This window comes from Dipodomys spectabilis, unplaced genomic scaffold (genome assembly GCF_019054845.1).
Source record: "Dipodomys spectabilis isolate Male_0828 unplaced genomic scaffold, ASM1905484v1 ptg000474l, whole genome shotgun sequence".
NCBI lineage: Eukaryota > Metazoa > Chordata > Mammalia > Rodentia > Heteromyidae > Dipodomys > Dipodomys spectabilis.
Window position 1 is genome coordinate 1134448 of NW_024871151.1, and position 62161 is coordinate 1196608.

At 41.2% G+C, this 62161-nt stretch overlaps 1 non-coding gene and 1 pseudogene across 1 annotated transcript; one reads left to right on the forward strand and one right to left on the reverse strand.

The window, feature by feature from the left end:
- Nucleotides 1-37617: 37617 nt before the first annotated feature.
- LOC122098314 lies at nucleotides 37618-37781 on the reverse strand. Its single transcript, XR_006145723.1, has one exon. It is a non-coding gene; the product is annotated as a U1 spliceosomal RNA (small nuclear RNA).
- A 15600-nt stretch (nucleotides 37782-53381) lies between these two features.
- Nucleotides 53382-59754, forward strand: LOC122098312 (annotated as a pseudogene).
- The last annotated feature ends 2407 nt before the right edge of the window (nucleotides 59755-62161 follow it).

Sequence of the window (62161 nt, forward strand, 5' to 3'; positions counted from 1 at the left end):
GCCCAAGCCCTGAGGTTAAGCCCCAGGACTGGAAAAGCAAGCATAAAAGTAGCTCCTCCCATTGTTTTTTATGTAGTGTTCCAACTCCATGGTTCACATTATCTCTACAGCAAAACCAATACAACAAACTGCAATTTACAGTGCTTAGCAGCCCTATATGTTCAGTAGCCATCATATTGTACACCAGATGTACAGAGGTAAGGAAGAAATGTAAAGAAAGAAGGTCACTATAATAACCTATCTTGAGACTACACAATAATCTAGTTTCTATAGTGTCCTTTGACTAGATATGTGGCTAAAAGAATCAGGGAAATGTTAGGTTTTGACCTTGCTCCCTGTAAAATGAGGGCAACCATACCTGTCCATCACTAAATCTAAAAAGGAGTGTTCCAAGAGCATAAGCCTTGCTAACCTAGGCTCCTGCTGAACAGGAATATGGAGTTCCCCATCAACAATGCCTGGACTCAAAGAGAGAACTTAACAAATGGGATTGTGCCAAACTAAGAAGTTTCTGCATGGAAAAGGACATCATTAGCAAGCTAAAAAAGAGCCTAAGGAAGGAGAGATCTTTACCAGCTATACATCAGAATATACAAAGAGCTCAATAAATTATACTAGCAAAGAATTAACAACCCAATTAACAAATGGGCAAGCAAGCTAAGTAGAGACTTCTCAGAAAACATAAAATTGGCCAGTAATCATATAAAGAAATGTTTAGCCTCTCTGGCCATAAAGGAAATGCAAATCAAAACACTTGAGATTCCATCTCACTTTAGAATGATCATTACCAACAATACATGCAACAAAAATACAATAGATGTTGTCACAGATGTGCAGGCAAAGGAACATAAAACAGGGCTGGTGGGAATGTGAACTTGTTGAACCACACTAAAAAACAAACAAACAAACTAGGACTACCCTGTGGTCCAGAATACCAGTGTTGGGCATTTACCCAAAGGACTACAAATCAGGATAAAGGAAGGCAACCCATATAACAGTTCATTGTCAAGATATAGATATAGCACAAATGCCTTCAATAAATGAATGGATCAAGAAAATATGGTATATATACACAGAGGACTTTTACTCTTCGATTAGATTTTTACATCATTTGTAAAGTAGTGGATAGACCTGGAAAATTTTTTGTGAAGTCAGGATGCATGTTTTCTCTCACATGTGGAAGATAGGTCCACTTTTTAAATATACAAGTAAACACATAAAGGTTTTGTGCACATATACATAAACCTATTGCACAAAGTACAGTATATGTAAGGAAGACTTTAAATGTAATTAGTTGGAAAAACTAACAGTACAATAAAATGAGTATGAAGAAACTGAAAATTCAAAAGTGGGGAGCAGGTGAATGAAGTCATATTTTTCAATGTATATCCAATGAAACTAGGAAAATTGAAGGGAAAGAATTGAGTTTCAGGGATGGGGGAGATGATGAGAAAAGTGTCATTGATCAGGATTCAATGTACTTACAAATAAATATGTAATTACTATAATAATGCCTGAGCTTCCCACTTATGATTTCCATATTCACACTTCTGGGAAGCCATCCTCCTTCCAAACCACCAGGAACCACCTCATCTTACTTAGAAAGGGTACCACTTTACAGTCTCTGTGAACCAAGGAATTGTAAGCAGATCAAATTAATGCTGTCCTCATATCCCAAGCCATCAATATAAGGCCAGACACTATGAAACAATTACAAGAAGTGGCAGGGGAAACACCATGGCTCCTAGAACACAGGTCCAAACTTTCTAAGTAAAGATCCAGAATTACAACAAATCAAAGAAAGACTAGATAAATAGCATTGGATGAAACTCAAACGTTTCTGCCTGGTAAAGGACATAACAAGCTAAATAGAAAACCCACTGAATGGGAGAAGAATTTTATGAGCTTGCATCAGACAAGGACCTAATAGAAAAAATATACATAGAGCACAAAAAATTAGCCCCCAAGAAACCCTCAAATAACACCCCAATTACACCCCATTACTAAATGAAGTAATGCCCTAAAGAGAGACTTCTCAGAAGAAGTAAGAATGGCCAATTGATACATGAAGAAATGTTCAACAAATCTGAACATATAAGTAATGTAAACCAAAACAACACTGTAATTCCACCTCAGCCCAGTAAGGAAGGCCAATAAAAATGTTTTTTAAAGTGATTAGCAACAAATGATGTCATGGATGTGGCCAAAGGGAGCTCTATCACTGTTAGTGAGAATATAAATTGTTCAACCAGTCTGGAGGCTGAGATGTGAATATTGTGGTTTGAAGCCAACTTGGGCAGAAAAGTCCGTGTGTTTCTTATATCCAATTGGCCACCAAAAAGCCAAAGTAGAGCTGTGATGCAAATGGGTAAAGTGGCATCTTTCATTACAAAATCTCAGGGACATTACACATATCTTGTGTTCAAGCTCCAGGATTGGCAGTGTGTGTGTGGGGGGGGGGGTATGTGTGTGTGTGAAAGAGTGTGTGCTCGCGCATGCACACATGTGTACACCCACCCTAGTGATTTCCTAACTGAATCACATATTTTTGTCTATTTAAATTATTAATAGAACAAGGTTTATATGTCCTGTGGGGTATTTTTGTGTCTCTGTGTATGTATGTGTCTATCTGGTGTAGGTGTGTGTGTCGGTGTATACATCTGTTTGTGCATTTACTTTTTATCTTGCTTATTCTCCAGCTGGGTTAACAATATTGGCAGACTTGAAAGGTGGACACTACTGTTTAATGTTAAGACAATTTTCCAAGATTCTTTTTCAACAAGTTACATTTGAATTGGCCACTGAAAGACAGAGAGTGTGGGGAAAGAGAGGGGGATAGAAAGTGGACTTGTAAATCTAAGACTACAGCAGCCATATTCCAGAACAAGTCTGTAGAACTAGGTGTAAACTAGATCCAGTGTTGTATCTTCTGTCAGCTATCTGTAAGAAAGCCCCCATTTGGCCACAGTTGTGGATTGTAGGAAAAAAGACAATTCTGTAAAAAAAAAAAATTCAAATGTTCTGAGACATTTACACAAGTTCTAGACATCACTTCCACTTGAGCTGCTACTGTTGTGCAGGCCCAGTATTTGATCTGAAGCAAAACTTGCCATTACAAAAGTTAAGCCCCAATGTCTAGTAATCTCTGAAAAGCCTGTGTAATTCCTTAGTCCTCATAGCTGATACTGTGACCTATTGGGAAAGACAGAGAGTGGACTTCCAGCTATTGAAGATTTCTTCCTTGGTGAATTAGGAGCTATCACCTTCAGTCATGTGGTTCCAGCACAGACTTGGCTCAGGGCTGTGAACCTGAGTGTAGAAGTTTCAATCTCTATAGTGTGAAAGGAAATTTGGCCTTGTTCTAAGCTAGCAGTTTGGTGGACCTCTGGTAGCTGTGGACAATAAGTCTCCTTTTGTGAACATTTACTTTAGATATAGGAATTCATAACTAACTAGTAGCAGTGGTCACCCCAGGTTGGAACAAGAGAACCACAGTAGAGGGACAGGGGTAAAGCTCACACTATCTGCCATTTTGTGCTTCTTGAATTGACAGGTTCTGCATGCATTTTAGTAATTCAAGAATAAAAATTAACATTACATATAGATTTTTTTAATTGCCTCTTTGTTTTTCAATCTACAAGATTATTTTTCTAAGGGAGCATTGTGAGAATCAAGGAGTCAAAAAACCCCACTATTAACCAAATGTGAGACCTACAGTGAGTCTTTGTCCTTTTGACCTCAGTTAATGTATCTTCTAAATATCTTCCTGCTGTCCTCTGGAAATTCTATGGAGCTAACCTTATGTGTCAGATGAACGTGTGGCCAAAAGGACAAAACTGTCCTTCCTGTACCAAAGATTAGGTGGGGTTGGGGTGAGGCCAGGCCAGGCCAGCCCATGGGGGACAGTGCTAGGATAGCAAAACCTGTGTCCCTCCAGATCAGGCCAGTAGCCAACAATGGCATGTGATCCACATCATCTTGTCTCCAACTTGTTGGTCAAACTCCTGTGAGTCCCTGCTCCAAAGTGCTGGCTGTAGGATCTGGTCCCTGAGAAGCATTCATTGAACTTCTCTACAGTTCATGGTCCACTTTACATAATGAAGACTGCTGCCAAGTATGTGTGTGTGTATGTATACAGAATGTTATACTTAACACTATGTCATGATATTCTTATGAGAATTTTTTTGCTTAATCCATGTAAAAAAAAACTAGTGCCAAAATACACAAAAAGTGTCAGCTAATATTCCCAGGCATGGGTTAGTATTAGCACTAGCATTAGTATAAATCAGAGCACATAGAAGGACCCATCTGATCTAACAGTTGAGAATTCAGGTATCATTTCCTCCTCTGCTGCATTTCAGGCAGTGAAAGACAAATCTTTTCAGTAGACTTGGGGAAGAAGGAGTAAATACCTGTGAGAACCAAAAGAAGCCCCATGCTGGCATATGAGTACTGTCACACACACACACACACACACACACACACACACACACACACACACACACACTTGTGGGTCCATCAGTATTCTCAAGCATCTCCCCTGATCTGTGAACTCTATACAGCAAAGGCTAGAATTGAGTGGAAACAGGATTAGAGCAGCTTGTCCACACTTCACCAGCTGTTTGAATGGTCTTCCACTGCCCAGTAATAGATAGATGTTACCTTAGATGCTCTGCTCTGAGCTGGAGGGACAGTATCTTCCCTTGGGAAGAGAGTGAAGGGATTAGACAATCTACATAGGTAATATGAGCAGTCCTGCATCATAAAAATACTTCCTTTAAATGCTAGTTTATTAGAAAGCTTTGAGCACGTTTGTCCAGTACTGACATATATTCATGTCGTCTCCCTATTTTGTTTAAATAAAAATCTGTATTTATGAACTCTCATTTCTCCTTGCCCCTTCTGGTATATTCGTGTAGTATCTAATGCCTCACTTTAAAGCTTCATTCCCCCCTCTCTCTGGTGAACTTTGGTGAGAGTTATCAAGTAATTTTCTTATTTAATGCAACCAAGACAAAGCTGATGAAAACAATGTTACCTTCAGGTTAGCAAAAATATCTGCTCTGATAAAGGAAGATGATGGTCTTACAACCATCATACCAAAGGTCCCTCTGGAGATAGGAGATTGCATTTCCTCTGCCTTCCTAGCTTCCAGGGTAACCTCTGGCCTCCCAGTAAAGGAATTCCTTTCCAAGAAAAAAAGCATGCCACCAAATTGCAGAAGGCCAGCATATCCACATTATTTCTGCTTAAGAACACTTCTCCTACCATATACTGCTGATTCACACCCATAACCCTAGCCATTCAGGAGTTTGAGAGCAGAAGATCTCCGTTCAAAGCTTGCTGGGGCAAGAACAGTCCACAAAACTTTTTATCACATTCACCACAAAAAGCCAGTAGGAGAGTTGTGGGCCAAGTGGTACAGTACTACCCTTGAACAAAAGCGCTCAAGGACAGTGCCCAGTCCTGGAGTTCAAGCCTAGTACTGGCACACAGACACACAGACACATAGACACACAGACACAGACATTCAGACACACACACACACACACACACACACACACGAAAAGCTAGAAGTGAGCTGTGGCTCAGTAGTATAAGATTAGTCTCTTTTTGTACATTTTTATTGTAAAAATGCTGGACAGAGGGGTTACAGTTACATGAGCAAGGTACTGAGTACATTTCCTGTTGATCATTGTTACCTCCTCCTTTGTTTTCTCCCTACCATACCTTCCCTCCCACCTCCACAAAATACCCTTCCCATCCCACCCCCACCAAAGTTGTAAAGTTCATTTTCAACTTAGTGTTTTGTACATCTTATTGTTACATTGGGTCAACTGTATCCCCAAAAAACAAAGTTCAGTCTTATGTGAAAATTTTCACTAAGGTAAAATGTTAATGCCCAGAGTTCAAACCCAAATACCAAAATACATTTTTTTAAAAAGACTACTTTAATAAGCTTTTCAAACATAACTGGTTCTCTTCCTTTTATGGTACTGAGGTTTGAACTCAGGGCCTCATGTTTTCCAGATACACACTGTAGTATTGAGCCACAGTTGTGTAATTTTTGCTGTTTTTGAGACAGGATCTCATTACCTGCTCAGGTGTGCAACTGGATTTCAGTCCTCCCACTTACCTCTCCCATCACTGCTGGGATGAGAGGTGAACACCCCTGTGCACAGCTTTTTCTGTTCAGATGAGGTCTCACAGAATTCTGCCTGGGTTGACCTGAAAACACAACTTTTGCAGTCTCAGCATCCCCAAAAGCTAAGCTTATAGGTTCACATCACTATGCTCGGCTTATTGAAGCCCTAGATTCAATCACCAATACAAAAATTGAAAATGAAAATAAATTTAAATGGAAAGGCAGTATGGTAAGAGCAGGGAAAAGGGATGGAGCAAAGATCTTGGGCAGCTCCTGAAGTCCAATCTGATGGCTTTATTTACCAACATTGGAGAATAAAATGAAACTATGTAACAAGACAGCCCTGTCTGTTTTTCCTTAGCAACAAGACAGCCCTGCCTGTCTTTTCTCATTTATGCCAGAGCCAAAGGGCTCAGTAGACCATGACTAAGGGAGGAAGTTAGAGCTGTGTAAGATGAAAAAGACAAGCCCCGGACATGTCTGGAAATCAAGAAAGCCTCTGGAGCCTTAGAACTCTTAGTTCTTTCAGAGACTACTATTCCAAAAAAAAAAACAAATGTCCAGAGAGAAAGGCAAGATGTGCTCTGAGGTGTGTAGATTCCCTTACTCAAAGAACACACAGACCTCCCAATGGCACAATCCTCCCTGCCAACTATAGTTCTTCACAGTGAGTGTCAGGGGGTAAACACACTGCCCTTTTCTACCCGCCAGACACCAGCCCACATCCTGAGAGCACCAGGACAGCAGGGAGGGAGGGCTCAGCCCTATAACAGCCCAAGGATGAAGCTCAGAGGACCACACCTAATCACATAATGTTCTCAGACCTCATAAAGTTCTAACTGCTGCCAGAAGGTGTCCTCAGCCCTTCAAAAAGATCAAGCTGTAATACCCAGCTTTACAGCCTGTCCCGACCCACAGGACTTCAACGAGGGCAATGAACCTAGGCGAGAAGGAATGAAGGGACAAGAGACACGAAGAATGACAGCAAGACAAGGATTCTGATCAAGCTGCAAATTTTTATTTTTCACACAAGGGTATTCATATGCTTAGAATAAGGAAGTTTTTTCATTGGCCTTAGCAGCTGCAGGATGTTTGCTTAGGGCAGTGTGAAAAGGTGGTCGTTAGCAGCTACCTGGTGTTTATTTGGGGCAGTTTCTGTAAACAGCCTCAAGATGTTCCAGTGAGATAGTCAAGCCTATCATGCAGAGACACTCCCTTTAGAGCTCCTGACCACAGCCCAAACTCCCCACCTAGTATTAGTCCTGCTGAATGACATGCAAGCCAAGTAGAGCTCTCTGATAATTTTTCTAAAATTATCAGGCTCCATACCAGTGTCCACTCATTTGTCCTCTGGTGACAAAACCTCAGGGTCCTTCAAGACAGAAGCAGCCATGACCTCAACTCCACCTTCTGTGGGCAGTTCAGCAATCCTTACTCTTTTGTTCCCTCAGGGGTTTGTTTCATTTGGGGATAATCTCACAAACACTGTCTCCTAATATCACTGTCCCCGAGGGGCGACTCCCTACCCAAGCAAACAGCCAAACAAGCTGGAGGTGTTCTCTTTGGGAAAGACACACCAGCCTTCCCATGAGCCCATTTTGAGGAGCTCCCCTTTCCCCAGAAGCCTTGGAAGGGGCATCTGCTCCCTCCAGCAGCAGGCCTGCCATTCCTCCCAGACCCAAATTGACCACAGCATCCTCTAGTGAGCTGAACACTCATTTCCAAGTTGGGAAAGCTGCTGTCCCCAAGTTCTTTGTCTGAGTAGATGCTAGGCAGCTTCTTGTGCCTTCAGGTGCCTCAAGTTGCAGACTCTGCAAAGCTATCCAGCAAGGTTTCACCTTCCAGCATGTCTAGTCTACAGCTAGCCAATCCTGGTGTCTGCTTGAGCTCTGGCTTCCCTGGACATGCAGTGTTAGGGAACCTGCAGCTCCTCCTGCCAGTGCCAGCATTGAATTGCCCACCAAGAGCGCCAAGTACTCCTGGTCTGTCTACTTTGGTCTTTGGGATTTTGCCCCTCACCAGCATGGGACTCTCTGGTGCATCCAGTTTTAGGGGGATATTTCTGGGTAGCAAGAAAGTCTAACTTTTCATTAGGAAGCTGGCAGTCTACTAATACAGGCTCATCACCTGTCCCCCTGCCAAACTGGACAGCCCTGTTCCTCCAAGGTCCATTGCCCACCCTGTGTTTAGGGGCCCCTTGAGCTCAGCTTCTGCTTCCTGAACATGCCCATGTATTCTGAAAAGAGCCCAGAGAAGCCTTTGACATATGTTGTTCCCCAGAAGTCAGGCCACAGTGAGGCTTCTGCAGTGCACAGCCTTGCTCCTAGCACAGTCACCAACAGGGCAATGCCCCCAGGATCCAATGCAGACCTCTGACTTGGGTAAAAAAGAGGCTGTGCTTGAGTCGCCCACAGTCAGCAGTCAGCAGTCCTGGCACATTGGCATCTACTAAGTCCACCCCAGTAGCTATGGGGGCTTTGACATAAAGAAAGAGGCAGGCACACCTGTGTAGGCTGACTTTGGAGCAGCTCCTCTTCCAGGTGCAGGCGTGGTGGCCTTTGAAGCACAACATGACAGTGCACACACTAGAAGATCACAGCACACACTAGAAGAACTTGGTAAGCCATGGTCCTGTGCTCAGAGACCTGACAGGCAGGAAATCAGAGAGAGAGAGAAAGAGAGAGAGAGGCTAGCTCTGATTTGTACCAGTTTAAATATCCTTGCCGAGAAAATTTTCACCAAGAAATAAAATGGAAAACTTCTAACTCTAACTCTGATGGAGTAGCTGGGATCAATCTAGACTTCCTACCATAAACAATCACAAAAGAGGATGTCATGTGAAAAAATATGTATATAAATGTATATATAATATAAATATGTAGGCATATATATGTGTATTCACATATGCAATGTGAATATGTATTGTATGTATAATGTGTGTGTGTGTGTGTGTGTGTGTATATATATATATATAAAACATACAGGGAGAAAAAAATACATAGTATTTGAAGGAATAATGACCAAAACCTTCCCAAATTTGATTGAAAGCATGAACCCTTCTATGCAGGAATCTAGCAGCTTAAAGAAGTCAATTAACATAATTATACAGGTCCACACTAAGACACATTCTAATTAAACAGTCAAAGACAGAAAATCTCCCAAAGCACAGAGACACAACTCATCACACACAAGTGATCTTCAATGATATTATGACAAATTTCTCATCAGACACTAGATTAACTATTAGACAGCAAGGGCAACAAATTTAAGGTGCTAAAGGACGTATCTAATACCAACCTTTCTAACAAATATACATACTTCCTCCAAATGTGAGCGATGAGCTAAGTACCTAACGATGGCTCAGGCATATAATCCTAACTACTCAGGAAGGTGAATTGTGAGGATTGTGGCTCAGATATTCTGGACCTTGTCCCCTCAGGAGCAAGTTGTAGGACAGCTGTCCTTGAGAAGGCAGAGGCCTTTTTGCCATTTCATTGTTGGAACAAGATATAGGATAAGGTGGCATCAAGAATGGAGGCTATTGGTTAGTGTCTCCACAGAAGCAAATTATGAGATTCAGGAGTCTTCTATAAGGTCAGAGGACTTTGAGTACTGTACTAGTGGTTTCAGGAATGGCATAATAGTGACCAGAGCAACCTCAAGCCCACATGGAGTCCTTAGCCACAGTCTTTGAAGCCTATGAGCTACAGTAGCAATGCTGGCAAGCTATGATTGGTCCACTTTTTCTCTGACCTCACTGGCCCAGACTCTGATTGGTCCATTTCCTCTATGATGTCACTATGCCGGGCTGTGATAGCTCCATTTTGAGAGGTCATGCAGGATATATAGGAAGCCACTATACTCCAACCTATGTCAGTTAACACCTTTAGGAGCTCTTGATTGGTGACCTGCTGGACTGTCTCAAAGCTAAATTCATGATTTTTTTTGGCTGGGGGGTGAGTTGTATTTTGGATTTTAGTATTTATTTTTACTTTTTCTGGGTTTTTTCATTATTTTATTTAGTTAATTTTAGGTAGACTTGCTGCCTGCCACCATAGCAGAAGCATGGAAGAATACAAAGAATCATCCTCCAGATCTTTGAAGGAGGAGATCATCAAACAATACCAGATGAAAGAGCTCATTGACTATGGTACTAATGGACAAGTGAAGCTGGCCCATCCTCACCTCACACACATGGAAGTGGCAGAGAAAAAGTGGACCAATCATAGCTTGCCAGCATTGCTACTGTAGCTCATAGGCTTCAAAGACTGTGGCTAAGGACTCCATGTGGGCTTGAGGTTGCTCTGGTCACTATTATGCCATTCCTGAAACCACTAGGACAGTACTCAAAGTCCTCTGACCTTATAGAAGACTCCTGAATCTCATAAATTGCTTCTGTGGAGACACTAACCAATAGCCTCCATTCTTGATGCCACCTTATCCTATATCTTGTTCCAACTCTCCTGAAAGGAGAGTTCTCCAGTCATCAGTTAAAGAATGAGGTGGACATTTTTAAGATGGTATGGCACAAACACATCATGAGGTTGTACCAGGTGATGGAGAAGGAAGAGTGTGTGTATTTTATCATGGAACTGGCCAATAAAGGATACCACCTGGGTTGGATCTGAAAATTCTGCAACCTATATGAGGATGAAACCAAGAGCTCTTCACACAAATTATAAGTGCTGTTCACTACCCACACTAGAATAGAATCACACACCAAGACCTTAAGTCCAACAACATCTTGTTGGATACCAAAGGCAATATCAAGGTCAGCGGTTTGGTCTGAGCATCTGGTTCACCCTGGGGCAGTTGCTATCGAATATATGTACTGCTGTGCTATTCAATACCCCTAAATTTTCCTGGAAAAAAGAAATGATGGCCGGGTGCCAGTAGCTCACACCTAGCTATTCAGGAGGCTGAGATCTGAGGATCATGGTTCAAAGCCAGCCCAGACGGGCTCTACCCTCTGAGCAGACTCATACTGATACCAAAGACTAATTTGAGGAGGAAATGGCAGTAGATAGAGGAGGCTAGCAAAATAGCTACCACTCTTTTCAGAACAAGCTATTGAATGTGGGCCTAGGAACAGAGCAGTTCCAGACAAAGGGGAGGAGAGCCCTAAGAGATATCAAAGATAACTTCACTTGAAACACAGAAGACCCTGTTATTGAGATGGGAGAGATTTGTAGGTGGTCTACTAAAAAAGAGTTGTAAGTGGGATTCAAGAATGGAGATCAAAACATTTTGCCCAGCAACACCCTCAGTCCAGCCAAGAAGACAGATGCATCAACTGCCTTAGGTTTCCTCAGGAGAGATTCCAGCCAAGGGGCACCTTATACTGCAGTGTAACTGAACGTTGTAGTTATCAAAGCATGTAATTTTTGTGCATTGTATCAGTTCCTTGCACATTCAAAACTACTTGAATTACACTTGAAATACACCTTAGTCTTTAAAAATATAGTTTGATTTATTTTATTCTTTGCAGTCTCATTATATAGCCAAGTCTGATCTTAACTTCATAATTCTCCTGCCTAGTATCCCAAGTGTTGGGATTACAGGTGTGTACATCTATGTTATCCATCATACTATTATTTGCATGTTTCCTTAAGTTTTAATACTTTATTTTATCCCTTGGCAGTACTGTGGTTTTGATTCAGAGGCTGGTGCTGGGCAAGCAAGTGCTCTACCCTTTGACCCCTGTCCCCAGCCCCTGTACTTCATTTTACTTTAGATGAGTTCTTATTGTATTATTTTGCTTGGGTCAGAATCAGACTGTGATTGTAATGTATTTTCCTGCTGGGAAGTTTTTTTGTCCTTTTATATTTTTTGTAAATATAATTTTTCTTCTTATTAAAAAGAAGGTACACAGAGGTGTTACATTTATATAAGTCATTTTAAAATTCAAAATCTTATTTTAAAAGAGTAAAAATGCAAATAAGCACTAAAATTTATCTCTAGAAAAAAATGACTACCAGATTAAATTTTTTTGGAGGCTAGGTAAGTGGCATTTGGTATTGTTCTCACTTCAGCTCTAGACAATGCTTCACAGTTCCAGGCCTGCATGACCTAAATAAAAAAAAGTAAAAAGTAAGAAAAATGATCCTTTAGGGCACAGCTGTGGAAGATTTGAAATACTCTTGTGTATTTTATTGACCATTTTTACATTTCTGTGGTAATGAAAAGTGATATAACAATTATGGTAGAATTTGACACATTCTTCTAACATAGCACGACCACATTACCCAGCAATCCCATTGCTCATTGCATAACCAAAAGAACTGAAAAGAAAAAACTAATAGCTCATATGCCAATGATAACAGCAACATTTACAATAGTCAGAAGTTGGAAATACCTGGAGTGTCTATCAGATGAACAGGTTTATAAAATATGATGTATGCATAAATGGATTATGACTTATCCACAGAAAAGCTGCAATTTAATATATGTCTGTCATGGATGGACACCAAAAATAATCTACTATTTATGTGAAACATATTGACTAAACCATTTCATAAGAGAAACTGGAAGATTAAAATTTCTGGGGCAGGTCATTGGGGTGATTATTACTCAATGATTGTGTGGATTCCATCAGTATCGAAAAGATAGTTCACAAATAGAGGTAATGGTTACAAATCAGTGTGGATATAATTAATGTCACTGAATTTTATACCTGCCTAGCAAGCATGAAGCCCTGCTTTCAACCCCCAGCACATCCAAAAAAAAATGCTAAATCTTCCTTCTGTTACCTACCTTGAGTGGTAGGTGCTTTCCTACTGTTTTGATTGTATTCCTCAGAGGATCTCTGGTGGATCTCTGATGTTTAGTCATGTATTACAGAAAATCCATTATTTGAATATTAATTCTGAGTTTTAAAGGAAACCTCATATATTAAAATGAGAGCAATGCTTGCAGTATTAACTCAAGAGGCTAAAGCAGGAAGATCCTTACACAGTTAAGGCTTCATAGAGAGGTCATGTCTAAATCACTGTGGTATCTGCTGAAACTGGAGGGACAATTATTTGCAGGCAATTACAAGTGAGAGATAAGAGAGAGATAAGCTTTTGATCACATTATATTTTGGTCATGTCAGCTTGTATTTAATATTTACATGATTTTAAAAAATTTTCCTTTTTCCCTTACTCTCAGTATGTCATTTTGAAACTTTGTACTATGTTCTCATTTGCCACATTAAAAAAAAACATAATTTTTCTTTATATCATATTAAACATGTTTATTTTTCCTATATTACAACTACTTTTATTTATTTTTGAAAGCTTTTAGCATTTTTTTCTGCATATAGGGAGTGGCCACTCTCTCAGAGATTTTTCTCAGTTCTGCCAATTGAACCACAGATCAACTTCCAGATTCATTCTTTTGAAAAGTCTCATGCAAAGCCCAGCACAACTAAGGAGGCTGAAATCTGAGGATCTTGGTTTGAAGTCAGTCTGAGCAGCAAAGTCTGAGATTCTTATCTCCAATTAATCACCAAAAAGTGGTGGGTAGTAGAACTCTAGCCATGAGTAAAACAGGGCAAGTTCAAGCCCTAATACTGGTAATTACACAAACAGGTCTCATGGACTTTCTTGCTTGGGCTGGCTTTGAACTGCAGCCCTTAGATTTCAGCCTCCTGGGTAGTTAGAATTAACAGGCATGAGAAACCAACTGCTGACTTATATTAATTTTTTTTGGTCATTCATGGGGCTTAAACTCTGGGCTTAGGTGCTGTCCCAGTGCACTTCAGCTCAAGGCAAGCACTCTACTGCTTGAGCCATAGAACCACTTCCAGTTTTCTGGTGGTTTATTGGAGATAAGAGTCTCACGGACTTTCCTGCCCCAGGTGGCTTGGAACTGTGTTCCTCAAATATCAACCTCCTGAGTAGCTAGGATTACAGGCGTGAGCCACTGGTACCCGGCTTATTTTACTATTTTTAACCATCTCTTTCTTGCCTTTAACCTCAATACTTTTTTAAATTTTGTCCAGTAGACTTGATCATTGGGCCACAATGCTGTTTCTTAGTTATTTTGAAGGGGGTAGAGGTTGAACTCTCAGCTTGGGTGCTGTCTTTGTGCTCTTCAGCTTAAGGCAAATGCTCTACCAGTTCACCCACAGAGCCACTTCAGGTTTTCTGGTGTTTAATTGCAGATAAGAGTCTCATGAACTTTCCTGACCAGGCTGGCTTTGACCCATGATCTTCATATCTCAGCCTCCTGTGTAGTAGGATTACAGGCTAGAACCAGCAGTGTCCTTCTGTTTCTTAGCTTTTTGACTCAAGGATGATGTTTTACAACTTCAACCACAGCTCCACTTCTAGATTTTTTTGGTTTATTGGACATAAGTTTCAAATGTAGTTTTCTGGGTAGTCTGGCTTCAAACCATGATCCTCAGATTTCAGCTTCCTGAGGTGCTCTGATGATACATATGAACCACAAACCCATTGATCATTTTAAAAATATTAATATGTTTTATTCACTTTTATTTTTAAAATTTTCCTTGCTTTTATTGTTGTATATGTTCTAGTCCTGGGACTACAAATCAGGGCCTGATACAATGCCAGAGATTTATTTCAAGACTAGTGGCTTACCACATGGGCCAAAGTATAACTTGTGGCTATACTTGTTTTGTCTTCGTGCTTGAACTAAAGCCCTGGGTGCTGTACTAGAAAGTGATTGCCCAGTTTGCATCTTTGGTCACAGCTCAACTCCAGGTTAATAGGAGATGAGTTTTATGCAAAGCCTAGCATGAATCAGTGGGCTGAATTCTGAGGATCATGGTTCAAAGCCAACCAGGGCAGGAAAGCCCATGAGACTCTTAGCTCCAATTAATCAATGAAAACCTGAGAGTGGTAGAGCTCTGTCCTTGAACAAAACAACATAAGTTCAAGCCACAAGATAGCACACAAATGCACATACAGAGAAAGCTTCATGGACTTTCTTGCATGGGCCAGCTTTGACCCATGCTCTCAGATTTCAGCCTCTCTTCATCCTCTCTCCTTTGAAAATTTTATTGGTCCTGTGGCTTGACCTCTGACTCTAAGGCCTATATGTTAGCTTTTAAACTCAAGGCTGGTGCTTTACCACCTCATCCACAGCTCAAGGCTTTTTGCCATGTGGCTAGAGATAAGAATGTCAAGCACGTTCCTTCCTAAGCTCACTTGACTCTGCAATGCTCAGTTGTCAGCCTCTTGTGTAGTAAGGATTACACACATGGCCATCAACATTTGGGTCATTTTAAAACTTTAATATGTGCTTGCTTCCACCTTTTTTTTCTTTTCCTTTTTCCATTTTTGCTTGTCCTGGGAGTAGAAATTGAAGCTCAGATGTTGTCTCACGGCATACATGGGACCAACCATAACATTTGGCTTTTGAGGGGAGGTTAATTGGAGAGAAAAGAATCATATAGATCTAGGCCAATTTCAGGAGGCTGAAAATTTAGGAGAGTTCATGACACTCCTTTCTCCAACTAACCACTGAAGTCTGAGAGTTGTAGACCATTGAGCAAAATAGTGCAAGTTCAAGCACCAGGACTGGCAAACACACACACACACACACACACACACACACACACACACACACACACACGTCTTATGAACACCTATACCTGAGCTGCGCTTTAAAGAGTATCCTCATATGTCAGCCTGAGTATATAGAATTACAGACATGAGCCACCAATGATTGTCTCATCAAAACCTGTTACTTGGTCTTTCTTCTCTTCTTCTACCCTTCTTTTCATTTATTTCACTTCTTTTGTGTGTGTTGGTGCTGGAGCTCGAACTCATGCAAGGCCTGGCCTAATTCAGGAGGCTGAAATCTGTCCATTATAGTTTGAAAGCAGCCTGAGCAGGAAAGTTCATGAAACTCTTATCTCCCTTCAATCAACAAAAACCTATCCCCAGTGTGGCCACCACACACAAAACAGTCTCCTGGAATTTCTTGATTGGGTTTGCCTTTACACAGGATCTTATATTTCAGTCTCCTGCATTTCTAGAATTACAGACATGAGCCAACAGTCCTTGGTTCTCTACTTGCAAGCATTTAATTTTCTTATTGTGATCCTGAGGCTGGATCTCTGAGCCAGGGCACTGTTTCAATAAGTTATTCTTTCAAGGCTGGTGCTTTACAACTACAACCACAGCTTTATTTCTGGCGTTTTTTGCTGGTTAGTTGGAGACTTATGCACTTCCCTGTCCAGGCTGGCTATGAACAACAACCTTCAGATTTCATTCTTGTGAGTCAGTAGGATTACACATATCGAGCAAACATTCATGCATGGATCATTTTGAAAATTTAATTGGATTTTCTCACATGGTTTTTTTTTCTTTTTCCTAATCCTGGGGCTTGAACTCAGGCCTTGGGCACTGTCCTTGAACTTTTGTTACTCAAGGTAAGAACTCTACTACTTGAGCCACTGTGCTACTTCCAGCCTTTTTTATTTATGAGGTACTGAGGATACAAATCCAGGGATTAAAACATGGTAGGCAAGCACTCTGTCACTAAGCCACATTCCCAGCCATTCTTACACCTTTCTATTTGTATTTTTATTTTCTTGTGTATGCTGGTCCTGGGTCTAAAAATCAGCCCAGTTGCAGTCCCAGAAGTTTTTATTCAAGACTAGCACACTAAGACATGAACCACAGCATAACTTGTGGCTATTAGTTTTTGTTTTGTTTTAAGTAGCTACTTAGAGTTGAGTCAATGAATTCTCCTACTGGGGCTGGCTTTCAACTGTGATCCTCAGATTTGAGCCTCCCGAGTGGCTACCATCACAGATGTGTGCCACCTATGCTTGGCTCATTTTAAGCTCTGGAATTGGTCATTTATTCTCCTAACTTCTCTGTATTTATTTATTTTATTGTTTTTGTGTATGTTGGTCCTGAAGTTAATATCAAGATCTGGGTGCTGTCCCAGAAATTATTTTCTCATTTCTGCCATTGAAGCCACAGCTCAATCACCAGGTTTTATTTTTCTTCCTTTTGGTGGTTAATTGGAGATAAGAGTCTTATGTAAAGCCCAGCAAAACACAAGAGGCAGAAATCTGAGGATTGAAGTTGAAGCTATCCTGGACAGGAAAGTCCATGAGACTATTTGCATCAACTAAATACTCAAATTCAAGCCCTAGGCACACAATAAAAAAGCCCCATGGACTTTCCTGTTTGGACTGGTCTTAAAATGTATCTTCAGACTTCAGCTCCATGAATAGCTAAAATAATAAGCAAGAACCACCAGCCCCAGGCTTATTTTCAAATCTCAAATGGTCATTTCTCCTCTTCTTTCAGTTTTGTTTTTGGTCGAATTTGGGCTGAATTATGGACCAGGGAACTGTTTCCCAGTTTTTTTCATGAAATTTCAGTACTTTACAACTACTGTCAACCTTCATTTCCAGCTTTTACTGGGTAGTTGGAGAAAAGAATTTCAATCACTTTCCTTCCCAGGCTGGCTTTTAGCGGTGATCCTCATATTTCATCTTTCTGAATAGCTAGGAATACACACATAAACCAATAACTCGACTCATTTTGAAACTATAATTTTCTCATTCTCCCATCTTTTATAATTTGTGTTTTTTTTTCTTTTCTTTGTAAGTGTCTATGCTAGGACATCAGCACCAGGGTCTGTGTGCTGTCCCAGAGCTTTCTGTTTAAGACTAGCACTCTACCACATGTGTTAAAGCACAACTAGTGGCATATTTTTGGTGACAAGTGAGACATAAGAGTCTCAGGGATTCTCCTACCTGGGCTAGCCTTCAACTGTGATCCTAAGCTTTCATCCTCCTGAGTAGCTGATAGAACATCAGTGAGCTACCAATGTCATTGGATCTGTCATTGAACTCTGTCATTGGATCTTCCTTCTGCACTTCTACCCTCCTTTAATTCTTCTGTGATTGTCCTGGGGCTTGAACTCAGTGCCTGGTTGCTGTCCCAGAAACTGATTGCCCAATTCTGCCACTTGAGCCATAACTCAATTCCCAGTTTTTTTTTCTTTTATTTTGACAATTAATTGGAGATAAGAGTCTGAGACAAAGCCTAGCATAAATCAAGCTAGCTTGGGAAGGAAAGTCCATGAGACTATGACCTCCAATTAACCACTGAATAGCTGGGAGTGGTAGAGCTCTATCCTTGAACAAACCAGCACAAGTTCAAGGATGGCACACACAAGCTGCAGGATGGCACAGAGATGCACACACACAAAGTCTCATGGATTTTCTTGCTTGTGTTAGCTTTGAACTCTGATCCTCAGATTTCAGTCTCTCTTCTTCCACTGTCCTTTTTATTTATTGTTTTTATTTGTAATTTTTAGTGGTTCTGCAGCTTGACCTCTGGCTCTGGGGACTATTTCTTAGCTTTTTAAACAAAGGCTGCTACTTTACCACCTCAGCTTCAGCTCAGGGCTTTGTGCTAGGTAGCTTGGATAAGCATCTCAAGCACATTTATGCCCAGGCTGATTTGATATCACAATCCTCAGATGTCAGCCTCTTGTGTAGTTAGGATTATACACAGGACCAACAACCCTTGTGTCATTTTAAAACTTTAATATGTGCTTGCCACTATCTACTGTTGTTTACTCTTTTTTGCATGTGTGTGCTGTTACTGGGTCTACAAATTGGGGCTCATATTCTGTCCCAGAAGTTTTTATTCAAGGCTATCCTCTATTACATGAGACACACTATAACTTTTTGGCCCTTTTTTTGGGGGGGGTGATTAATTACAGACAAGATTTTCATGGAATCTCCTGCCAGGGCTGGACATAAACCATCATCCTCAGATTTTAGCCACTTGAATAGCTAGTAGAACATGTATGAGCCACCAATGCTTGATTCATTTAAGCCTTTGTCAATCACTCTTCCTTGGTTACTTCTACTCTTCTTTATTTCTTCTGTGCATGTCCTGGGGCTTCAACTCAGGGTTTAGGTGGAATCCCAGAAAATATTTGCCCAGTTCTGCCACTTAAGCCATAGCTCAAATTCCAGCTGAATTAGGTGGCTGAAATCTGAGGACCATGTTTCAAAGCCAGCCTGGGCAGAAAATCAATGACACTCATCTCCAATTCACCACCCAAAATCTGGTAATGTTAGGGTACTAGCAAAGTATGGTACACAAACACACACATCACAAATACAAACACACACACACACAAACATACACACATACACACACATACACCCAAAGTTTCCTGGATTTTGCTTCTTGACCTGGCCTTGAAAGTTGATCCTCAGGGGTTGGGAAGATGGCTCAAAGGTAGAGCGCTTGCCTTGCATGCATGAGGCCCTGGGTTCAATTCCTCAGCACCACATAAGCAAAAAGAAAAAAGCCAGAAGTGGCACTGTGGCTCAAGTGGTAGAGCACTAGCCTTGAGCTGAAGAGCTAAAGGACAGTGCCCAGGCCCAGAGTTCAGGCCCCACGTCTGGACCCAAAAAAAAAGAAAAAGAAAAAAAGAAAGTTGATCCTCAGATTTCTGCCTCCACGATCAACAAGCACCAGGCTTATGTTTCAATTTACAATTGGCCTTTATTCTCTTCTCCTACACTTTTTTTAGCACCAGGAATTGATCTCTGGATCAATAAACAAGTTTTTTTTAGCTTTTTCAACAAATACAATGTTTTACAACTACAATGATATCTACACTGGGTAGTTGGGTATAAGAGTCTCATGTACTTTCTTGCCCAGTCTAGCTTTGAACCTTGAATACCTAGGAATACACATATGAACCAAAACCAATGCTCATTTTGAAACTGGCTTTCTCTTTTCCCATCATTTTTAGTTTGTGTTTTTTTGGTTTTTTGAAATGTGTGTCTAGGATTTCAACTTAGTGCTTAGGTGCTGTTCCAAGCTTACTGTTTAAGACTACCACTCAACCGCATGAGCCAAAGTACAGCTTGTAGCTTATTTTTGGTGGCAAATTAGATAGATGAGTCTCATGGACTCTCCTGCCTTGGCTGGTCATGAACTGTGATCCTTAGATTTCATCCTCCTGAGTACCTCGTATAACATGTGTGAGCAACCAATGTTTGATTCATTTCAACCTCTATCACTGATAGAGGTTTTGTACTTCTATCCTCCTTTTCTTTTATTTCTTCTGTGTTTGTCCTACAGCTTGAACTAGGGTCTGAGTGCTGTACCAGATACTATTGCCCAGTTCTGCCAGTTGACCACAGCTCAATTCCAGGGTTGTTTTTTTTTTTTTTTTTTTTTTTCTGTTTTGGTGGTTAATTAGAAATGAGTAGAGCCAGTCCAGATTCATGAGGCTGAAATCTGAGGATCAAAGTTTGTACCAGCCTGGGCAGGAAAGTCCATGATATCTCCAATTATAACCACTAAAAAGCTGAGAATAGTAGAGCTTTGAGAAAAACAGTACAAGTTCAAGCAACAGAACTCTCACACAGACATACAGACACACACACACACACACACACACACACACACACACACACACACACACACATGTCTTATGGACTTTCCTAATTGGTCTGGTCTTTAAATATTATCCTCAGATTTTAGCCTCCTGAGTAACTAGAATTACAGTTATGAGCCACCAATGATTGGCTGATTGGCTCATTGAAGCCTCAGGTATTGGTTCTTCTTATACCCTTCTTTACATTTATTCATTTCATTGTTTTGTGTGTAATGGTCCTAGAGCTAGAACTCATGCAAGGCCTGGCCTGTTTCAGGAGGCTGAAGTCTGACCATCATGGTTCAAGGCCACCCTGAGCAGAAAGTCTAAGATCCTTACCTCCAATTAACTGCCAAAAATCTGGGAGTAGTACAGTTCCAGCCGCAGGACGCACCACAAACAACTGTCTTCTGGGCTTTCTTGCTAAGTTTGGCCTTTACACTGGATCCCCATATTTCTGCCTCCTGAGGTTCTAGAATTACAGGCATGAGTCACCAGCCCTGGGTTCTATTTTTCTTATCATTTTTTTTTGTGATCCGGAGGCTGGATCTCTGAGGCACTCAGGGCACTGTTTTGTAGCTTTCTCACTCAAGGCTGGTGCTTTACAACTCCAATCACAGCTTCACTTCTGTTTTCTTGTTTGTTTGTTTTGCTGGTGATTTGATGATGAGACACCATAATCCTCAGATTTCATCTATCTTAGTTTCTAGAATTACACACATGAAACAAAAACTCATGGCTCATTTGGAAAATTTAATTGGATTTTCCAATACATTTTTTAATTTCTATTTTTTATTTCCATATGTATGCTGGGCTTTGGGCTATAAATCAGAGCCTGGGTATTGTCCCAGTACTTTTTTTTTGCTGGTCATGGGGCCTGAACTGTGGGCTTGGGCACAGTTTCTCAACTCTTCAGCTTGAGGCTAGAGCCCTACCACTTGTTCCACAGTTCCACTTCTGGCTTTTTTTCTTATTTTTTGCTGAGGAATTGAACCCAGGGCCTCATGCATGCAAGGCAGCACTCTATCACTGAGCCAGCTTCCCAGCCCCGTCCCAGTACAATTTTTTTTGTTTTTGAAACATTTAAAATCAAATTTATTTTTTAAATTGATACATAAAACATAATATTGTACATATTAATGGGGTAGTATAATATTTTGATGCATGTATACATTTTGTAATTTTGTTGTTGTTCTTGAGAGACTGGGAATCAAACTCAGTATCTAGTATTTTGCTCTTTGGCTATCACTCTTCCAACTGACCCATGCCTCTAAACTCTCATTTTGTAATATTTAAGTCAGGTTAAACATATCTCTTCAAACATTTGCCATCTCTATGGTTTGAACTTTCAAAATAGTTTTTTTTCTAGACTTTCTTTTTTTTTTTATTGTAAAGATACTATACAGAGGGTTACAGTTACATGAGTGAGGTAATGAGTACACTTCCTCTTGAACATTGTTACCCCCTCCATTGTTTTCCCCCTACCATCCCCTTCCTCCCTCCCTTCCCCGAGGTTTTTTTTTTTTTTTTTGATTGTGATTAAGTGATTACATAATTTCAAAGTCACAAGTTCATTCTAACTTTCCTGGAGCAAATTGTCTATGACAGTCTGTAATATATAACAGTGTTCACATGTTATATACCATATTTGTGATCAGCAGCATGGGGATATTTAGTAGTGGTTCAACCAGATGAGCGGGAGTTCTTTGTTTCTTAAGTCCTGTTAGTTTTGTCGTATCACCTAACCTTTTGGATTTAGCATCCACTTATCAGGGAGACCATGTACCGTTTGTCTCTTCGTTCTTGGCTTACCTCGCTCAACATGATTCCTTCTAGCTCCATCCATTTCCCTCCAAATGCCATTATTTTGTCATTTCTAATGGCTGCATAATATTCCATTGTGTATAGATACCACAATTTTTGGATCCATTCATCTGTGGTGGGGCCCCTAGGTTGTTTCCATATCCTAGCTATTGCGAACAGTGCTGCAATAAACATGGAGGTGCACGTGTCCTTGTATATTGGTTCCTGTTGTTCAGGGTAGATGCCTAGAAGTGGTATGACTGGGTCGTAAGGGAGGTCAATCTTTAGCTTTCTAAGGACCCTCCAGACTGCTTTCCAAAGTGGTTGTATAAGTGTACATTCCCACCAGCAGTGTAATAGGGTTCCTCTTTCTCCACATCCCCTCCAGCATTTGTCGTTGGCTGATTTGTGGATGTGGGACATTCTGACTGGGGTAAGGTGGTATCTCAGGGTTGTCTTTATTTGCATTTCCTTCAGAACCAGGGATGATGAACATTTCCTCATGTGTTTCTTTGCCATTTTTATTTCTTCATTTGAGAAGTCCCTCTTTAGTTCCCTTGCCCATTTAGTAATTGGTTTGTTAGGTTTGGGAGGGATTAGTTTCTTGAGTTCCCTGTATATACAGGATGTTAACCCCTTGTCTGATATATTGCTGGTAAATATTTTTTCCCAATTAGTTGGTTGTCTTTCTAGCTTAGTTGCGATAGATTTAGCTGTGCAGAAGCTTTTTATTTTAAGGTAGTCCCATTTGTCGAGTCTCTCTCCAACTTGTTGTGACCCTGGGACTCTGTTCAGGAAGTTCCTTCCTGTGCCTATTAGTTCAAGTGTCTCTCCTACTCTGTCCTGCAGTTGTTTCAGAGATTCAGGTTTAATGTTAAGGTCTTTAATCCATTTTGAGTTGATGTTGGTGCATGGTGATAGGCTGGGGTCCACTTTTAGTTTTCTACATGTGGCTGCCCAGTTTTCCCAGCACCAGCGGTTGAAGAGGCTGTGTTTCTTCCATTGTATGTCTTTGGCTCCTTTGTCGAATATCAGCTGGCTGTAGGCTTGTGGATTTATATCTGGATCTTCTATTCTGTTCCATTGGTCTTCGGGTCTGTTTTTGTGCCAGTACCATGCTGTCTTTGTGATTATAGCCCTGTAGTAGAGTTTGAAGTTCGGCATGGATAGCCCTCCCATATTGTCTTTATCCCCTAGAATTGTTTTGGCTGTTCTAGGTCTTTTGTTGTTCCATATAAATTTTTGGACTGTTTTCTGTATTTCAGTGATGTACGTCATTGGGATTTTAATAGGAATTGCATTGAATTTGTATATTAGTTTTGGAAGTATCACCATCTTTACTATATTAAGTCGGCCTATCCAGGAGCATGGGAGGTCTTTCCATTTCCTAGTGTCTTCTGCAATTCCTTTCTTTAACTTTTTATAGTTCTCATTAAATAGTTCTTTTACATCTTTGGTTAGGTTAATTCCTAAATATTTTATTTTTTGGGAGGTTATTGTGAATGGGGTTGCTCCCTTTATTTCCCTCTCTTCCTGTGCGTTTTCAGTGTATAGGAAGGCAACTGATTTTTGTGGGTTTATTTTGTATCCTGCTATTTTGCCGAAGTGACTTATGATTTCTAAAAGTTTGGGGATGGAGTTTTTGGGATCGTAGAGGTATAGTATCATGTCGTCTGCAAAAAGGGATAGTTTCACTTCTTCTTTCCCTATGCGGATCCCTTTAATGTCTTTTTCTTGCCTTATTGCCCTGGCTAAGGGTTCTAGGACTATGTTGAAGAGGAGTGGAGACAGTGGACATCCTTGCCTTGTTCCTGTTTTTAGGAGGATTGGTTGTAGCTTTTCCCCATTAAGTATAATATTGGCTATTGGTCTGTCATAAATGGCTTTTATTGTTTTTAGAAATGTTCCTTCTATTCCTATTTTCTCCAGAGCTTTTAGCATGAATGAATGTTGAATTTTATCAAAGGCCTTTTCTGCATCTGTGGCGATAATCATGTGATTCTTGACCTTGGCTCTGTTGATATGCTGGATTACATTTATTGACTTACGTATGTTAAACCATCCCTGTGTCTCTGGATGAAGCCTACCTGATCATAGTGTATTATTTTTTTTATGTGTTTCTGGATTCTGTTAGCTAGAATCTTGTTAAGGATCTTTGCATCTGTGTTCATCAAGGAGATTGGCCTGTAATTCTCCTTTTTGGTTGGGTCTTTGCCTGGTTTGGGGATGAGTGTGATATTGGCTTCATAGAATGAGTTTGGGATAGCTTCCTCCTTCTCTGTTTCTCTGAAGAGCTTGAGGAGTATGGGTATTAGTTCTTGTTTAAAGGTCTTATAGAATTCTGCTGTGAATCCATCTGGTCCTGGGCTTTTTTTTGTTGGAAGACTTTTGATAGCTTCCTGTATCTCATTATAGGATATTGGCTTATTTAATTGGTTAACTTCTTCTTTGCTCAGTTTGGGTAACTTGTATTTCTCTAAAAATGCATCCATTTCTGCCAGGTTTTCTTCCTTTAGGGAGTATAGCTTTTGAAAGTAGTCTGTTAGAATTGTTTGGATATCTTGGGTACGTGTTGTGATGTTTCCCGTGGCATCCCTAATCCTATTAATATGGGTTTCCTCTCTTCTTTTTGTAATTAATCTTGCCAACGGGCCATCAATTTTGTTTATTTTTTCAAAGAACCAGCTTTTTGTTTGGTTTATTTTGGTTATGGTTTTCTGATTTTCTAATTGGTTAATCTCTGCTCTCAATTTGGTTATCTGGCTTCGTCTAGTAGCTTTAGGTCCCATTTTTTCTTGTTTTTCTAGCTGTTTTAGTTGCAACATGAGATTATTTACTTGGTCTGTCTCCATTCTCTTGATGTGGGCACTGAGGGCAATAAATTTGCCCCTCAGGACTGCTTTTGCTGTGTCCCACAAGTTTCTTTGTGAGGTGTTTTCATTTTCATTGAGTTGTAGGAAATGCTTTATTTCTTCTCTGATCTCTTCTGTTACCCAGGCCTTGTTAAGGAGTGTGCTGTTCAATTTCCATGTATTAGAGAAATTTCTGCGGTATGCTTTGTTATTGAGAGCTAGCTTGATTCCACTGTGGTCAGATAGGATACAGGGGATTATGTCGATCCCTTTGTATTTGCTTAAGTTCCTTGAATGAACTATGATATGGTCTATTTTGGAGAAAGTTCCATGAGCTGCTGAGAAGAATGTGTACTGTGTTGTTTTAGGGTGAAATACTCGGTAGATGTCAGTTAATTGCACTTGAAGTATGGCCTCACTTAATTCGGTAGCTTCTTTGCCAATCCTCTGGTTGGTAGACCTGTCCTTTGGTGAGAGTGGCGTGTTAAAGTCTCCTAGTATTATCGTATTGGGATCTATTTTATTCTGTAAGTTTGAGAGCATTTGTTTAACATATCTGGGTGCACCAATATTTGGGGCATATAAGTTGATGATGGTTATATCCTCCTCTTGGATTGTTCCCTTTATTAATATGTAGTGTCCGTCCTTGTCTTTCTGTACTGATTTTAATGAAAAGTTTATTTTGTCAGATATCAGGATAGCTACACCTGCTTTCTTATTGGGGGAATTTGATTGGTAGATCCTTTTCCACCCCTTCACTCTGAGTTTGTTTGTATGTTTGGCTGAGAGGTGGGTCTCCTGAAGGCAACAGATGGATGGGTCTTGTTTTCTGATCCAGTCCTCAGTTCGTTTTCTTTTAATTGGCGAATTCAGCCCATTTATATTAAGAGAAAGTATAGAGAGATGCATTGTTGTCCCTGCCATTCCGTTTTCCTAAGTTTTTCTTCTTTCCTTTCCTCCTGTGCTTGCTCAGTTAGACTTTGAGTAATGCCTGTTTGGGGCAGGTCCCAGTTCCTGGTTGCTTTCTTCAGGTTGTGTCCCCCCTCTTAGAATTCTTTGTAATGCTGGCTTAATGTTTATGTATTCATTTAGTTTTTCTTTGCTATTAAAAGTTTTCAGTTCTCCATCGAATGTGAATGCTAGCTTTGCCGGGTATATCAGTCTGGGTTGACAGTTATTGGCTCTCAGGGCTCGTATGGTGCTTTCCCAGGCTTTTCTTGCATTCATTGTTTGTGTGGAGAGATCTGCAGTGATTCTGATTTTTTTCCCGTTGTAGTATAGCTCCTTCTTCATTTTTGCTGCATGCAGGATTGTTTCCTTATTATTCAGATCCATCATTTTTACTATAATGTGTCTAAAAGTGTTTCTCCTGGGATCTTGCTTGTTGGGTGTTCGATAAGCTTTTGTGATGTAGTTAAGATGGTCGTTTTTGAGGTGGGGAAAATTTTCATTGACTATCTTGTTAAATAGGTGTTGCATTCCCTTGCTCTGGAATTCCTCACCTTCGTCCACTCCGATTATGCGAAGGTTAAATTTTTTAGCATTATCTGCTTGCTCTTGAATTTCCCTTTGGTTTAATTTGAGTGATTTTTCCATATCTGTCACTTTTTGGTCCAGTTGGTGTATTCTGTCTTCTGTATCTGACACTCTACCTTCCATTTTGTTCACTCTGTTGACCGTGGCTTCTATTGTGGTTTGCACGGAGGAAATGGATCCCTTTATGGATTCAATGTTAGTTCTCAGAGTACTGATCTCACCTCTCAATGAGGTGAGATCAGTATGCATTACCTCTAATTTGGCGTTTATCTCACTTCTTACCGAGGTTTGTGCAGCTTCTATTTTTGCATCCAACTTTTGTTTGATATCCTGTATCTCTTTTGATAGTTCATCCTTGTGCTCTTTCAATTTCTGATCCATTTCTCACTTTATTTCTTGAGTCATTGCCTCCAGCAACCCTTGGATGTAGCTTTTGTCTTCCATTCCTGCTTTGCTCCCACTGGGGCTCTCCCCTGCGTGGCTGCTGGCTTTTGAGGTGAGCTTGCTGTCCTGGGTGGTGGTAAACCTTGTGATTTTTCTCTGTGATTTTCGCATGGGGGTTCAGGAGACTGCTCTTCAATTTTGTTTTGGTGTGTCTGTCTTTGCTTGGTTGCTGATTCTGTATTGGTAGAGAGAGTCTGTGCCTGATCTGGGTTCTGTTGGGAGCCTATTTCCAGCTGCTATTCTGACTTACTTAGGATTCTCAGCTCTCTGCTGTAGATTGCTCGCAATTCCCGCCTTTGGAAGGGTTGAGCAGCCTAGACTGCTTGTGTTTGCTCCTATGGGTGCTCTTGGGAAGATCAGATGCTCTGGATGCACTCTCCCAAATACTGGAGTCTGTTATGGGCTCCTGATGTGTTTTTGTTTGTTTGTTTTGGGCTGGTTGTGGGCTTGAACTCTAGGTTTGGGTGCTGTCCCTCAGCTCTTCAGCTCAAGGCTTGCACCCTACCATTTGAGCCACAGCACCACTTCTGACCCTTTTTGCTTTTGTGATGCTGAGGAATCAGATCCAGGGCCTCATACATCCAAGACTATCACTCTATTGCTGAGCCGCCTTATCAGCCTGAGCTCCTGCTTACTATCAGGTGCTGGCAGCCTGTGTTGCCCAATTCCCAACCTAGGGTATATGGGTGGAGTTTTGGTGGGGTTTGGGCTTCTCTTGTCCTGACCCTCCAGGTCTTTTGTTGTCACAGGCGTGCTTCCCGGGGAGTGTTGTTTCCTGGTTTTCTCCCCTCTGTTGAGGCGTATGCTCAGCTTTTTACTTCAGTTGGGAGGAGTTGGTTGTGTTGTTCAGGCGCCGGATCCCCGGGCCTGGTTCTGGCCCCAGCCAGGAGCGCGCTCATTAGGCCTGTGCTGATGTGTATACCACCTAGGTTATGCAGCCTGGAGGACACAGTTCAAATTTCTTCTACTGTTGGTAGTCTTGACCCAGGGGCGCTGTTCCTGGCTTGGGCATTTAAGCTCCCTTCCAGGGGCACTCTTGCTCTGGCCTGGCCAGCAGAGTGTGCTCCACCGGCTGGTGGAGCTCTCGAACAGTTCCCAGTTTTAGTGGGTCCTGTGGTCCGGGTGTTGGGGTAGGGAGTCTAGGTCAGGGTCTGGGGATTCCCTCCAGCTTTGGTCTCCCTTGAGGGATACACTGTCCCCTGTGGGGTACTCACCCTGGAGCTGGTTGTTTCTGTGTGGTGTAGGTCGTCAGTTGTTGTTGCAATCCGAGTTCACTTGGGGTGGTTGCGGGCTTGGTTGGGCGATCCCCGCCAGGTCGTTGTGATCGAGATTGGGCGGGTGGTCTGCCGACAGGTCCCTTTGTCGCGCTGCTGGTGCTGGGCGGCTTTGGTGGGATGGAGCCTCTCTGCTCCGGTGGAGAGTGAGGGGTGGGGGTGGGATCCTCGTGGAGACTCGCGGCTGGTAGGTTTCTCTGTTTCTGGTGATCCGCTGTTCTGCAATCCGGTACCTGGTGATCTGCAAGCGGCCCCCTGTGTCTCTGGGGCTCCGGCAGCCCCCGTCGGGCTGGCTGGCCTGCGGCTTGGCGCACTGCCGCGCGGCCAGTAGAGGTTGGGGGAGGGGCCTTTGCTCTTCTCTGTTCTGAAATTCTTCTATTCCTCTCTTTCTTTTTTTGTTATTTTCCACCTCTGGTTTTTCTCTGAGTGTTCGTCTTTTTGTTGTTGTCGGTCTCTTGGGGAGATTAAGCGTTGGAACTCGAACTCTCTTTTTGGTTGGAGAGAGCTGTGGAGTTTCCCTACTGCCGCGTCGCCATCTTGGTCCCCCCTCCCAGTACATTTTTAATACTAGTACGCTAATACCTGAGCCACAGCACAATTTGTGGATTTTTTTTTAAACTGTAGTTGGCTAATTAGAGATGAGTCCATGGACTCACCTGCCTTGGCTGGCCTTGAACACTGAGTCTCAGATGTGTGACTCTTGAGTAACTTTAATAACAAGTGTAAGCTACCTCAGTTTTGATTTTATCCTCTGAAATTGGCTCTCCCTTTTCTTCTTCTACCTTTCTTTTCATTTATTTACTTTATTCTTGTTTGTACTGGTCCCAAAGCTTGATCTCAAGATGTAGGTGCTGTCCCAGAAATCAGTCTCATTTCTGCCATTGGTGCCACAGCTCAACCTCCAGCTGTTTTTTTTTTTCTTTTCTTTATTTTTTTGGTGGTTCATTGGAGATAAGAGTCTCATGCAAAGCACTGAATACCTCAGGAAGCTGAAATATGAGGATCACAGTTTGGAAGCCAGCCTGCAAAGGAAATTCCATGATTCTCTTTATCTCCAGTTAGCTGGTAGTGATCCCACCAAAAAGCTGAGATTGATAGAACTCCAGCCTTGAATAAAGTAGAACAAATTCAACTCCCATGACCTGCACACACAGAAAAATGACCAATGGATTTCCCTGCTTGGGCTTGCCTTTTAAATGGTATTTTCTGATTTAGTCCCCTATGTAGTTAATATAACATGTGTAAGCCACCAGTGATTGATTAATTTAAAAGTCTGTCACTGGCTATTACTTTTCTTCTACACTTCTTTATTTCTTTTGTGGTGGTCCTTAGGCTTTAACTTGGGGCTTTGGTGTTTGTCTTTTTATGTCTTCTATATAACTTGTTTCAGTTTGGTTCTAATGTTTCATTTGTTTATGTTGCTTTTTATACCTTACATAAGTAATTTTTTTTTCTCACAAAAGTAACTTTTAGCTAGGTCCTGGTGGCTCATGCCTGTTATCTTACTCAGGAGGCTGACATCGAGGATCACAGTTTGAAGCCAGCACAGACAGAAAAATCTTGGAAATTCTTATCTCAACTACACTACCAAATGTACTAGAAGTGAAGATATGACTGAAGTAGTAAATTGCTAGACTTGAGCAAAAAACTCAGAGCCCAGGTCTCAAGTTCAAACCCTTGGACTGGCACAAAAAGAAAACTTTCATTAGCTTATATTATACTAGGATTACTGGTGTGAGACACCAGTTGGTTTTAAGAACCAACTTTTGTAGCAGCTGCCACTTTTGATGTTTTCCCTAGGAACTTTTATGTTGTTTTTTTTCCATGCCTTATATTTACATTCCATTAAATGTGGGAGCCTGCCATTTTGGATGCTTTGGTGGTGGGGTCTTCCTGCAGCTTCACAATAAACTTCTATGATGTCACAACCTCTTTTTCCATCACAACCGATAGGTGTCAGCCACTGATCTCACCCTTATGTGGACTTAGATACACAAGGAGGAAAAAAATTATTAGAAGAAATGACTATTAACAAGACCACAGCTTGATGAGTTTTCCTGACTGAATTCTGAGATTACATGAGCAGAGCAGGCTCACCTCTACACAAGGCTACTGAGCACTAAGTCTCATCTCTACACAAGGCTACTAAGCACTAAGGACCAGGCACTGTTGTAGGCAACTGGAGAAACATGTGAATACAGTTATGAGTGGCCTTCTCCATGCAAATTTCATGCTGAAGGAGAAAACCAGAAATCCCAATGATAATATCAATGAATCAGAAGGATGGTGATCTGGGGAGACAGCTTCACATTGAGGATGGGAGGAAGAGACATATGATCTAACAGCAGGGGACTTCATCCATGCAATTACTGCTTTTCCAGACTGGCACCAATCTCAATCCCAGATCTCATCCTTCTGAGTAGCCAATTATAGGTATGAAGCTCCTGCAGTGGGCTCTTTGATATCAATATCTACAACCAATGTGTGCTAAGTTTCTTGGAAGTTTCTTGAGAGGAAGGTTCAAAATTAAGCATATTATGTATCCTAAACATTCATTTCATTATCTTCTAATTATTTGAATATGAGCTGTATTCCTCACTTTTGGAAAAATCAAGACAATTTTTTTCATTGTTCAAATCCTGGGGAGGGAAGGAAAATCACAGCTTCTTTGCCAAACTAGCAAGTAATAGTCATTTCAACTTACCAGTTTTTCCAAATAGTATGTCTTGTCCTTGATGGATTTTTCATCTTCAACAATGTTAGATGGATGAAATTATAAATGGGAGAAAAGCAACCACATAGTAGCAAGTTTATCACAATGACATATAATCTGTCCACTTTCTACCCAATGAAAACATTTGCCACAAGAATTAAAAAACTTGAATAAAAACTTGGAGATTCTTACTCTTTATACAAAGTTGTTTTTTGTTTTTTTTTTTTTTTTTTGTCAGTCGTGGGGCTTGAACTCTGGGCCGAGGGGCAGTCCCTTAGCTATTCAGCTCAAGGAAAGCACTCTAGCACTCAAGCCACAGCACTACTTCTAGTTTTCTGGTGGTTATTTGTAGATAAGCTTCATGGTGTTTCCTGCCCAGGCTGGCTTTGAACTGCAATCTTCAGGTCCCAGCCTCCTGAGTAGATAGGAATACAGACATGATCCACCAGCACCTAGCCAAACTTGTATTTTCTTCAGTTTTGCTGGCTTGAATGATTACCAAGGAAAAAATAGAACCTAAAATTGTTAGTTTGTGCTAAAATTTGCAATAGTTTTACCACGAAGAATAGTGAAATATTTAGAATTACATATTTTGAGAAAATGTAGCTTATTAGCTTTTATTGTTCTAAAATAATAGAATCTATCTCCTTTTTTGTAGACACTGTACTCTGAGTTCAGAACTTGTACTTGTTGACAGACACTCTATTCTGTGAGCCACATCTTTCTCATTTTTAAATCAATCATCATTTAAATAATTTGAAGCTCACAAGGCATCTTTTGTTAAGATTAAATAAAATAAGCCTAAACTCCTGCCTTTTGAGTAACAGAAGAAATCCTAATATCTAGAATATATAGACAAAAAATGAAACACCCTAAGAACAAATTATTTAATCAATAAATAGGCAAGTGAATTGACTAGATAGTTCCCCAAAACTGATGTAGGTGTCTAAGGAATAAATGAAAATATTCAACACCTTTAGTAATCAAGGAAATGCAAATCAAATCTATGTTGAAGTTCATGTCTGCCTAATCAGAATGCCTATTAAAAAAGAAAACAGAAATACTTGCAAGGAGGTGGGGAACGATATCCTACACAATGATGGCAATTAAGTGAATCATTGCAGCCCCAACAGAAATCAGTGTGGAAGTTCCACACAAGAAATCATACATATACACCTGAAGAAATGTAAGTCAGCCTTATCTGCACACACATTTTTTACAGCATGATTCAAAATAATCACATTCCAGAATTGGCCACCACAGGCAGAAAAGTGTGTAAAACTGTTATCTCCAATTAACAATTAAAAAATCTGGGAGTAGAACTGTGTACCAAGTTGCAGAGTACCAGCCTTGATGGAAGGAAGCCAATCAAGAGATTAATGTCCTAGGTTCAAGCCTCAGGACAGGCAAACACACACACACACACACACACACGCAAACACACACACACACACACACACACACACACACACACACACACACACACACACACACACACACACACAATGATTCCTATATTTTTTAGCCAAGTTTCTTATTCCCCTAAGATTCATACATCTATGACAGATCTAAATATAATGGGAAAGATATATTTATAATGATAAACTTCTACTGAAGAACCCAATTTTTTTCTTGTTTTGTTTTGTTTTTGTGGCCTTTGGACTTGAACTCATGGCCTGAGTGCTGTCCGTGTGCATTTTCCCTCAAGGTTGGTGCTCTACCACTTAGATACAGTGCCACTTCCGGGTTTGTGGTAGTTTGTTGGAGATAAAGAGTCTCAAGACTCTGTCCTCCACACACTGATTTCTAACTGCAATTCTCAGATTTCACATTCCTGAATTGGTAGAATTAGAGGCCTGATCCACCAATGCTGGGCTAGAACCTGAGTATTTTCACCATTTCTCATTGGAAGATTTCAATTCTTTTTCCTCCAGAACACTTGCCAAGCACAGTTCTCTCTGGATGGTAATCAAGCAAATACAGAGGCACTAGTAGCTCACACCTGTAAATCCTAGCTACTGAAAAGTCTGAGATATGAGGATAGTGGTTCAAGGCCAGCCCAGACAGGAAAATCTGTGAGACTTTTAGTCCCAATTAACCACAAAAAAAATGCCATATGTTGAGTTGTGGCTCAAGAAGTAGAGCTCTACCTTGATCAAATACCTCAGGGATAGACCTCAGGCCCTGAGTTCAAGGCCCAAGACCAATGCACATTCAAACACACACAATTTAATAACATGATTCTCAAACCTAGCAAGGTGCCATCCTAATCCATTAATGTCATGCTTTGTTATGAGAACTGGAAAAGTCTAACGTCTGGCGTGGGCTGGTAAACAGCATCTGGATATAGTAATTAGCTCACAGCCAGTCAGACCAACCCAGACCAGAAACAGGATTGAGGTGGTGCAGGCACATGGCCCCTACTCCCCTATTTACCCAGACTAATCAGGAGTGAGGTGACACAGGCAAGCAGCCCCCACTCACCCAGACCAGAAGAAAGAGTGAGGTGACAAGGGCACCAAGCCCAGACTTATCCAGCCAGGAAGCAGTAGTGAGGTGATGCAAGGACATGGCCCCTACCCACCCAGACCAGATGAGGTGACACAGGCACCATGGCCCTTACTCCCCCTCTCTTGCAGACCAGAAGCAGGAGTGAGGTGACACAGGCACGTGGCCCCCACTCACCTAGAGTGGAAGCAGGAGTGAGGTGAAACAGGCATGCAGCCCACACTCACCCAGACCAGAAGTAGGAGCGAGCTGGTGCAGGCACACGGCTCCTACCCACCCAGACCAGAAGCAGGAGTGAGGTGACACAGGCATGCGGCCCCTACTTATCTAGCCAGGAAGCAGAAGTGAGGTGATGGTCGCATGCCACACCAGAGGCATGATCCTAGCATTCCATGGCAGCTCTCTTCTCTCCCAGCCTTTGTGAAGGGCTGCTAGGTTCCATGATGCACTCCGGAGGTCAAGGGGCTGGAGCCAAGGTTGCTGCTGCCTCCCCCAACTGTTACTGCACCTGCTGCAGCTATGGAGCAAATTTAATAAGTTCTAATTCACAGACCATATACTATGAACTATTAGTATCTTCAGGTACCATATTCCACTTGCTAGTCACTTAATTTTATAGTTGCCAATGTCTTAAGTGTTCACTGACTTGTAAATATGCTGGAATGGAAATCCTAATATCACTGATGTCTTTTAATTTCTAAGAATGATGATTTTGAAATGACCCTTTCTGAAGAGAAGAGGAGGGGACATAGACCCAACTGTTCAAGAGTGCCTTTGGGTGACACTCTATTGGCCCAAGAATGAGTCGACACAGCTGGTATCCAGTTGTTTTGTGTTAGTCTTTGGGTCATGTTTTCTGTTTGGCCTTGGAGTCTTAGGCTTCTCTTCGTAGACACAGAAGATGGGAAAGTAATTGCCAAGGCTTATATAGTTAGGAGCCATTTACTTCCTGCCCTTCTGAAATGGCATCTCACTACATAGCCAAGATGGCCTTGAACTTATTTTGCTTCTGCTTCAGCTTCCCAAGTGATGGAATTACAGGCTTACCATACCATGCCCAGCTATCTCTCATGGACCATTTGAAATAGAAAAATCATGACATGTGCGCTATATCTACTAAGAGACTTGTGCAAAGACCAAATAATTTACAACCCAGTTGTTAAGAATATAGACTCATATTCAACTGAATTACAAATTCAATTTTGGTTTCTTACCTGCTTTTGGTTAAATAGGTAGACACTATATCACTGAGCTTTATTCACTTGTACAGAAATGTGGATGGTGCCAGGGACAGGTAGCTCATGCCTATAATCTTACTCAAGAGGCTGAGATGTAAGGATTGTGTTTTGAATCCAGCCCGGGCAGAAAAGTCACCATTAGAATAGGAGGACAAGAGCCAAACTGATGAGCCAGATACTCTTCTGAAAAATGGTTTAATATGGTAGATTGTTTCCCACGTGTCAGTTTGTCCTTCTGCTTGTAGATAGAAAATTTATAAGGCTCAGAAAAGGATTCAAGCTCTCTGTTAAACCATACTGTAGCCATTTTCATTTTTATTAAAGGAATAGTCAATTTAGACATTGGTAGCTCATGCCTATAATCCTTGCTGTTTAGGAGGCTGAGATCTGAGGAACATGATTTCAGGCCAGCCCAAGCAGAAAGTCCATGAGACTTGTCTCCAATTAAGCAGTGATAAACCCAGAAGAAGAGGTATGCCTTAATAGAGTACTATTCCTAAGGAAAAAGCTTTATTTAAGCTGCCCTAAAACTTCTGGTGATATGTTGGGACATTGCCATGTACAATGCTGCTGGACGCTGCCTTCCTTTGGTGTGTTTGCCTAGAGCCTGGCTTTCACTCCTGTGGATATAGGCTGTTTAGCCCACAACCTTGGGGGTGGCATGATCCGTGTATGGAATATACTGCCCAGACAAACAACTATGATGTAAGCAATGATTGACAAGGTGTTAGTCCAAAGTTACAATGGTAAGGATGTATTCTGTTTAGCTTTTTTCTTTAGTTAATTGCTTTATAAAGTTTATCTGCTTATTTAATGTACTCTAGGAAATCAAAAGTTAATATTTGGGATTTTTGGTACAATTTGCAACTAGGCAAGTAAGAGCACCCATTGCCCCCAAATTCAACATTTAAAATTATTAAAACTTTGTTCAGATATTTTAGTCATCAGAAATTTGAGCCAGGGATGGGAGCTCACACTTGTAATGCTAGCTGCTGGGTCTTGACAGATACAGAGAGGATTATGATTTGATGTTAGCCCAGGAAAAACATTCAAAATATTGGATCACAATTAATATTGAACCCAATGCATTGTGCTTCTTATTTCATCTACTCAGAAAGGGTAAAAAGAAGGATTATGGTCCATGCTGGCCTGGTCATAGACATAAAACCCTACCACAAAAATAGCTAAAGCCGAGCCGGGCGCAGGTGGCTCATGCCTGTAATCTTAGCTACGCAGGAGGCTGAAATCTGAAGATCACAGATCAAAGCCAGCCCAGGCAGCCCAGTGAGACTCATATCTCCAATAAACCACTAGAAAACCAGAAGTGGTACTGTGGCTCAAACAGTAGAGCCCTCACCTTGAGCTGAAGAACTCAGGGACAACACCCAGGCACAGAGTTCAAGTAACATAACCAACAAAAGAAAAATGAGGGCTGGGAAGGTGGTCAGTGGTAAAGCGTTTGCCTTGCATGCATGAGGCCCTGGGTTCGATTCCTCAGCACCACATAAGCAAAAAAAAAAAAGCCAGAAGTGACGCTATGGCTCAAGTGAAGAGTTGAGGGACAGCACCCAGGCCCAGAGTTCAGGCCCCATGACTGGACCCCCTCCCCACCAAAAGAAAGAAAGAAAGAAAGAAAAATAACTAAAGCCAAAAAAAAGCAGGTGTATGGCTCATCTGGTAAAGTACCTACCTAAAGTGCATGAGGCCCTGAGTTTAAGTTCTAGGATAGAAAGGGGGAAAGGATGTGAAGGAATAGAAGGAAGAAAAGAAGGAAGGGAGGAGTTATTCTGTATCTTGTACTTGCCTAGCTATTTCATTAAGGTGGCTTCTCATTCCTTTTTTTTTTGGTCGGTTGTGGGGCTTGAACTCAGGTCCTGGATCCTGTCCCTGATCTTTTGTGCTCAAGGGTAGTGCTCTACCGCGTTGAGTTACATTGTCACTTACGGTTTTCAGTGATTAATTGGAAGTAAGAATCTCATAGAGTTTCCTTCCTAGGCTGGTGTTGAACCTTGATCCTCAGATCTCAGCCTTCTAACTATCTAGAATTACAGGTATGAGCCATTGGCTCTGGTCACTCATTTGTTTTCTTTCTTTTTATTTGTAAATCATGGGACTTGAACTCTGGGTGCTGTCCCTGAGCTCTTCAGCCTAAGTGAAGTGCTCTACCACTTGAGCCAGAGCCCACTTCTGGTCTTCTGGTGGTTAATTGAGGATAAGAATCTCATGAGCTTTCCTACATGGGTTGGCTTTGAACTGCAATCCTCAGATCTCAGCCTCTTGAGTAGTTAGGATTACATGTGTAAGCCACCTGCACCCAACTTCCTCATTTATTTTCTCATGGTGAGTTCAAGCTGATTTCTCTACTCCTTGTAGTTCCTAGCAACTACAAAGTAGGCCTAGAGGTACCTCATCCTTTACAGTACTCCTTAGGACCAAGTGACTGCTGAGTGCAGGAAAGCAGATGAGGCCAATATAAAATACAATACTATCTATCTATCTATCTATCTATCTATCTATCTATCTATCTATCTATCTATCTATCTATCTATCTATCTATCTATCTATCTATCTATCTATCTATCTATCTATCTATCTATCTATCTATCTATCTATCTATCTAATCTATCTATCTATCTATCTATCTATCTATCTATCTATCTATCTATCTATCTATCTATCTATCTATCTATCTATCTATCTATCTATCTATCTATCCATCCAGTGGAGAGAACTAACACAGTCCCCCACTACCACAAATTATGCAGTCGAATTTCCCACATTTGGGGAAATCTCAGGGGTCAGCAAATCTGGAGTGCAATAGATAAGCCTGGCCCTGGGAAAACCACCTTCGTGATCATAGCATCTCCCCTGCCAGGTAAGTAACAAGGCTTTAAAAAACTATTTTTTTTAAAGAGCCATTGGCTCTGGTCACTCATTTGTTTTCTTTCTTTTTATTTGTAAATCATGGGACTTGAACTCTGGGTGCTGTCCCTGAGCTCTTCAGCCTAAGTGAAGTGCTCTACCACTTGAGCCAGAGCCCACTTCTGGTCTTCTGGTGGTTAATTGAGGATAAGAATCTCATGAGCTTTCCTACATGGGTTGGCTTTGAACTGCAATCCTCAGATCTCAGCCTCTTGAGTAGTTAGGATTACATGTGTAAGCCACCTGCACCCAACTTTATTTAAAAAACTAACAAACATGTGAGAGTAGTTCACATTTGTAATCCTAGCTATTCAGAATGCTGAAATCTGAGGATTAAGCTTTAAATACTAGATAAATTTTGCTGAATTTTTATTAAAGCTCCTTTGGTGTTTTTAATTGAAGGTTTTATTTATTTTCTTATTTTACTGTTTCTTACTGTGACTACCAAAAAGCTGAGTGACTTCCATGGCTTGTATTCCTGGATTACTTTGGAGGTGCTCTAAGACTTCATCAGAGGCCAGACTTGTTCTACTCAGTTGAGTAGCTAGCCACAACGCTGTAAGCGACAATACTTACAGTAAGCAAAATTACATAAAATTAAAAATTCAGACACACAGTTACACTAGCCATATTTCAAATAAAAATAGAATTCAAGTTTCAGTGAATGTTAGTAAAGTTTTAATGCATTCATTTTATCTGTGTCCCCTGTCACACTGCCACAGAAGAATGGAATAGTTACGGCATATCATGTGACTCCCAAGGCCTGGATGTACTTACTCTGTTCCTTTACAGAAAATGTTTGCCTGACCATGTACCCTAGTGAATATCATTATGCAGAGCTACCCTCTTTTCTATATGCTGTTATTTCTCCCTATCCTTTTCTCCCTCCCTCTCTCTTCCCTCACCCAATCCCTCCCTCTCCTTGTTTTAGGGATCAAAACTCATGCATGGTAAGCTGCTAAGCTGAATCCCAGCCCTGTGTATGATTTTGTGGTTGGTGAGGGGGTACTTTTTCAGGGCTTGAACTTTGGCCCTGGACACTATCTCAACTTTCTTCCTCCCTTCCTTCCTTCTTTCCTTCCTTCCTTCCTCCCTTCCTTCCTTCCTTCCTACCCTCCTTCCTTCCTTCCTTCCTTCCTTCCTTCCTTCCTTCCTTCCTTCCTTCCTTGCTTCCTTCCTTCCTTTCTCTCTTTCATTTTGTCAGTCATGGGGCCTGAACTCTGAAATCTGGGCCTGGTCACTGTCCCTCAGCTCTTTAGATGAAGGATAGTGCTTTACCATTTGAGCCACAGCACCACTTCTGGCTTTTTCCGACTTATGTGGTGATGAGTAATGGAACTCAGGGCCTTATGCATGCAAGACAATCACTCTACCCCTAAGCAACCTTCCCAGCCCTCATTTTATTTTAAAAATAAAATTCAAAACATGCCTTTTATGAATCCTCATTCAATTTATTGAAACATAGTATATATTCTTTAAGCTGTTTTTAAAATATTTTTAGTGTAAAAATATTGTACAGAAGGTTTACAGTTACATGAGTAAAGTAGTGGGCACATTTCCTAGCGAGCATTGTCACCTCCTCCTTTCTTTTTCCCCAAACATCCCTTCCCTCCCCACCTTCCCAACACCTCCCATCCCCGACAAATGTTGTAAAGTTTTTTTCAACATAGTGTTTTGTACATCTCATTGTTACAATGGGTTAAACTGTATCCTTATTTAAGCATCTTGTTATGTACATATAAGATGCAGGTCACCAGAAACAAATACAGTGAAAACAGAGTAATACCCTGGAGGAAGAACATACCAGAGAAACAAAAAAAATCACATAGTACATTATAAATATATTAAAAACAATAGTAAGGAAGAAAAAAGCACTTGAGTTACTGTCTTGAGGTTTATTTCACTTAACATCATCTTATATGGTCATATGTACATAGCTTTTGATTTTTTCTTCTTGTCCTAGACATATACTAGTTATTGAAAAAAAGGGAAACTATAAGACCTACGTTTTGGGGGGGCCTGGCCTACTTCACTTAATATAATTTTTTCCAAGTCTTTCTATTTCCTAACAAGTGGGGTGATGTAATTCTAATGGAGGCATAGAATTCCATTGTGTATATGTGTGTGTGCGTGTGTGTGCGTGTGTGTGTGTGTGTGTGTGTGTGTGTGTGTGTGTATACATGTATATGTATATATACATATATATGTCACATTTTCTTGATCCATTTATCTACTGAGGGACATTTGGGTTGGTTCCATATCCTAGCTATGGTAAATAATGCTGCAATAAACAGTTGTGCTGGTAGCTTTAATATAGCCTTGTTTGTGATCATTTGGGTAAATGCTCAAAAGTGGGATTGCTGGGTCATAGGGAAGCTCTATGTGGAGTCTTTTGAAGAATATCCATACTGCTTTCCAAAGTGGATGAACTCCCACCAACAATGCAGTAAGGTTCCTTTTTGACCACATCCCCTCCATCATCTGTTATTATTAGAGTTCTTGATTTTTTTTTTATAGCCATTCTAACTGGGGTGAGGTGGAATCTCAACATTGTCTTGATTTTCATTTCTTTTATGGCTAGAGAAGTTGAGGGTTTCTTCATGTGTCTATTGGTCATTCCTATTTCCTCTTCAGAGACCTTTCTCTTTAAGTCTTTAGCCTACTTATTTATGGGGCAGTTGTTTCTTTGAGGATTTGTTTTTGGGGAATTTAATTTTTTGAGTTCTAAATATATTTTAGATATGAGACCCTTGTCCATTGTATGGCTAGTGAAGATCTTCTCCCAATACTTGGGCTTTCTATTGATCTTGCTAGCTATGCCCTTTGCCATGTAGAAGCTCTGCAGTTTCATGCAATCCCATTTGTCCAACCTTTCTATGATTTGATGTGTTTCTGGGTCTTTATTAAGAAACTTTCAGCATGTGCCAAGGAGACCTAGAGGTTCTCCTCTTCCTTCCTGTAATGTTTTCAGGGTATCTGCTTTGACTCCAAGGTCTTTGATCCATTTGGAGTTGATTCTGTTGCAGGGTGCTATATAAGGATCTAGTTTTAGTTTTCTACTGGTGTGAAACATAGTATATGTTTTATAAGTCTTTGTCCATCTCTCTAGAGCCCTCCACAAGTTTATATGTATTTGTAGCTTGAGAAGGGAAATAAGATTTAAATCAGGACAGTAGGAGGCTATGGTTTATAAGGTTCATTTGAGACCCTTTTGGAAGGAATGTTGACTTTTTCCATCTGATGTCCTACAGATGACAACCTTGGTACAGGTATTGAGTAGACTGTCATAGGATAGGAAGCTTGTATTGATTTCTCCTGACTTTCCCCTGGGGACAAAGAAGGTGAAGTAGCCATGAGCATGAATCTGTAGAGGGATTGCAATTTATTTGTATTGACTGTGTATTTCTAGTTACTGTTCCCACAGGCCAGTGGGTAAAAGTTTTTTTTTCCTTTCCTACTTTAGCTGTAACTAGTTATTTTTCATTTTTTAAATTTTATTTTATTGTAAAGAGTCTATAGAGGGGTTAGAGTTACGTAAATAAGGCAATGAGTACATTTCTGGTCAAGCATTGTTACCCCTTCCCTTGTTTTTCTTCCACTATCCCTTACCTCCCTCACCTCCTGCACTCCTCCTCTCCCCACCCGAAACTGTAAAGTTCATTTCCAACATACGGTCTTATGGATATCATTGTTGCAACGGGTCATCCTGTGTCCTTGTTTTAGCATTTTGTTATTTCCCTTCCCCTCCCCAAATTAGAAAAATGTATATACAAGATGCAGGGTATCAAAATCAAGTACAGTGACAAAAGGGGATATACCACAGGGGGAAGAATATACAAATGAAACCAAACACTTACATAATAAACCTAAAACAACAACAACAAATGAACCCCAAGATATAGTGATTTGTTTTTATAAGACATTTAGTCTAAAACTCCCTAGACATCTTAAGTTTGGACTATTTCTTTTTTTTTTCTGGCAGTCCTGTGGTTTGAACTTAGGGCACTCTACGGCTTAAGCCCCAAAGCACCACTTCGAGTAGTATATCTTATATAAAGTGTCATAACTTTCCAGCCTAGGCAGGTTTCAAATAATGATCCTTAGTTCTCAGCTTCCTGAGTATCTAGGAGTACAAGTATAAGCCACCAGCACCTGGCTTGAATAATCCCATAGTTTTAACTACAGTTGTTTTCATATCCCCTACCAACAATGCTTTCTCATACTTTTTGAAGTTATCTCTAAATAGCTTAGGAAGGAGTTTAAGCATTGCTTAATCATTTTTTCACTTTCATTAGTATATACTAGTTGCACACACTGAGAGGTTTGATGGAGTTACTTCCACACACGCATATGATATACTTGCTCACATTCATCCTGACTTCCCAGTGCCCAGCCCTTGAATTCAAGGCCCAGAACTACTGTGCACATGCAAACATTCACAGAGACATACAAACACACACACACACACACACACACACACACACACACAGCAGAACAATTAGCAAAGGTTATACTGTGGATCAGGAACTGCAAGGAAACATGGGAAGGTAGATTGTCTTTTCCCAGTTTCTCTGTCTTCCTCCATTCTCTGCTTTTCCTCAGAACAACTCAAGCCCTCCACACCTCACTTCTGTCTGTTTTGAACACCCTGAGCTTGGCTTCCAGTATGCCATTCATAGGGAGCTGCCCTTGCCTGGATAGATGATCCTCAAAGTAAGCAGAGGGTCTCAGGTTATATGTTATTTTTCCATTTGGAGTGTGAATGAAGGCCCTGAGACCATAAGCAGCCTCTTGAAGTATATGAACAGCTGTATTGAACTACAAGACTCACCTCAGAAAACAAGCAGAGGAAATGGGATGCAGAATACACAATCTGAACCAATAGATCTATAGGTGACTGAGAGTCAATTTCCACATTAATGGCATGAATACAAGGGTGAGTCCATTTGAAGAGAGGTCTCCAACAATTTCATGGGACCCCATGGACAAGCCTGGCAGGAAGACACGTGTGTGTGTGTGTGTGTGTGTGTGTGTGTGTGTGTGTGTGTGTGTGTGTGCCTGAAGGCTGGGCTGGGGCTCAGGCTGAGGCTGAGTGCAGCCTGCCCTTATGCCTTTTTTTGCTGCTCTACCACTTCATCCACAGCTCCACTTCTGACTTTTTTGGTAATTGATTGGAGATGAAATTCTGATGGACTTCCTTACCATGGCAGGCTTCAACTGTGATCTTCAAATCCCAGCCTCATGAATAGCTAGTATTAAAGAAGTGAGGCACTGGAACCTGTCAGGAAGCCTCTTAAATAACAGAGCTATTTTTAGGGAGACAAGAAACACCTCAGTCCAAAAGATGGTGTTGAGTTTTCATGTTTTAAAAGAAAAAATGCACTCAATAGTAAAGTGTGAAGTAATATTGAAGGAAAGAAGACAGGAAACTTTCATAAATCTGGCATTGTGAAAGCCCATCGGACATGAGTCTTTCATATAGGAATCAAAATAATATCTATGTGGCAACATTGAGACTCACCCATGTGGTCACGTGAACTGGTTGAAGACCTATTCTCACACTGACATACCTTCAAAAGTCTGGGATTCTGCTCTGTGGAAGATGTTTCCCAGTCACACTTGTAAGTCTCTTAGTTCTGTTTTTCACACTTCTCATCCCTCATTTTTAGTATTCACCAAGTATCTTTTCCATTGCTGCTCCAGAAGATGCTTTCAATGTCACTGTAAAGATTCATCTAATAAGAGAAACATGTTTGAAGAACTTTAATACTTATATTAATAATATCATTACTAATAAAGAGTATTATTCAAGAACTACTTTAAGATAAATAAAACATGATTTGGAGCAGTTATGTATATTCCTAGGCCATTACAAATCTGTAGTTACTGCAATCTTACAATACAAATGTTCTTAAGAAAGAAAAAGTGTTGATAATATAAGCAACCCAGTAGTTGTTGAATGAGATAAATACAGTGAGGACTTCTGTTGAGCTAGTACACACTGGTTCTTGCTCTGAAAGCATCACCTATCTGTTCTGAGAACCAGTCAGGCTTAAGTAGGACACATGCTTCCGGATGACAGACCTGCCTGGCATTCACTGCCTAAGTCCATTCAGGCCCACAGCCCATAGGCAATATAGAACAACCTTCAGAACAGTCATCCTGACTTTAAAGCTCAAGCCTCTAATCCTAGCTCATCAGCAGACTGATGTCTGAGGATTGTGGTTCAAAGTCACCCTGGGCAGCAAAGCCACAGTGGGAGGGATAAACTGAGAGCAAGGGAAGGGGTGTAATTGTCCCCAAAAAATGTATTCATTACCTGACAACGGTTTAATTTAATTGACTTAACTGTTACCCCTCTGAACATCATATTCCTAATAATATTTTTTTAAGAAAAGGAAAGATGAGGCTGGGAAGGTGGCTCAATGGTAGAGTGCTTGCCTTGCATTCATGAGGCCCTGAATTCAATTCCTTAGTACCATATAAGTAGAAAGAAAGCTGGAAGGCACGCTGTGGCTCAAGTGGTAGAGCACTAGCCTTGATCTGAAGAGATGAGGGACAGTTCCCAAGCCCAGAATTCAGGCCCATAACTGACAAAAAAATAAAGAAAAGGAAATAAAAAAGGAAGAGTATTGCTTCCAGGCTCAGTGCCAAGCCTGTAATCCTAGCTATTCATGAGGCTGAGGATCAGTGATTGAAGCCAACTTGGGTAGGAAAGCCTATATGACTTTTATCTCCAATTATGTACAAAAAAAATCTCGAAGTAGAGTTGTGGCTCCAGTGGTAAAGCAGTAGTCTTGAGGGAAAAAACATAAACTACAGGGATAGTATCCATTTCCTGATTGCAAGCCCCAGAAAGGCACAGAATAAAAGAAGGAAAGACACTATGAACTTGGTTTATCTGTACCTGAGATGTCTTTGTTAGAAACGATTATGGACTGAAACTCTGAACAGGGCATACTGGGTCTGGCATTTTTTCTGCACAAACTATGTGCACAACCATCTTAACTCCTTCGCTTTTCTATAGTTGCAGGTTGCATTATCTTCTCACCATGGAAGAGGTCCAGTATTTACTTTCCCTAGGGTACCTGCTTCCTTGTCTTCTGCTCTTTACTCATGGACAGCAGTATTTTAACTGAGAATGCAAGGAGGAGGATTGGCAATGCCTTGAAAAAGGGAATTTGCTAGAAGTGGGTGAGACAGTGGTGATAATGCCCAGGACCAGGTGAGCATTTTGGTGATGATTGGGCATGGTGTGTCATTCTTTATCAATATGCTGAGGGGCCATGGACATGAAGAGGAGGCCTCAATGCCTCCTGGGGTCATTCAGACTACACAGATATAAGCCAGCTAATCTTCCTCTCACTTTCCCAGCATGGAGTTATGGGCCTTGCCTGGAAGGGGACTCATGCCCAAGTATGGACAGCTACCACACAACATCCAGTTGTGTCCTCTACATTGTTACTACATTGAGAGCAGTGCAGCACAAATCACATGGAACATGTCTAAATCATTAAAGGGATGGGAAAGTGGTTCTATGTTATATGGACCAAGACAGACAGAGAACACCATATAAGTTCCCTTTCAGAGTCCCCACTTCTGTTCAATGGCCAAGAGAACATACAGGAAAACCTCCAGAAGGAGGAGCTATGTTCCTAACCTGGACCCTTCACTGCATGATTTCCCAAAGCTTATGGATACAATGAAACTAAATCTCTCCATGATGAGGCACAAAGTCTCTGAGACCATTGCCCACATCTGTGAGGAGAGCATAGGAGGTAAAATGGACTGTCAGGGGAGGGGAATAGCCACAGAGCGTCTCCGTGACATCTCTGGCATCCAGTATTCAGATAATTAGGGAAAGGTTATGAAAGCTTATTTGGTGTGGATAGTGAATCATTGCAGCAGGTGGCACAGAGGATGGGAAAGCGAGTTGAAGAGTACATGGGTCCCATCAAGAGAGCTGGACATTATGTTGGATATGTTACATGATAGCCTTTGCTAATGCCAGGTCTTAGACAAGTGTTATACTACAGCGACTCTGCTGTCTACTACCACAAATGCATGGAAGAGAGATAGAAACTTGATACAGTTGCTGACATCACCAAGATCATCCTAAGGAAGAACTTCATAGACATTATCATCTGATTGTGTGTGGGGTCTGGGGTGGGGGGAGGTGTATGTGTGGACACTAGGGATTCAACTTCTGAGCCTTTTTTGCTCAAGGCTTGTACTATAGCTCTTAAGCCACAGCTCCACTTTCAGCTTTTTTGATATTTTATTGGAGTCTCACAAGTATTTACTTACAAGATAAACTTTAATTATGAGGTGATATGATTTTAAGGATGATATACTACTATGCAAATACAATAAATAAAAATGGGAGGTAAAAAGACACTCTAAGGACTATATAGGAAGTTTTATGAAAGCCATGAAAGTATATCTAAAAAAAGTGTTATTAGTGACTTAAACAGCAGTGCTAAATTTTTTGTCCTGGATAAATGAATGCAGTCAGTTATTTCTGTTTAAATGTATAATGTTATTTTTCTCTTTTTACTGTTTGTAATCCATACTATTAATATTAATAGGTGTAGGAGACTCAAGCTGAGCTGTTGAACCTGGAAAAGGTTTGAGAGGTTGGAACACCACCTCAATAGTACTCAGAAAGCTGAGAGCTGACCATGGAAAGGTTAAAACACAGCTCTGTGAAGTAAGCCATGCCCAAAGAAATATAGGTCCCATGGTTTCCCTTATTTGAAACAACTAGTATATGTCTGAGACAAACAGAAACTGTCAGACAAGTTGATGTTAGATGAAATGAATCCCAAGATAAGGATTCAAATGTTTTTTTTTTCTTTCTTGAGATTGTTTCCAACATATTTATTTATTTATTTATTTATTTATTTATTTATTTTTGGATCTGGTCGTGGGGCCTGAACTCTGGGCCTGGGCGCTTTCCCTCAGCTCTTCAGCTCAAGGCTAGCGCTCTACCACTTGAGCCACAGCACCACTTCCGGCTTTTTTTCTTTTCGCTTACGTGCTGCTGAGGAATCGAACCCAGGGCCTCATGCATGCAAGGCAAGCGCTCTACCACTGAGCCACCTTCCCAGCCCCTCCAACATATTTATAAAATGATTTCTTTGTTGCTTTGTATGTACCTCCCCCATGGTATTAGCCCTGCTTTCACTGTATTTGATGTTGGTATAATTTGTGGAAAGGAAGGGAAGAAAAACAAATTGTTTAAATAGGGATACTGGTGGATCCATTGCAACAATGAGATGTACAACACGTTATGTCGAAAAGCGAACTTTACAACTTTGGAGGGGGGGTAGGAAGAGCGGGAGGGAGGAGTGGGGGGAGGAATGGAGGGAGGGATGGGAGATGGGAAGGGATAGGAAGGGAAAACAAAGGAGGAGGCAACAATGCTTGATAAGAAATGTACTCATTATCTTGCCCATGCAATTGTAACTCCTCTGTATGGTATTTTCACGATAAAAAAATCAAAAAATAAATAAATATATAAATAGGGTTACAGGTGACCCCATTACAACAATGAAATGTATAAGATGTTATGTTGAAAAACAAACTTTACAACTTCGGTGGGGGGTAGGGGAAGGGAAGGGGGGTTGAGAGGGGAAGGGATGGTAAGGGGAAACAAAGGAGGAGGCAAGAATGCTTGATAAGAAATGTACTCACTATCTTGCCAATGTAATTGTAACTCCTCTGTATGGTATTTTCACAATTAAAAAAAAAAAAGCATACCTCTGGAGAGGGTCAAGCTATTGCCCCCTTCCATAGTGCTTTAAAGGCCTTGAAGCCTGGGGGGTAAAAGAATTGACAATTTAACCTAGGAAGCTAGATAAAATAGACCAAATGTCTGGATTTTCTCTAGGTTGCATTCTCCTTTCTCAAAACAAAAAGGGAACCAGTGTTTCTCACTCATTGTGGTGGCTCTGATTGCAATATAGAAGCTTCATTTTTGCATGTATCCATGGTAACCTTCCCAGTGTGAATTCAAATAAATATGATTGCTTGTGTGACCTGGGGCCCAGGAGCCAGTAAGCCTTGGGACCCTGGGTCCTCATTGATTTTTTTTTCTTTTTCTCTATACCTGTCTATTTTCTAATTTTCTTCAGCTTGGTATCCTATTGCACTGCCTTGGGTTGCAATTAGCAACAAATATGAATATTCTTGAGTTGTAAAACATAAAAGACTTACAAACTTTCTTATCCCAGATGGCTTCAAACCACAATCCTCAGATTTAAGCCTTCTGAGTAGGATTACAGGCATAAGCCACTGGCAACCAGCATGCATCTGAAGACTTGATGTCAGTGAGATCTTTCTTGGGGAATGTCTGCACATCTCAGTCCTCCTCAGCTCTGTTCCTTCCTGTTGCCCAAACAGAGTCAAACACTTTCACTCCTTTATGTTCAAAATCCTTGAGGTTAGTGAACTGACTTGCCTGCCATGTACCTCCTTTCTATAAATACAATAATGGATTTTACTCTTTACCATCGATTAACTAAATTAACTGGGATCCACACAGAGGTGACATGTCCTTTTCTGGATTGCACACCGTACACCTATGTTTTACTTTATCTAATAAAGTTAACATAACTTGTTTGAGGTTTCTTAGTTCCCATATTTCTTCCTTCTCATCCCTCTTTCCCTTGCACAGAGGGAAGAACCATTTGGAATTGTGAAGAGTGAGTTTTTAGTCATTTTCTGAAAAGCTTTGCCAATGGATCCTGATTTCCAAGTCCTGAGTAACTGGCCTGTAAAGCCTTGTTCTTTAATCTCTCCTCAGCTGACACAAATGACCATATATGTCTAAAAAAGGCTTTGGGAAATGAGTTCAGGTTATCAGTTAGTAATCCTTATTACCTGGTCACTGCACATAAGTTGTTTTTGTTTTTTTTTCGTTTTGTTTTGTTTGAATAGTGTACAATTAGTACCAGAATTAGACTTCCAAGTATTTTTTTTTTAATTCAAAGCTAGCAGGCTCTCTTATTTGAACCACAGATCAACTTCAGCCCCACTCTCTTTATCTTTTGGTAGTAAATAGGACAGAAGTGTCTCACAGGAAGCCAAGGGCACTACACAGTATCCTCAAATCTGAGGACTGTGGTTCACAGCCAGCCTGGGCAGGAAAGTCAATGAGCCTCCTATTCCCAACTAATCAGCAAAAAGAAGTGGAACTGTGGCTGAAGTGGTAGAGCAGCAACCTTGAACATAAAAAAAGCTAAGAAAAAGCTAAGAAAAAAAGTTTTAAAAAATGTAAGTGAAAAATAGATCTAGCACTAAGACAACCACAAAATAAATTTTTTTAAAAAGTGCAAGAGAGCAGAAAGAGTCTTAAAAATGATAAAAATTAACAAGAAACTGGTGGCTCACATTTGAAATTCTAGCTACTCAAAACACTGAAATCGAGCATTACTATTCCAAGGCAGCCAGGACAGGAAAGCCCATTTTGTGTGTGTGTGTGTGTGTGTGTGTGTGTGTGTGTGTAAAAAGCCCATTGTGTGTGTGTGTGTGTGTGTGTGTGTGTATGACTGTGTGTGTGTTCCTTTCTGGGATATGATCTACAAGTTTTTACTTGACCATTTCCAATGTTTTGGAGGTTAATTTGAGATAAGAGTCTCATGAACTTTCCTTGTCCCCTGACAATGAATCGCAATCAGTATAAGTCAGGACCTTGCGGGAGTGTCTATATTTACTTCCTACTAACCACCAAAACCAAAAAATGAACCAAATTGCAAATGTTACTAAAGTTTTAGAGCATTCTATCTTTCAGCAAGATTGGTGAGGCCCTAAAAACAAGACAGAGAACCAACAAATAAATAAATGTATGTGAAGAAGAAAAGAGCCAATTAGTTTTTTATAATATAGACTCATATCTTTAATCCAAGCTGAAATGTAAAGATCACAGTTCGAATCCAGCCTGGGCAGGAAAGTCCAACTAACTTCTTTTTGAGTGTTCTAGACATGGGCTTGAACTTGAGGGTTTTTACTCAAGTTTAAAAATACTACTTCCTGTATCATGTGCTTAATTGGAGATGAGACTGATGGACTTTCTAGCCCAGGCTGGCTTTAAACTGTAATCCTTAGATTTTAGGATACTGTGTAGTGCCTTGGTTCCCATGGGACTCTTATCTACTATTAACCACTAAAAGAAAAATAGAGGCGGAAGTTGAGCTGAGGCTCAAGTAGTAGAGCCTGCTAGCTTTGAAATGAAAAACAAAATACCCAAAACAAAACAAAACAACCCTCAGCGACAGTCACTAGGCCTTGAATTCAAGCCTCCCCCCCCAAAAAAAAAAGACCTCAAGAGTTGAGTTTTTGTTCCTGCTAGCTTTGAGCAAAAAACAAAAGGCCAAAAATCTCATGGACAATGAAGTAGTGTGGCCTAAATGTAGAGCCTGCTAGTTTTGATCTAAAAAAAACAAGCCAGGTGCCTCTGGCTCATGCCTGTAATCCTTGCTACTCAGGAAGCTTAGATCTGAGAATCACATTTGGAAGCCAGCCTCGGCTAAAAAGTCCCCTGGTAACCAATATACAAGGACACGTGCACCTCCATGTTTATTGCAGCACTGTTCAAATAGCTAGGATGTGGAAACAACCCAGATGCCCCACCACAGATGAATGGATCCAAAAATTGTGGTATCTATACACAATGGAATATTATGCAGCCATTAGAAGTGACAAAATAATGGCATTTGCAGGGAAATGGATGGAGCTAGAAGGAATCATGTTGAGACAAACGGTACATGGTCTCCCTGATAAGTGGATGCTAAATCCAAAATGTTAGGTGATACGACAAAACTAACAGGACTTAAGAAACAAAGAACTCCCACTCATCTGGTTGAACCACTACTAAATACCCCCATGCTGCTGATCACATGTATGGTGTATAACATGTGAACACCGTTATATGTTATAGACTGTGATAGACAATTTGCTCCAGGAAAGTTAGAATGAACTTGTGACTTTAAATGAGCATCATTATTCCACAATACTGTGAAATTCCGGAAATTATGTAATCACTTAATCACAATAAAAAAAAAAAGAACCTCGGGGAAGGTAGGGAAGGAAGGGATGGTAGGGGGAAAACAATGGAGGGGGTAACATGTTCAAGAGGAAGTGTACTCATTACCTCACTCATGTAACTGTAACCCTCTGTATAGTATCTTTACAATAAAAAAAAGTCCCCTGGTGACTGTTTTTTCCAACTAAGTAGAAGTGGCACTGTGTCTGAAAATAGTAGTGTGCCTGTTGTGTCCCTGACGGACAGTTCCTAGGCATTGAGTTCAAGCCCCACAACTGACAATATCAATAAATTAATTAATTAAATACTGAGCATAAATGAGTAGGCCCTAATAATAAAGGACATGAACTTTGAAAAAGGGGGAAGGGACAATCAAATAAATGAAAAGGTAGAAAAGGAGCATATTAAGGTTTTCTAAATCAAAACTGTAATTCTACCTGCTCAGATTACTGAAAACTGAGGACTGTGGTTCAAAGCCAGCCCAGGCAGGAAAGTACAGGAGACATATTTTACTGTGTTCAGTATGGGGGCTTGAACTTGCTATGTTTTGCTCATGGCTACAGGTCTACTTCTTCCAACCTCTTGGTGTTTATTAGAGATAATTGTCTCATTGACTTTCTTGCACAAGACTGGCATTGAAACATGATTCTCAGATTTCAGTCCTTTCTGTAATGCTCTTGACTTTCTATTGATATTCTAATCTCTTATTAACCACAAAAAATGCAAAAGTTGAGCTATGGCTCAAGTAGTGAAACCAGCTACTATTAAGGTAAAAATAAATAAACCTCAAGGAAAGTCATCATGACTTAATTTCAAGACATAAGAACCACCACTCAATTAAAAAAAAATAGAACCTCAGTCACTGTGACCTGAGTTTAAGCCCTAGAAAAAAAGCTGCAAAAAAGAAAAACAGCCTGTAGTTTACCTGTGGTCAAAGTTGTAGGGCATGGTAGTTTCAAGGGAAACAAAAAAAAACAGCATAATAGCTAGCGCCTAATAACAAATGCCAAAAAGAAAGAAAGAAATAATAAATAACTGAAAAGGTGAAAGAAGAGGTAATTAAAGATTTGTAAATGTTGACTCACACTTATAATTCTGAATCTAAGGAATCGGAAATCTGTAGATCATGGTTCAAAGCCATACTGGACAGGAAAGTCCATGAAACTTGCTTCAGTGTGTTCAGTCGAGGGACTTAAAATTGAAGTGTTTTGCTCAAGGCTACAGCTCTACTATCTTCCACCTATTAGGTTGACTGGAGATAAGAGTCTCATTGATTTTCCTGCCCAGGCTGACTTTGAACTCTGATCCTCAGATTTCAAGCCTCTCTGTACTGCCCTGGACTACCCATGGGATTCTTGCCTCATATTAATCACTTAAAAAAGGCAGAAGTTTAGCTGTGGCTCAAGTAGTAGAGCCATCTACCCTTCAGTTAACTAAGTAAATCAATAAAACCTCAGAAAGAGAGGAGAGGAATGAGAGTGAAAGACAGAATGTCTTATAATAAGCAAAAGGAAAGAAATGTATATATCACCTGGAAGAAATAATTGTATTGTCAAAGCTTATAGAATTGTATTGTCAAAGCTTATAGAATTCACAAACTTTATCGACCATAATAATGACAATTTGCATTGTGAAGGTTAAAATATGTTTGTGACTTCAACTAAATATCACTATTCCACAATATTCTGAAATAAGAGAAATTTAGGTAATCACCTAATCTCAATAATAGTAAAAATCTCAGAAAGAGTCACCAGGCCTTAATTTCAAGCTCCAGCCAAACACACACACACACACACACACACACACACACACACACACACACACACACACACACAGAGCAGGAGCCAAGTTCTCACACTCGGAGCAGAAGCCAAATGAAACAAAAAGTAGACTGTAGTAGACCTATGGCTTAAGTAATAAAGCAAGCTGCTTTTAAGAGAAAAGAAAAGAAAACCTGAGTATGAAGGCAAGGCCCTAAGCCCCTGACTCTTCCCAGAATGGAAATCAGTCATGGAATCCAACAGTTTGTGCTTGTTCTTGGGATCACAGCTGAACGTGCCCCTTCAGTTCTAGGCCCTCCTATCAAAAATAGAAGGTAGGCTTGTTCTTGGCTTCTGGCACAAGTACCTTGTGTAGAGGAAGCCCCTCCTCTTGCTTCCTGTATCCCAGGGTTCAGCCTCTCTTGTGAGTCAAGGTGGGAGGTGGATGGCAGTGTGACAAGAGGTTCCAAATAGAGTGGCAGCTGTGCTAATTGACTTGAGGCTGACAGCTGGATGCCAGGGCTAAGTGATAACAGGTAGCTGTCTCTGATTACCCAGCAGTAGGGAGACTGAGTTGGAGCACCTACTGGCTCTGCCTATCAAGTCCACCCCATCTCCTCTGCCCCTGTAACAACCAGAGGTTTAAATGGGGATCTGAGTTGGCTGTGTCAGATTCCTGCTCCCCAGCCCTACCTGTTTGCCTCTGTGTACACCATTGCTGAGGACATGCATCCAACTGCTCTGCAGCCTTACACCATGAGGGAGATCGTGTACATAGAGGCAAGCCACAGTGGCAACCAGATTGGCCCAAAGGGGAGCATGACACTGGCCTAGGATCCTAGTCTCAAATTTAGGGGGATGAGGAGGAAGAGGATAGGGTTGGAGGGTGCAGGTGGTACTGGTCATGTCTAGGCTGAGGTAGGTGGGGCTCCATAGTAGTCCCTAACCTCCTGGAAATCAAGTCCCCCAGATAGTTTCCCCAATTTCCCTAATTTGTGTGGCCCAGGTGGGTGTGGTTTTTTAAGCAAGGCTGGGGTGGTTTCAACTCTCTTGCATGTCTTAGTCTTACCTGAGACTCAAGTCATTGTACTTAGTTTCCTGGGAATAGACTAATGCATTTTTGGTCTGATTTGAATGAAAGGAGTGCAGTGTCTTTGAGCTGACAGATACAGAGGATTCCCTTTTTGTCGGCTGATGAGTATCAGATAATTGAGAACAGTTCGTCCACCTTAATGCAAATTTCTCTGAGTTTTCATGCCCTATCTCAGTTCCCTTAAGTTGGGTGTTTTCTAAATCAGTGGTTGTCGGTGTATGCTCTGAGGACCGTTGGGGTTCTGGAGAGCCTTCTAGCTAAGTCTTCAAGTTACTGTTTTGGCAACTTCATGTCCATATAAGGCCAGGTTCTCGTCATAGAATCCAAACAGAATATGGTATCCCATAAGATGGAATACTCATAGGAGAACACAGATGTCTTCTATTCAGCCAGATAGCAAAGAGATTAACAAAACTAAAATACCATCAATTTTTGTGCTTTTTTTAATTTAAAAAATCTAATTTTTTTACAAAAATATTTGTGTCAACAGGACTTGGGTTTCTTATAGTTATTTTAAAGTCCATTGTTTGGACAGTTAACATTCTAGGCCATAATACACTTCTATTTCCATCTCAGTTTTGGGAAATGCTAAGCGATGAGCACAACATTGACTGCACTGGCAACTACTATGTAGACAGCAGCTTACAGCTGCAGAGAATCGAGGTGTATTACAATGAGGCAGCTAGTGAGTATCTCCCATCTGGCTTCCAATACCGTGGCAGAATAGGTCCCCGAGGAATACTAATGACAAGGAAGGAGTTCCTGCCTTTCTTAGGGTGGTATTGTAGTTCGAATTTGGGGCCTCGATCTTGTAAGTCAAGTGCTGTATCCACCTGAGCCACTCCACCATATATTTTGAGTATACACTTGTGAATTTCCTCAGGAAAGCCTTTTACTGAATTCCCCCTACCTGTACTTGCTGAGTAGCCACACCTGGATTTTTTTTTTTTTTGTCATGGGGCTTCTACTCTGGGCATAGGCATTGTCCTTCATCTCTTCAATCTTTCTTTTCCTTTTATTATCAGGGGATCCTTTTTTTAGAACTCTCTGGGCTTCCGGGATAAGTCCTTCTAGCTTAGTTTAATTCATTAATTCTGCTTGTTGTAACATATTTGGAAATTTTAAGTTTTTATGTTTACTATGCATGAGCTGCAAAACCGCTTGTGAAGTTGTAGGAGTTTTTGGAGGCAGCGTCACATCAGATGATAGATTGATTGGGGCATCACCCACATTTAATCTTTGGTCCTAGTCTTTATTATTTAAAGAAGCCCTCTCTATTGGACTGGAAAGAAACAACATGCTCTGTTCACAGATTAATAGAAAAATAGCCAAAATGAGAATAAAAGCAATGAATGTACAGCCAAGAAGAATATAGTAAGAATAAAGTTAGAGGCTATAAAGGTGCAGCCAAGTGTATGGGAAGCCTTGAACCAACACCCCCGTCCTGCAGGCATGCTTCCTTAAAGCTCTTTGTCTAAGGGGATCTCATGCAGACTCCGCAGGAGGTGGCATGGCACCAACTATTTCAGGTAGTTTCTTGGAGATGAGAGTCTCCCATAATTTCCTGCCCCAGCTGGCTTCAATCTGCGATCCTAAGATCTCAGACTTTTGAGTAGCTAGAATTTCACCCTTCGGCAACCAGAGCCCAGTTGCATTGCCCTCTTTAAAATACAGATTAAATTTCTAAAAAAATTTTTTTAATTGAAAATTTTAAAATTGTAAAGAGGGATGTTCAGTCACTAATATATATGTGAATAGTCCAAATCACAAAGCATAAATAAAGTGTCTCACCCTGAAATCTATAACACTTCTGGACTTCAGCATTTTGAATATGAATACTTAGCCAACAATAAATTCTTTTTAAGGTTTTTAAAGTAAAAAACATTGTTGTGATGTAGAAAAACCCAATAATAATGTGTAAACACTGCTTTTAAATGATTCATATTGTCTTTCCTAATACAAACAACCTTTCTGAAGTCTACAGAGTAGATTTTCAGTTTTTGTAACTGTCAATGTGAAATTCATTTAATTTTATATAAAGAGTTTCCATTCTACATTATTGTATACAAACAGAATCGTAGATAATTGGTTTTCCTCTGTAATAAACAAATGAAAAAGTGCAAACAAAAGGACAGAGCTATTTAATGTATTTGAGTTCTATGGATCTACATTTGGGGATGTCCCCACCTTGGTATTTTGTGTTAATATTGCTTAAGTAAGATATAAGACTTTAATCTTGTGGTTCCTTGGTTGAGAGTTGTTGTGTGGGATTGTGTTACTCCTATGAACAGTATTTTATGTTGTGTCTTTATTAGATTCTATATATCAGGCAGGATGGCCAGTTTTCTTCATGTGATTGTTTAGGAAGGGGGCAGTCTCAAACTCATGTTTATATCATTTTAACTAATATCTCTTTTGAAAAATCAGGTTAAATGGCAAATTGCAAGTAATTGCCCAAAGTTGCTCTGAGTATTTGAATACAGGGAAATGTGCTATTTGATAACAATTATTGAAACATTATAACACAAGAAATATGTATTTTATGTATTTTCCCTAGGAAAGCATTATACTTGAATTCCCCCTACATCTACTTGCTGAAGAGCCACACCTGGCTCTTTTGTTTTGTTTGTTTGTTTTTTTTGTCGGCAGTGGCGCTTAAACTCTGGGCCTATGCACTGTGCCCCAACTCTTCTGTTCAAGACAAGCAGCCCTACCACTTAAGCCACAGTGCCATTTCTGGTTTTCTATTAGTTTATTGGAGATAAGAGTCTCACAGACTTTCCTGCCCAGGCTGGCTTTGAACAGTGATCCTCTGATCTCCAACTCCACAGTTGCTAAGATTATAGGCATGAGCCACTGGTGCTCTGCACCTAGCTACTTTTAATTAGGGAAGGGAAGGGATAGGGAGAACAACAAAGGAGTGGGTAACAATGTTCGACAATAAATGTTCTCATTTCCTTACTCACGTAACTGTAACTCCTCTATACAGCACCTTTACAATAAAAATAAAATTAACAAAAAAGAGAAAGCTTCTTACTGATAGGCAATGATGACTCACACCAGTAATCCTAGCTACTCAGGAGGCTGAGAAATGAGAATCATGGTTCAAATCCAGCCTGGGCAGGGAAGTCCCTGAGACCCTTATCTACAATAAACAACTCAGAAAACTGAAAGTGAGACTGTGGCTCAAGTGATAGAGTGCTAGCCTTGAGCTGAAGAGCTGAGGGACAGCACCCAGGCCCAGAGTTCAAGCCCCACCATGAACAACAACAACAAAAAAATGTGTTGTCATCTTTCTTTTGCCCCATTAGACTCAAAGCCTGATGCTCATCTTTGCCTCCTGAGTAGCTGAGATTTCAGCCACCATGCCCAAAGCAAAGGAATGAAATGCATGGAAATCGACAACTACAAACGTCCTTAAAGTTGCTGAAGCCTCTTGCATGGTGATTCATTCTCAAGATATCTTTTCTGTTTCCATGTCTGAAATGCTATAATTTCTGTAATGAATGCTGAGTGCCACTTAGAATCATAAGCTCTGCCCCTAAGCTCCTTGTCAAGTATAGGCCTAAGTCAAATCTTGTTCCCACAGGCAACAAATATGTTCCTCGGGCCATCATGGTGGACGTAGAGCCTGGCACCTTAGACTCAGTAGGATTGGAACCATAGAGTTTCAGACCAGACACTTCATATTTAGTATGTCAGCATGGTCCATGGAAGATGGCTAACAGGCACCCCTCCTTCCTAACATCCAGGCACTCCAGTTCCCAGTGCTGAGCTGAGCCTTTATCCATCTAGATATCATTCTCACCTAACCCACCTATTTCAGTCCACAGAGTCATGACCCTGGCCACTCAATCAGCACAGATAAGTGCCAGTCTGCAAACAGCCTCTGAAGGGAATGATCAGCGAGCAGGGAACGCTTCCAACAAGGTTTCAGCGTTGCTGGCCCTTTCAAATACCTGGCAATAACAGGGAACCATTTCAGGACACCAGAAATCAAAGCACAGCTATGTATGAGCAAGGTGCAGACAAATGCTTGCAGCTTAGCTTCCCTCTGACCATTCTGTTCTCCTGTTCCTCCTGTGAAAGTAAGTACTTTTCCAGTATTGAGGCAGGCTCTGTTCATTTTTTTTTTGGTCAGTTGTGGGGCTTGAACTCTGGGCCTGAGCACTGTACCTCAGCTCTTCAGCTCAAGGCAAGCACTCTACCGCTTGAACCACAGCATCCCTTCTGGCTTTTTCTGTTTATGTGGTGTTGAGGAATCGATCCCAGGGCCTTGTGTATGTGAGGCAAGCACTCTACCACTGAGAGCCCTTCCCATCCCCAGGCTCTGTTCATTTTTAGAAGTACGTGGTTTGGGTTAAAATGTATCTTCCTCCACATTGTCTTTACTTTCTTTAGAACCTGGGTGATTTGTAGGGTCCCAGATACATTGAAAACATTTCCTGGGGGCTAGGAAGGTGGCTCAGCAGTACAGTGCTTGCCTTGCATGCATGAGGCCCTGAGTTTGATTCCTCAGCACCATATAAGCAGGAAAAAAAGCCAGAAGTGGTGCTGTGGCTTAAGTGGTAGAGCACTAGCCTTGAGCTGAAGAGCTGAGGGACAGTGCCCAGGCCCAGAGTTCAGGCCCACGACTGGACCCCAAAAAAGAAAACATTTCCTTTATTTCACCGAAGTGTATCTAAACTAATAGCCAAAGTTGCTCAGAGGAGCCTATAGTCTTCACAATGCATATAGCACAGTCATTATTCCTGGAGTATGTGTCTCATCATGTCTTTGTGTCTGATAGGCCAGAACAGGGCAGGCAATAACTGGGCCAAGGGCCACTACACAGAGGGAGCCGAGCTGGTGGAGTCAGTGCTGGAAGTGGTGAGCAGAAAGGTGTGACTGTCTCCAGGGTTTCTAGCTGGCCTACTTCCTGGGAGGTGGCACCAGGTCAGGCATGGGCACCCTGATTCTCAACAAGATCCGAGAGGAGTTCCCAGACAGCATCATGAACACCTTCAGTGTCATGCCCTTGCCCAAGATGTTGGACACTGGCACCTTAGACTCAGTGAGATCAGAACCATTTGGCCAGAGTTTCAGACCAGACAACTTCATATTTGATAAGTCATCATAGTCCATGGGAGATGGCTAATAGGCACCCCTCCTCCCTAACATCCAGACACTCTAGTTCCCAGTGCTGGGCTGAGCCTTTATCCACCTAACCCTATCATCCTCACCTAACCCTACAACACCATCTTGTCTGTCCACCAGTTGGTGGAAAATGCAGATGAAACATTCTGCATTGACAACGAGGCCCTGTATGACATCTGCTTTTGCACCCTGAAGCTGCCCATGCCCACCTATGGAGACCTGAACCACCTGGTGTTGGCTACCATGAGCAAGGTCACCACCTGCCTGTGCTTCCCTGCCCAGCTGAATGCAGACCTGCGCAAGCTGGCCGTGAACACGGTGTCCTTCCCCTGCCTGCACTTCTTCATGCCTGGCCTTGCATCCCTGACTAGCCGTGTCAGCCAGCAGTACAATGCTCTTCCAGTGCCCAAGCTCACCCAGCAGATGTGTGACACCAAGAACACGATGGTCACCTGTGATCCCCGCCATGGCTGCTACCTGATAGCAGCTGCCATCTTCTGAGGCCGCATGTCCATGAAGGAGGTGGATGAGCAGATGCTCAACTTGCAGAACAAGAACAGCAGCTACTTTGCAGAATGGATCCCCAACAACGTGAAGACACTTGTGTGTGACATCCCCCCACATGGCCTCACGATGTTGGCCTCAGTCATTGGCAACAACACGGCCATCCAGGAACCCTTCAAGCACACCTCAGAGCAGTTCAGTGCCATGTTGCAGCACAAGACATTCTTGCACTGGTATACAGGCGAGGGCATCGATGAGACGGAGTTCACTGAGGCTGAGAGCAACATCAACGACCCAGTGTCCAAATACCAGCAATGCAAAGATGCCACTGCTGATGAACAGGGGGAATTTGAAGAAGTCTTGTGGAAGAAGAGGTTTAAGACTTCCCATTGCTAGCAGTGCTACAGGAATGCCAGAGCCTGCCTACTGCTTCTCAAATAAATGGTGCTTTCCTGAGCTACTTTGTCTGCAGTGGGACCTTGCTATGTATCATCATGCTCAGCCTTCTCTGTCAGGAACTCACTGATGGTGAATGTAAAAATGCAAATTTCTTTTAAATATGATTGTTTTAAAACCCTATTTGTATAAATAAAGAAGTATACATTTTATACCCTGAGCCCTTATTCTTCCTTAGAATCCTTTTTATTCTTTCAGTGTATTTGAAATATAAATTTGGCCAGAAGGATTTAATCTTAGCAATATAGGACTGGTGCTCAAGAGGAGTATTAAATTCATGGTTTTTCTGCTATTTTGAAGAGGAGGATGACAAGTGCCAATGTTGTTGTTTTTCCCCCTGGCCCAGTTTTATAGTTTTCAATCTCTCAAAAACATGCAAGTAGCAAAAAAGCAGTCTGAAGAGAAAGAAAACTAGATCCAGATGCTACTTCTCCTTCAGACAACCACAGGTTCTTGTCTCATGTCCCATCAGAGGGATTTCAGTCACATTCCCCAGAAACAGTATCAGGAACACTGATCCCTGTGTTTAGAGTTCAATTGGCAATGAAGCAGTGCTCACAGGATGAGTGCAAGTTCCTGGTTGCCAGGGTAGTTTCTCAAGGTATCTGGCAGCTTTAAGTACAGAAGTGACTCTAGCTGTTTGAGGGAGTGAGAGGCTGAGAAGCTGACCAGTCCCATAGTGTATCAAGAACTGCTTGACACAGTACTTCCAAGTCAAGGAGAGGAGGGGAGACATCGCCTGTCCCAATGACCCATTCTCATGTTCATTTTTCCAGCAGTCAAAGCTGTCTGAGGACCACAAGGTGTTGTAAGGATATAAGGGATGGATGGATCTAGCCTGTTGGGTATGTTTACTTTACATGAGTGAAACAGAAATCTCAATTGCTTAGAACCTACAATGGCCAGGAAGAGGGTGAACACTTCTGTTTTCACTGGAGGCCAAATCAGTCACTGGTTCTTTTTGCCAGAATCTTTCACTCTTCTTTCAGTGAGGCTCCAGGCAGGTTGTCTGTGCCAAGCATTCCTCCATGGCCACCAATAATCTGTAAGAGCACCTTTTTCTTCAGAAACAGGGCTATGGGAATACTGCAACTTATAGAAAGCTCTAAGGAAAAGGTACTTCTGGGTGAGGTGCAAGTCCCTTGTTGCTAGTAAAGTTGGGAGATGGTAAATTCCATAAGTTTTCCTCTACCAGGCCTGAGGTTGGGGTAGGGTGGGGAGACCAGCCAAGCTGGTCTCACTCATTAGAAAGTAAACTGTCCCAGCGAGTGATCTGTGACTAGAAGCAGGTTGTTTTGTGTCCTTGCCCCAGGGAGATCAAAGTGCAAATAGCTTCCATTGTGGGAGTCCTAGGGAGTAAGTGTTGACACCCCTGGGTCTCTAGTCCTAGAACTGACCAGGTTGGATGACCCCAAATCTTCTAAGGTCGCTGGGTCAGAACTGAAGGCAGGCCTGGCCAAGGCACTCTCATTCCTCAGTGGGTTAAGGATTGAGGCCAAGCTGTGATGGAGGCACCACCCATCCTATCTACCAGTGTTTGACTAAGAACGTTTTTGTTTTCTCTTAAGTACCCATTTATGAGTCTTTTCATGAGTCTTTTCTGGTGGCTTTGGCTTATTTCTTTACACTTTTGAAGAAGTAGTTCGTGGTTCATAATTAATGACTCATGCCTCACTCCTTAGAAAACTCCTGTTGATAATTTTACCAGTAGACCACCATGTATTTCTCAGGCATGACTTTTGTTTTCTCCTACCCAGAGCTCTGCATTCATTGCCACACAAGCTAATGTGGAGGTGATTCCTATAGATAGGTGATTTTTTGTCCAATTGCTAAGTGCAGCATCTCCCTTATTCTCATGTACCTTAGTAATTGTATCAAATACTTAATAGAGTTCTTGACAAGTATGATAAACAAAGTTCAGAGGTGAAGATGCAGCTCAGTGGTAAAGTACATCCCTGGCAAACACTTGACTCTCAGTTCAGTCCCCAGCACCAAAAGGAGGAAAGGCAACAAATGTTAGGCTCAGGAGAGGATACATTAGGACTCATAGAAAAGCAGCACCCAGATTGGCAATGAGGAGTTGTGAAATGAGGGAACATTGGTAGAATATTTGTAGGGGGAAAGAAGAGAGCCCCTTGATGTGTGTACCCTTTTAGAAAGCAGAGGTAGAAACAGGGAATGAACCTCTGGTAGTCAGCCTAGGCCATGGAAGGAAGAAGCCATGACATGTATGTTACTCTAATGGGACCAAAGTGTAAAGTGGCACCACCATACCAGGCCATGGCCCGGACAAGAACAGACATTCTTGCATTGGAGAGATGTCTTTTGACCACTTTGGCCATGTTAA